This window comes from Spermophilus citellus (genome assembly GCF_964194105.1).
Source record: "Spermophilus citellus genome assembly, chromosome: 4".
Lineage (NCBI taxonomy): Eukaryota > Metazoa > Chordata > Mammalia > Rodentia > Sciuridae > Spermophilus > Spermophilus citellus.
Window position 1 is genome coordinate 122,564,756 of NC_138185.1, and position 62,859 is coordinate 122,627,614.

At 39.1% G+C, this 62,859-nt stretch overlaps 1 protein-coding gene across 1 annotated transcript; it reads right to left on the bottom strand.

Annotated features, from left to right (window-relative positions):
• Positions 1-29,688: 29,688 nt before the first annotated feature.
• On the bottom strand, positions 29,689-38,013 carry POLR2M (RNA polymerase II subunit M). The gene is made up of 4 exons (XM_081291724.1): positions 37,743-38,013; positions 35,100-35,747; positions 32,605-32,809; positions 29,689-30,724 (listed from the first exon to the last, which is right to left on the bottom strand). Exons 1-4 carry the CDS (start codon positions 37,853-37,855, stop codon positions 30,578-30,580), a joined length of 1,113 nt encoding a protein of 370 aa, XP_081147850.1. The 5' UTR covers positions 37,856-38,013; the 3' UTR covers positions 29,689-30,577.
• Between the last annotated feature and the right edge of the window lie 24,846 nt (positions 38,014-62,859).

Sequence of the window (62,859 nt, forward strand, 5' to 3'; positions counted from 1 at the left end):
TTTCTATATCTCTCCCCTTCTTCAGAGTGAGTGCCTCACAGTCTCTCAGAGATTTTCATTCATCTCTCTATCTAAGCCCAACCTGCTGCCCAACACACAGCAGAATAGACTTGATAATGAACTCCAAAGATTCAAGCCAGGAACTCTGGACAGACTGGCAGGAGCCCTGATTGAAAGGACACCCCGGAAGCCATCTTGAGGGAGTGAAGGGCTGGAGCACCCCCAGGCCCAGGGGGCTTCAGGATACGTGAGTGGAGATGTCCTGTCAGCAGTTGGAACTGCAGTCTGGGGCACAGGAAAGGGTCAAGGTTGAGGAGGTCATCGGCAAAGAGGTGCTAATGAAACCATGAGAATAGATGAGCTCATAGGGAGGGAAATGGCAGAGAGAAGGGGCAGGGGCTAAAAGAAGCCCATTGTTGGAGAGCGCCAGAAAGGAGGGGAGCCTGTGCAGGAGTGTGCAGCTCAGGAGGTAAGAGGAGAAGAGAGAGGGCAGGGCATGAGGAGGCCCTTCTTCAGGAGCTGACAGACACACTTATCAGCTGGTACAGGAACTCTCACAGCCAGCAGGGCCTCAGCCTCTCACCCTGGGATCTTTCTGCAGAAAATTACCCCTTATGAAATAACAAAATGTCAAGGTAAAGATGAACTGGGGAAGCCTAGGCATACTTTCAGGGGGATAAGCAAAGTCCCCCTTGCCTAAGGATGCCTACAGCACCTCTACCAAAGCTTGTTTCCTTTAACTTGTGTTTTGGCTCCAGTTAGAACAGCTCATATCTCCAAGAAGGTCATCATCTGTTGGTTACACCTGCAGGTAAACAAAGTCTCTGCACACAGGCTTTGTTCAGTTCACCAAGGCACGTGAAGGCACTATGGAAAGAGGTAGGATGAGCAAAAACTGTTGCACATTGTGTAATTTTGCCAAAGGAGGAATCATGCCATGGGTTGTCAGGTCAACCACCACCAAGGAAACTCAAGGGCGTGAGCTGTAGTAACTTCTGTGCCAGATCAACAGCTTCCATGCAAATAAGCTTTTCTCTGTGTCCCTTGAGTGACAATGCAGACTCCAGGCCATGACAGGATTGTGTCTTGATCATGTGCAATGTTCAGTGCTAGGAGGAGGAAGGAGAACTGGACAAGAGCTGGCACAGCTGACCCTTCAGATGGAAGGTGACACCTGCATAGATCAGTTTGAGTGTTGCAGGAGCCCAGGGGACAGGGAGACAAGGTCCTGCAGAGACAAGTGGAGGAGCCATTGAGCTACCCGTTGGAAAGTGCAGAGATCTTTGGCAGAAGTGGGACGAGCATCTCCTGCCAAGGACAGCAGTGGGAACAGAGTCTGGGAGGTCTGGGAAGGCAACAGGAGGCAGGTAGCTGGTTGCACAGGACTGGCTGGTTTTTGGCTGAGAAAGGCCTTGAGTGTTAGACAAAGAGATAAGGCTTGGGAAGGTCTAGAAGTTGAACACCTGAAATGTCCTGCTTTAAGCCAGGAAATAAGTGCCTGTGCTGCATGGAGCAGGAGAGAAAACACAAAACAATTCAGATTCCAGCTCTCTCTCTCTATATATATATATAGAGAGAGAGAGAAAGAAAGAGAAATTTTATATATACACATATATATCATATAAACATATATATGATATATATATGATATCTATCTATAGTGATGTCTATCTCTCTATCCCTATATATCTGCTCTTTGTACCACAGCTGCAGGAACTGTGGGTCAGTGAGCTCAAGAGCATAGCCAGATAGAGTCCTATGACAGAGAGGCGTCAGGAGAGAGCCAGGATAAATTGCCCAAATTTCAGGTCAGACTTATGCTGGAGAGAGCAGTAAAGAGGCAGTACATGTAGCCAACAAAATAGAAAAACATGAAAATTAAAAAAAAAAAAAAAAGATCAGCTGAAGAATTGCCAGGCAATGATTTGCCAAACTGCAGCTCTGGGAGGGCAAGAGCCATCTCTGTCCTGCTCCCCCCTGCATCCCCAGGCTCTGCACCTATCAAAAGCTGCAGCAACTGTGTGAGACCTCTTTAGTGTATGTCACTGCCATCTGGTGGCCTTTAAGCTTTTGATGCCAAGGGTGGTCAAACAACACCTTCACTTTCACAGTGTCTAGCCTCAGGAGGCCTCCTACCATGGCATCAGGTCAAGATCCCAAGGGAAATGCAGAGGGAAATGTGGAGGCATTTCTGCACATGCTCACATTCTCTGATGTCATTAGTCACACTAATAGGAAGAACCAGCCCTGCACCCCAATAGGTACTGAGCACTGTAATAAGTGTTTCGTGTGCATCATATTATTTGATCTGCACAAAACCAATTTTAAAGGTAAGGACATGGAGGTACAGAAAAGGCTAAGTAACTTGCCCGACATCTTTTATCCAGTAAATACCAAATGGGGGCCTGCTGATGTCACGTGTATTCTACCCGGGAAGGGAACCCTGGGCATTGGGAAGCAGGTCAGTGAGGGACTGCTGTGTAGACAGGCAGGGCCTGGGTGGGCCTTCAGTGCTGCTACACTCTATGCAAGAAGAAGGCTAGGGAAGTGGGGGGGCACAGGGAATCATGACTTTAGGAACTCCGTACTCAAACTACTCCCCAGACTTTGCTCTACACCTGCTCTGGAGGTTGCCCTCTGCGCTAAGAGGAGGTGCAGGGCTGGGGGAGGGGAACTATGGGCATCAGATGCAGGATCTTGCAAGTCCACCTACTTCCAGTTGTTTGTCTTTTTGTTGTTTTGTTTTGTTTTTTAGCACTGAAGACACTAGGGCTTACATTTGCAATGCTAAATACCCAAGGACAATTTTCAAAGTTCAAAAAAATAATAATTTTTGGACTTCAGGGGCTGAACTTTAAAAATGAAACTTAAAATATATTCCCTCCAAGGAGGAACTGGGAGCAACCAGGCAAGAGACAAAAGACAAAAGTCCCCTGTTTGCGAACTCCACTCCTATATTAGTCTAACCTGGGTTTCCTTCTTTTCCCTTCAGTTGTCAGGAAGGGAACTTATGTAAGAGACCTAGAAGGAAACCAGTGTGAGATTCTGTTGGCTAAAATTATCTATTGCATCTCTACTCCCTATGAATATGGAAATATCCTGATTTAAATGCTAAATCCAATGGAAAAAAATCAGCCACCACTGTGACAATTAATGCGAGTGTCCAGTTAAGACTATTTCCAAAACTTCTTATGGAAAAGAAATGTCCACATACAAAAAAAGAAGATAGCTCTGATGCTGCACTCAACAAAACGCATTTTTTTCCCCTTCAGTCAAGTGTATATTTTCGTTTTCAACTTTACCATCAAACACCCACCCAGCCAGCCCCTGGAATGCATTTGGCATTTGCTTCTGCTGGTCAGATCCCCCTTGCGCACCCCCTCCCCGCACTTACAATCCCTGGTGTTATCGGAAATGACATCAATGTGGAGGTCAACATACATATGCTTTCAATATGTCATCAATCCGTGTTACATTTGGGGAGCATTTAGCAACAACAACAACAAAATTGGAACCTTGAATTCCGGAAAAAATTAAACTATGGAAACGTGGCCAGTCAGGGCTCACTAAGCCACACTCAGCAATCATCCATAAACTGACCTTCAGAGCAGAGCTTGGAGGTTTGCAGGTCCAAAACAGGGGTGGAGGACAGTAATCTGAGCATTTCTCACTCTTACACAAAGGAAAAGGCAGAAGAATTACAGACATGGGACTCCCTGCTACAAAATGCCAGATCCTCCCCCACCAAACCATGGCAATTCTTATAAAATTGAACTATTTTCTCCCCATGGGACTTGATGATAGGAAAAACAGGGTATAAATGAGAGGGAAAACGTTTTCAACTTCCACTTGCTTAGTGGTTTTTTTAAAGACAGTAGTGGAGAGATTCTTAGATTGTCGTAATATTTCAAAATGCCTGAAGAAATTATACACAAATTTATTTCCTTTGTTTGAACTGAAATTATATCAATTCTGAGTGAACCTAAATTATCACAGGCTAATGAGGGGAACTGGTGCTTAATGGATTTCGGGGATAATAACTAGACCAAATAAATGAAGTTTGTTCCTAAAGAAAATCTTTTAAATGTGTGGGGTCTTTGAGAGGGAGAGGAGTAACGGAGAACTAACCCGAACAGGCCTGGCCCTCTGTGTGGAGTAAGTGGGGATTTCCACTCCTTTCAGATTAACTTTTTTTCAATGATGTTTCAAGTATATATTATGTTCCTAAACTTTTCCCAAACGTTGTGCATAACGCGGCTTGTTGTCTTATCGTCTGGATGCTGAGGAGAACCAGAAAAGTAGATTTGGAAGTAAAAGATATTTAATTGAATTGGCTTTTGTTTTGACAGATGTTTTATACAGTACTTTGTCTGTTAAGAACAAGATGTTCCAATAAATATTGGATAAGTGGGAGAGAAAATTTACTACAAGACCATAAATCAATTGGCAAGAGGTCGTAAACTGCAAGATTGGTACTCCAAGCATTTATTAGATTATCAGAATCTAAGATTGATCTGTAGTTTTATCTACCTTCCCTTATCCATCATTTTTATGGGACATTAAAAAGAGTTACAATGGATAAATTACATTTAAAAAATTAAAATACGGCTTTTAGACAAAGCATTACAGCAAGATATGGAACTAAATTAGAATCAGTGATAAACCAAGAAAGAGATCCAAAATAGAAATATTTTTGTTGCTTCATAGAAGTTAATTTCCAGTTTAACACGAAGTTAAATACTAAGATAGAGAAATTATGGAAGTCTTAAAATACAGAGGGGTCTTAGAACTGGTGTCAGCTGTTCCCCCACCATCTTACAAACACAGGAATCACGAGGTTCAGGACTTCTGCAACACCACTGTCCGTCAATAGCATCAGTGACCATCTTTCCACCAACAATAATGCAGAAAGATTTTGTGGTGTTTTTTTTTTTTGGAAAGAAAATATTTTTATGAACAGAGAGGCTTATAATTTTAACTTGGAATACATTACACACCATAAACTCCTAGAGGAGAGGAAATCATTCTCATTGTTACTACCTTTTCCATTCTGAAAGTTTTGGAGACTCTAGGAGATCCCAGGTGTACCTAGGATATGTGTTTTACTACCTGCTGTCATGTATTGGCAAAGTGCTGGTGGCCCCAGAGACCAAGAGAACAGGTGCCTACATCCACATGCTGCAGATGAGGAAAGGGTGACAAAAACCAAGCACTCCAAGCTTGTATGACACACCCTCAAACTCAGGTGAGTCAGTCCTGTTTTCTTTAAGCCAAGCAACAGGTGCTGAATTCCAAGAGGCAGGCCAAGTGAGGGTGAGGTGGACCAGACACCAGGGCCTACAATTTAAGGAGGCAGTCTTTCTCAGTGCTACCAGATTTGTTGGAAGAGGAGATTTGCTGAAGCAAATATGGTAAGGAAGCCTAAGGGAAGAGGATGAATGAGAACACAATGTCCCCACAACCTCTTCCTAAGTGCCTTCATGCAAGAGGAGTTTGGGGACAGAGATGTCTGAAGATAGGCTGCTTCCAGCTGAGGGTTCTGCTAACCCTGCAAACTGGAACTCTGGATACAGGGTGTCCAGATAATATAGAACACTCTCTTAAATCTGAATTTCAAAGAATCAACAAATTATTTTTAGTAGAAGTATGTCACAAATATTACATGGGACATTATGCTAAAAAATGTAGCTTATGTGAACTGGGTGTCCTGTATTTTTATTTGCTAATTCTGGCAACTTTATATGAATGCAACCAATAAGAGTAAACAGGGGCAGACAGGTGGTGAGATGTTGAGGAAAGAGCATGAGGAGATTCGCAGTCTAACAGTCACACTGCGAAATCATCTTCTGCTCCAAAAGGAAAGTGATAGAAAGGACCCCAAGTTTCAGGGGAATTTGGAGCCTGTGGCTCTCAATCCAAGATGCACATCAACTACCCCAGGGAGCTGTTAAAACCTACCAGTGTCTAGAGCCCACCTGAGAGACTGATTAGATTGGTTTCAGGGTGGCTTAAGTGTTAGCATTTTTAACAGCTTTCTGGGCGGTTCTAATGTCAAACAGAGTTAAGAACCACTATGTGGGTGACCCCAAAGTCCAGTCCTCCAATGTGAAGGGTTAAACAGATCTTGGTTTAAAATCCAACTCTGTTACTTCCTAAACTGTGTTTGCTTCACCACCTTTAAAACAGGGATACTGGTTGTTCCTACAATATAAGGTAAGTGTACAGATTGCTTAAGATTTCCAGTTAAACTCTGCAGATTGAGTGCACACGTTTAAATCCATTCTATCCTGAATCCCTATGGAAATGATGGTAGAAGGATAAATATTGTGCCCAGCCATGCACCCACTCACTAGAGTAGAGAAAGTATGTATGTAACTGTCTGCAGAAGAAAGGAGCCAAAAGCAAGAGAATCCACTTATTCCACTGAAGCCTGCAAGGTTCAGAAACAGAGGCAGTGGCACTCTATCCAAGTCAGCCTGGAAAGTGGCTAAAAGCTGAGGATTCTCTAATGGTGTGCATAGGGAGTGGTAATACCCGCAGACCACTTCTTCCAAACCCTGTATCCGCTGGTGGCCCCTCTCGAGAGGGAGACCTGAGAGGGGCAGACTCAAGGACATTCAGTAGACACTCAAGGACACTCCAGAAAAGGCAAGAAAGAAAAGGCAAGGCAAATGATGAGAAATAGGGTGGCAGGAGACATTACAAGTGAGTGGGAGGTCTCAGCACTGTCTTCTGAGTACTGATAGCCAGGGACACACCCCAAAGGCAGGAGACTTCCTGATGAAAATGAAAGTAGGATAGAGGCTGACATACGGGCATCTCCCCAAAACAAGCTAGGGGCCCCTTCACTCTAGGCCCACTCACAAGACCTCCTCAACTTTTGCATAGACAGCAAGGACAGGGAACGGAAGGGAGCCTCTAATGTGGGAGAGACCAAAAGCAAACAGGAGGGGGAAAGCACTTTAAGCAGCAATAATTCAAAACAACAACAACAACAAAAACCTTAATGAATATGAATAAAAACACTTTAATAATTATCCAGGAGATCCAATACCTGACGAATCAAAGGTCCAGCATGAGAAGGTAGAAACCGGAAAGCAATAAATTGTTAAATAACTCATTACAAGAAAATATTTCCCAGAAATCAACACATGCTACTCTAGATGGAGCAAGCCTAATAAGTACCACAGAATGTTGGGGGAAGGGGCAAAATACATCATCATGGAATTTCTTTAACAACTCTCCATGTTGAGGTGTTGAGAAAAGGAGAGAGAGTCAGAGAGTCACATGCAGAGGATTCAGATCTCTCGGTGGCTAGAAGATAAGGAATCATTAATGCCTTCCAAATCCCAAAAGGAAATGATTTCCCTACTTTGAATTCTATACCCAGCCAAACAACAAATCAAGAGTAAGGGTACCACCCATCATCTCTCCTATGCTGCCTCATGACTGCTTCCCTATGTGATGGAAGATGTGTTCCCTCAACACTTGAGAGAAAACCAAGAAAGACAAAGACATTGGATCCAGAAATCAGATCATCTACAGGAGTGAAGTAGAGAGAAGTCCCAGGGTGAGAGTAAAGGAAGTCTCAGAGTGATAGTGTGTGGCCGACCAAGAGACAGGCGACTCTAGCAGGGATGGCCACAAAAGAAAGAGAACCTAGTGATGGTTTGTTTGGCTTGTATTGGAGATGAGTCTTATGCTTCTGTGGGAAAGTCTGAAGTTTAATTTTCTAGGAACATAGAAAATTAGGCAAATAAATAAAGTAACTATGGATTCCAAAGCAAACCCGGGCCATATAAGAAAGGAAATGTAATCTTATGATACTTTGAAAATATTGTCAATAGAAAATTTGTTTATAGTCATTATAATGAAAACACCGAATATTTAATCAAAAATTGGATGAATAAGAGGAGAGAAATGTGAGGGGGGGATGGGGTTTAGAAACTAAACCACATTTTTTAGTCAGTAGATAATGTCTACTTTTAAAATGAAACAAAGCACTACAAGCATATTATTCAGAAATCAGGTGCTAAATAACTGAGAAACAACTAAAGCTCTTGCCCTATGGATGGGATAGTGTTGGGGAAAAGATAGCTGTTTTTCATAAGAAACTTTCTATTTCACCAGATATGGTGGCACACACCTGTAATCCCAGCTGCTCAGGAGGCTGAGGCAGGAGGATTGCAACTTCAAAGACAGCCTCAGCAACTTAGCAAGGCCCTAAGCAAATTAGCAAGACCCTGTCTCTAAATAAAACATAAAAAGGGCTGGGGATATGGCTTGTTAAGTGGTTAAGTACTGCTGGTTTCGATCCCTGGTATTTAAAAAAAAGAAAGAAAAGAAAAAAGAAACCTTCTAGTTTTATTTGACTTTTTAAATATTATACACATGATGTTTTTCTTTAATGTTTTTCTACAGCTGTTTAGTAAGAGCTTTGTGAGTGTTGGCTACTATTACAAGTTGAGAATCCTTTATCCCAAACATTTGGGATCAGAAGTATTTCAAATTTGGGACTTTTTGGAGAGATATTGAAATATTTGCATATATATATAATCTTGGGATAGGAACCAAGTCTAAATACTAAATTCATTTGTATTTCATCTACACCTTATACACATAGGCTGAATGTATTTCATACACTATTTTTAATAATTTTGTGTATAAATAGTTTTGTGGTGTGGAATTTTCCACAGTGCTCAAAAAATTTCAGATGTGGAACATTTCAGATTTTGGCTTTTTGAATTAGGGAATGTCACCTTGTACCACATCCTAGATTCAAAACTGGATGAATGATGACATGGTGGCTTGCCTAACCAGATTGTCAGAAGCAGAACTAGGCCCTCTTCATTCAAAGCATTTTAGAAGGGCACCTGCATCCAACTCAGAGATGAGGTAGCCCCAGTCTGTGAGTTTGTGGTCTGGTGGAGACCGCGAGGAAGAGCAAATGTGTACATACATAACTGGCTCATTGACTGCACCTAGCCAGTGCCAGGTAACGCGTGCCAATACATTTTTTTTTTTTTTTTTGTAACAGAGATTGAACTCAGGGGCACTCAACCACTGAGCCACATCCCTATTTTGTATTTTATTTAGAGACAGGGTCTTAAGCTTAGCTCCTCGCTTTTGCTGAGGCTGGCTTTGAATTCTCGATCCTCCTGCCTCAGCCTCCTGAGCCGCTGGAATTACAGGTGTGTGCCACCATACCCAGCAATGTGTACCAATATTTATCAGTCTAGTTCCTGTCCAAGATGTCCCTCTCACCTTAGGCTTTGAATGCCAGAACAGGTTGTAAATATTTCTTTTAATGCATGAGCATGTAGGCTCTCTGGAGATAATATATGCAATCCAACATATATTCTTCTTTCATTTTCATCTTTTAGGGAGGAAACCTGTGTTCATATTATAAAATTTATAACCACAATCAACAGGACCATCCAATGTACTACAGTCATTACTGCACAGCTATTTTTACTTCTGTCAAGTTTTTCATAAAGTTTGTCTCACTTGAAGCATCACCAACCCATGACCCTTCTGGTGCCTTTCTGACAAACTGTTGGCCACGCTACTCCAAACAATCAGAGTCTGGTAACAAGAATGAGGCAGTAGCTCTTCCCCCTCTTACTATAGCTGGTGTCCTTGGCAGGGGCTGGCCACGCTGAGCCAGTTCATGAGACTATAGTGCTGAGGGCTGTAAAAGGGTCTTTCCTGAAAATAAAATAATAAAAAATCAAGCTCAGCTGGATTCTGATTTAATAGTATCTGGCAAGCTAACTATATTATTTTTGAACACACAGACATAAATTTGATATGAATAATAAAACTGAAGTATAACATGGACAAAGGAAATATAAAATTCACGTAATCTTCAAAAGAAATTCTATACTTGAATAATTAACTATGCTCTATTTATAAAACTGGAATAATTGAAAACAGGATTTTCAGTTGATTCATATAGCCTCTGAAATATTTATTATTGCAAGTCGAAAGGATCTGTCTGGGGTTTGTCACTGAAAATGTCTAAACTCGGTGTCCAGATGTTTATTTAAGTTGCTCCCACAGAGTTCTAATGTCAATACCAGGGTTATCAGAGAGCATCGCTGTGGATCTTCCTTGACTAATATTCTTATTTCTGCTGCATCTTTGATGTTTTCGTTCATTAAAATTCCTGGCCCACATCCACAGAAATCTGCTGGACTTGCATAAAAAATTAGTCTGCAGATTTGACATACGACAATGGCCTACGTCTCCACAAAGATAATATTTATTAGCAGCTATCACTTAAGCATTACAATCAGCAGCACGGAGTCAGTTTAGGAGAATAAAAAAGATTACAGAATCCAGATTTTGGAATGCCTAACTTGCAGATTCTGACTTCCTGCCTATTCTTTTTTCCTTATGTTACGTAAAGCAAAGTTAGAGGAGGCCATGGGATTTCTCACCATGAGCCCACGTGCATTCTTTGCCCCTCCTTCACTCTCACATACCCTGTCTTCTTTTGCAAACCTCAAGTAAAGTGACTTTAAAATAAAGGAAAACAGGCTCTCTGTCAAAACTCACTTCCTAAAGTTTCTGCAGAAAAAGACACCTGGGAGAACATTTTAAAGATGTATTATATGATGTCCTTTTCCTTTGTGTGAAAGTGGCAAAAGACAAAATGAGTGTATTTTGAGCTGACCAGATGGGGATTTTTTTTCAAACCAGCTGCACAAAAGAAATATGTGCCAAAAGTTCCTCCTTCCCAAAACTAATTGAATTTTTATCAAAATCGCTAAAACACCTAGAACCCAAAGATAGAGGATATGAGTGAATGAAATTTGCCTGAACATTCAAAGAGTCCTGTGCCTCCCTGAAAGCTGGTCCAGTCTTCCAAGGTAGGATTAGATAGAAAGTTAAGATCAGCTAGAGGTAAATACTATTTATCCTCTGCTGTTCACCAAGTTCACTGAAAAGAATGAAATCTGATTTGAACTCCAATATGAACGGAGAAAAGGTTTGGCACCAACGGGAAGAACCACTAATGATATAGTGCTTTCTGGAAGGAAGTTACTACTGGGAACTGAGAACAGATTAATTAGCTACACTGTTGATTTGATTAAAATGATATGATTCCAAATTTATGTAATAAAGTCCAAGAGGTAACTTCCTAGAACAAAGCAGTCACTCAGTAAATGTTTCTTGGCTGTTCAATGAACCTTCAAGTCCAACATTTCTATATTAAAATTGGATCTCCAGGCAAATACATATGGGAAAGTTAAATGAGCTCTTTACCCCAGGACCTCTCAAAACCTCTATCATGTTAAGGCAACTTTAAATTTCCATAGGCGAGAGAGTAAAGGAAGCTGGAGATTATGCTATATGGTGTAAAAACTCGTTTTACCACCAAAATCCATTTTTTCTCAGGATTTCTGTAATAAAAAAGACACATTTTAAGACAGGTGGTCCAAATTTAGAAAATGGACATTCACATCCCGAGAAGTGAAGTGGTTTGGCTGAGCTCTCAGTTTGTTAATAGCAAAGCAAGAGCTCTGCCAGCCTTTCACCTCCCCACCCCGGGCTGCCCTCCCCTCCAGGACCACTTCATCTTGACTCTTAGCCTAAGAGCCCAGGACTCTTCCTTGGAGCACTTTTCCTGCTCTCTTACTAACGACTTTTTAAAAAAACTTCAAGTAGAGCCCAAAGGAAACACACGTTTAAATCCTACACTTGAGGTAATGCAGCATTACCTGGTGATGGTCGTAATAAATTTAGCACGATTTGATTTCTTAAATATTGGAGTAAGTGAAGATCAGCTAACATTTGGGGAAAGTGGGAGTGGAGAAGAATTTGTGTTTCTGTAACACCCTCCATTATGTTTCCCCTCTGCAATTAATAGTATTCTGCACTGGACTGTTCATTTTAAGAGGCTAAGCAAGCAACCCTACAGTCTCGACCTCATGGTATGTGACAGATGTTAGTGAACATCAACAGAATGGGTGAGTGTCCTATGCAACAAACCAACAGGCTGTGTCATTCTTTAAATAACTTCTCAGCTCTTCGAAGGAAAGAATGACTATCCTCCACCCCTCTGTCCACTAGCTCTAGAAGACATAAAGAGAAAATGACTCTGTTTCCAACCAAAATCCAGGCTGAGACAAAGGCTGGGCCAAGGACACCTGACAGGATGGCTTCTAACTTGGTGGTTTCATGGACTATCTGAAAAGAAACAATGTGGTCAGTGACCAGTTAGGTTCAAGTTGACGAACTCTTTGGTCGTCCATATTTTTTAAATATAGAATTTAGTTGAGGGCAGGGCACTTAACAGGGATATGTATCTAAAGCCATATGCTACTTTGTTGGAAGCTTAACTTCCCCTGAAAATGGTTAAAGATTTTTCCTGGAAGAAAACACTAAATCTATAATTCAGGTCTAGCCCTCTAGTGGTGAGAACCCACAGTATGGTCTTGAAGTGTCTTCTGGGTAGAAAGGGTTGCTTATGGAAATTTCTGGATGGCCAATGTCCCTTCCTAGTCCTACATAGTGTCAATGTGAATTTTACCTCAGATTTTTGACAAGATGAGAAAATTCCTATTAACTTTCATAATGCTTCTGAATACAAATTATTCTGGAAAGAAATACATGAGTCAAATCTGAAAAGCTCCTCTGTGTAGAGTCTAGATATGCCTACCCAAAAATTCTTGAAAAACAGATGTGACTAAGAGCGTTCAAGCAATCTGTGTATCAGCAATGCGATTCTCAATTTGTAAGTGACCATTTTCTAAGGGTGAGAAAATTTCCTTTCTTTTTAAGAATCAGTATAATACAAATGAGCAGTAACACACACATCCACCCTGAACTCAGCCCAGGTGTGTGTCCTGGGATCCAGAGAGGGGGTGGTTCCAAGGGAAGGAATGTGACAGGACCTCCTGATGAGAAAACCCATCTGGGACTTGAGAAATCTGGATTCAATTCTTGGCTCCATCTCTAGCTCACCGCATAATTAAGGGGGCAAATCAACTAATCTCTCTGTCCTTCACTTTGTCCTCTTGGAAACGATAGTATCTGGCCTCTCCCTATTTCTCAGGAATGCCATGTCAGCAGATGCTGAGACGTGGAGCCTCCGAGGCCAATTAGCTGTAGGCAGCAGGGAGCTGTGCCCAGCCCCAGCTGCCCTCCTGCCCCAGCCTGTCTCACAAATTAATGTCTTTGGTCTCACAAAGTCTGCTGGAAAGAGTGTGAATGAATATCAGACAACTTAAACTCTTCCCTTTAGATGATGAGGCAAAATTAAATTTTCTTTTGAGAATCACAAATATGTTTCAATGTATAAAACTAGTGTCAGTGTCATGAAAAGAAGGCATGATTAGGCACACTCAGGGAGGGGACCTATTATAGAAGAGACATCCACCTGAGTCAGGAAATCTGAGTTCTGCCCTGACTCTGGCAGCTGAGTGGCCTGGAATATATCCCCTCAAATAATAACTACTATTTACTGAGGACCACAGTATGCTTGGCAAGAGTGGAATACGAAGGAACTCATGCACTAGCACACCTTGCATACATACAGAAAGTGGTCAACAAATGTTAACTATTAATATGGTCATGTAATTGAATATCCTAATAAGTATATGAGATAGGCCTTACTATTATTCCCATTATGTAATTGGGAAAACTGAGGGACAGAGAGTGGCTGCTTGCTCACCTGCCCAGGCCTCTTAGGGAATGAAGACTGTGTTCTCCCAGTGACATGGTAAAAAAAAAAAAAAAAAAAAAAAAAAAAAGGCCTGGCTTCCTGCATTAGTTTCCTTGGACTGCCATAACAAATTACAATACTTTGGTTGGCTTAAAACTACAGAAGTTTATTCCCATGCAGTTGTGGGGGCCGGAAGCCTGAAATCAAGGTGTCAGCAGGTTGGCTTCTTCTGGAGGCTCTGAGGGAGAGTGAGTTCCAGGCCTCTCCACTTGCTCCCAGTGGCTGCAGGCAGACCTTGGAGTTCCTTGGCTCATAGATGCAGCCTCTGGTCTCTGCTTCCGTCCTCACCTGGCCTCCTCCCTGCATATCTAAGTGTTAAATCTCCTTTTCCATTTTCCAATAAGGACCACAATCATTGGGTTTAGAGTTACTCTAAATGCTGTATAATCTTATTTTGAAATCCCTCATTTAATTACTTCTACAAAGACCCTATTTCCAAATAAGGTGGCATTTATAGGTACTAAGGACTAGGACTAGGTCATATTTGGGGGTAGGGAGGCACTGTTCAATGCTTTGTGCCTCCCACAGGGAACCTGCACTGAAGGGCTACTGAAGCTCCAGAGTAGCCACAAGGTCATTGGAGGCCTCCAAGTAGAAATATCACAGCCCAGGATTCCCACATCCTTCCATTCCTTTCCACTAAAGCCTGCTTCTCCCAGTCCCTTCCACTGGTGTTCCTTTTCAGGAGCTCCCCCTAAAAGACATCCTGTACACTTATCTTCACCTCAGTATCAGCAACCATAGCATAGATTTTAAAGTCCCCCAAAACTTGAATATGTGATCCATACGTATATTTTTTTAAGTGCTTTTGAATTCTAATCCAAGTCTGCATTACTCTATGAGTACCTCTGACCAGATATAACCAACTTCTAAGCTTTTCAGTCATCTAAATGATCCTGTTTCCTTGTATTCATTAATGCTGCATCTAACCATCCCTGCCCCACAAGGCCACATGCCCTGGGGTTCAAAGCCTACTTCAAACACCCTCCTTCGTGGAGTCTTCCTGGTCCCCATGGCTGGATGTGAGTCTTTCAGTCCTCTCTTGGTCACTTGGCCCTGTTGGCATTGGATAAGAACGATGCATGCATGAGGGAGCTCTGTGAGGTCCAAGAGAGCAGGATATGAGTCTAGCGTGTCAGAGCTCCTGGCCTCCCCACCCACCCACCCCGCCCGCAGGCCTGCAATTGCTCTTTTCAAGTTCAGCCCAAGGTCCATCTCTCTTCTTTGCTCCTTGCTCTTCCTGGTTGTGTAATGGATGAAAAGGCCTCATCCTTGACCTTGTCATGACCATTCTCCCAAGGTCAGACTTGACTTTCAATGCCCTGCTAGCAGACCTGTCGGCAAGGGACAAGTCAATGCATTTATTGTCATCCCTCAAGACTATTCTTTTCCTATGAACTCAGTTCCTTCTATCCTGGCTCCCAAACTTAGGGACCACAGTGTGCTAGAACAACCCCATGGCTAAAGAATGTCTAGATCTTATGCTTCCAATGCTGCTGCTTCTGTGAAATATGAAATTGGGTTCACTCCTGAGGACCACAGGGCAGAGTCCTACCTCATGAAAGGGCTATGGGTGGGTAGCCTGACTCTTCTGTCAATGACTCAAGATTGGGGACAGGAAGGTGGTAACAAGAAGCCCTGCTCAGAGAAACAGGCTGAAAGCAGGAAGAATAAAGCTAACAGTTGCATACTTAAGGACTACCTCATCATCAGAAGCCTGTGACAGCCATGTCATCATTGTTATTCACACATTTAAGATTGAGGCAATTTACAGGGATTATGTAGCTCCCTTAGCCACTGGCTTGGGTGGGTACCTAAGGGCTAGGTAATCCTCTGGTGGTGGGGTACTCTCTGTCAAGACCTGGCAGGAGGTGAACTCCAGAAGAACTATTCCCTAGGCTATTTTCAAGCTCCCTATCCTGCTTCCTCTGTTCTCCCTTGTCATTATTGAAATGACCTATGAAAGCTACAGACTGTCACAGCACTGCTGTCAGGACCAAAGGGGAAGGTCCAGCCTTGGACAGGTTTAGCCTTGGACCCCATGCAGGTACCTAGATGACATGATCAGGGGCTCTCTCCCACTCCATCCTTGCCAGCTCTGACTAGGATTCAAATAAGAGCAGAGCACACAGGAAAGGCAGCATGGGAAATTCAAAAGGGCACTTAACTTTGAGAAAAACAGGTGCAGGTCTTAATAATGTACAACCTTGAGAAAATCACTACCTCACTGAACCTCAGCTTCCTTCTCTGGAGATTGCAGGAATAATAAGACCCTGAGGAATTTGGAAGTGAGGTTGGAGCTGGAGATACCAGTGTGAATACCAAATCAACAAGCTGCTATGTAAAAGAAGGCAGTAGTAGATCTGAGAAGAGGCTCAGACACATGCAGAGAGTGGCTCCAGAGCCCCACTTCCTCTTCTCCATCTGCTTACTTTCTCCTCTATTTGTGTGTACAGTTATCAAAATATTGAGTGCCCACTATGTGTCTAGCACAATTCAAGGCTGGGGAATGTATTAAAAACAAATAAAAATCCCTGCACTGATATTCTAGTGGGGGATGTCAGACAACAATCAAACAGGAAAATACACAATTCTACAGAGAAAAATAAAGAAACTAAGGGGCTTTTATATTCACTGGCAACCCTTATAAGATGACATTTGAATAGATACTTGCAGGAAATGAGGGAACCAGCCCAACTACATCTGGGGAAGGAACATTCAAGACAAAACAGCTGTGCACAAGTCCTTAGGTGGGACCATTCTTGATACGTTACAGCAACATCAAGGAGCCCCCTGTGGCTGGAGCAGAGTGACACTATCAGGGACACTGAGAGTGAGAGGTGTCATATGGAGTCTTGTAAGTCATCATAAGGATGTTAGCTTTTACTCTGGGTCAGAGGGAGGTTACTACAGGACTTTGAGTGGAGACATAACCTGACCTAACTTATATTTTAAAAAATCATGCTGGCTACTGTGATGAGACTCTATTGTAGTGTGGACAAGGGCAGCAGAGAGACCAGGAGGAGGCCTCTTTTATAATCCAGGCAACAAGAGCATAACCTGACCATCAAATTCCATTTTTTTCTCAGGGATTCTGTTTTAAGACACATATTTTAGGAGATAGTGACTGGATTTAATTCCTCATTTTAGCAAACGGTATACTTAAATCCCAATAAATTTAGTGACTTGACCAAGGATATCCTATGTGTTAATAGCAAAGCAAGAACTCTGCCACTTTCTCCACCAATGCATCCTGATCCCTAGCCCAAGAGCCCCAATTCTCCTCAGAGCACTGTTGTTGCAACTGAGTTCAGAAGTGAGGTCTGAGCTCGAGATATAGGCCTAGAAGTCATCATGTATAAATGGTACTTAAAGGTGAGAAAACGGATATACACCTCAGAGGTAGAACACTTGCCTAGTATATGCAAGGTCCTGGGTTCCACCCCAGGATTGCAAATAAATAAATAAAATGAAAAAATAAAGGAAAAGATTCAGTAATAAATGGCATTTAAATATTAAAAAGCATGAGGCTGGTGAAGTTCCCAACGGAGTGAGCATAGATGGAAGAGAACCCTGAACATTTCAGTGCTTAGTGATTGAAAAGATGATAAAGAATCTGCAAAGGAGACTAAGAGGAAGTGGCATTGAGTGCCTTCTAGAGTCTTCCAGAAAGCAGGGAAAGTGTCTCAAGAAAGAGAATGATAAGCTATGACAAACATTGCCAAGAGATCAAGGAAAAAATTAGGAATGGGCACTGACTACTGAACTCAGCAGCATGATCACTGACGACCTTGACAGATGCTCTTCCTGGAGAATGTTGGGAGCAAGCACTTGAAATAAGTGGATTCAAAAGACAAAGGGTAGAGAGGAGAGGAAAACGGTGCACTGACAACTCTTTTTTTTTTATTAGTTGTTCACAACATTACAAACCTCTTGACATATCATATTTCATACATTAGATTCAAGTGGGTTATGAACTCCCAATTTTACCCCAAATGCAGATTGCAGAATCACGTCGGTTACACATCCACAATTTTACATAACGCCCTATTAGTAGTTGTTGTATTCTGCTACCTTTCCTATCCCCTACTATCCCCCCTCCCCTCCCCTCACATCTTCTCTCTCTACCCCATCTACTGTAATTCATTTCTCTCCTTCTTTATTTTCCCATTCCCCTCACAACCTCTTATATGTAATTTTGTATAGGAATGAGGGTCTCCCTTCATTTCCATGCAATTTCCCTTTTCTCTCATTTTCCCTCCCATCTCATGTCACTGTTTAATGTTAATCTTTTCTTCCTGCTCTTCCTCCATGCTCTGTTTATAGTTGCTCTCATTATATCAAAGAAGACATTTGGTATTTGTTTTTTAGGGATTGGCTAGCTTCACTAAGCATAATCTGCTCTAGTGCCATCCATTTCCCTGCAAATTCTATGATTTTGTCATTTTTTATTGCCCCATAGTACTCCATTGTGTATAGATGCCACATTTTTTTTATCCATTCATCTATTGAAGGGCATCTGTGTTGGTTCCACAGTCTGGCTATTGTGAATTGTGCTGCTATGAACATCGATCTGGCAGTATCCCTGTAGCATGCTCTTTTAAGGTCTTCAGGGAATAGTCCGAGAAGGGCAATAGCAGGGTCAAATGGTGGTTCCATTCCCAGCTTTCCCAGGAATCTCCAAACTGCTTTCCAAATTGGCCGCACCAATTTGCAGTCCCACCAGCAATGTACAAGTGTACCCTTTTCTCCACATCCTCGCCAGCACTTGTTGTTGTTTGACTTCATAGTGGCTGCCAATCTTACTGGAGTGAGATGGTATCTTAGGGTGGTTTTGATTTGCATTTCTCTGACTGCTAGAGATGGTGAGCATTTTTTCATGTACTTGTTGATTGATTGTATATCCTCCTCTGAGAAGTGTCTGTTCAGGTCCTTGGCCCATTTGTTGATTGGGTTATTTGTTATCTTATTGTCTAATTTTTTGAGTTCTTTGTATACTCTGGATATTAGGGCTCTATCTGAAGTGTGAGGAGTAAAAATTTGTTCCCATGATGTAGGCTCCCTATTTACCTCTCTTATTGTTTCTCTTGCTGAGAAAAAACTTTTTAGTTTAAGTAAGTCCCATTTGTTGATTCTTGTTATTAACTCTTGTGCTATGGGTGTCCTATTAAGGAATTTGGAGCCCAACCCCACAATATGTAGATCGGAGCCTACTTTTTCTTCTATCAGACGCAGAGTCTCTGATTTGATATCAAGCTCCTTGATCCATTTTGAGTTAACTTTTGTGCATGGTGAGAGAAAGGAATTCAGTTTCATTTTGTTGCATATGGATTTCCAGTTTTCCCAACACCATTTGTTGAAGATGCTATCCTTCTTCCATTGCATGCTTTTAGCCCCTTTATCAAATATAAGATAGTTGTAGCTTTGTGGATTAGTCTCTGTGTCCTCTATTCTATACCATTGGTCCACCCGCCTGTTTTGGTACCAGTACCATGCTGTTTTTGTCACTATTGCTCTGTAATATAGTTTGAAATCTGGTATCGCTATACCGCCTGATTCACACTTCCTGCTTAGAATTGCTTTTGCTATTCTGGGTCTTTTATTTTTCCATATGAATTTCATGATTGCTTTATCTATTTCTACAAGAAATGCCGTTGGGATTTTGATTGGCATTGCATTAAACCTATAGAGAACTTTTGGTAATATCGCCATTTTGATGATGTTAGTTCTGCCTATCCATGAACAGGGTATATTTTCCATCTTCTAAGATCTTCTTCTACTTCTCTCTTTAGGGTTCTGTAGTTTTCATTGTATAAATCTTTCACCTCTTTTGTTAGGTTGATTCCCAAGTATTTTATTTTTTTTGAGGATATTGTGAATGGAGTGTTTTTCCGCATTTCCGTTTCAGAAGTTTTGTCGCTGATATACAGAAATGCCTTTGATTTATGCATGTTGATTTTATATCCTGCCACTTTGCTGAATTCATTTATTAGTTCTAGTAGTTTCTTTGTAGACCCTTTTGGATCTTCTAGGTATAGAATCATGTCATCCGCAAATAGTGATAATTTAAGTTCTTCTTTTCCTATTTTTATGCCTTTAATTTCTTTTGTCTGTCTAATTGCTCTGGCCAGTGTTTCGAGAACTATATTGAATAGAAGTGGTGATAGAGGGCATCCCTGTCTTGTTCCAGATTTTAGAGGGAATGCCTTTAACTTTTGTCCATTCAGAATGATGCTAGCCTGAGGCTTAGCATAGATAGCTTTTACAATGTCAAGGTAAGTTCCTGTTATCCCTAGTTTTTCTAATGTTTTGAACATAAAGGGATGCTGTACTTTGTCGAATGCTTTCTCTGCGTCTATCGAGATGATCATATGGTTCTTATCTTTAAGTCTATTGATGTGGTGAATAACATTTATTGATTTCCGTATATTGAACCATCCTTGCATCCCAGGGATGAATCCTACTTGATCATGGTGCACAATTTTTTTGATGTGTTTTTGTATTCGATTCGCCAGAATTATATTGAGGATTTTTGCATCTAGGTTCATTAGAGATATTGGTCTGTAGTTTTCTTTCTTTGAGGTGTCTTTGTCTGGTTTCGGAATCAGGGTGATGTTGGCCTCATAGAATGAATTTGGAAGAGCTCCCTCTTTGTCTATTTCCTGAAATAACCTGAAAAGTATTGGTATTAATTCTTCTTTAAAGGTTTTGTAAAACTCCGCTGTATACCCATCCGGTCCTGGGCTTTTCTTGGTTGGTAGTCTTTTGATGGCTTCTTCAATTTCATCCATTGATATTGGTCTGTTCAAATTGTGTGTATCCTCCTGACTCAGTCTGGGCAAATCATATGACTTAAGAAATTTATCGATGTCTTCACTATCTTCTATTTTATTGGAATATAGGTTTTAAAAATAATTTCTAATTGTCTTCTGTATTTCTGTAGCATCTGTTGTGATATTGCCTTTTTCATCCCGTATGTTAGTAATTTGAGTTCTCTCTCTTCTTCTCTTCGTTAGCATGGCTAAAGGTCTGTCGATCTTATTTATTTTTTCAAAGAACCAACTTTTAGTTTTGTTATTTTTTTCAGTAGTTTCTTTTGTTCCAATTTCATTGATTTCCGCTCTGATTTTAATTATTTCTTGCCTTCTGCTACATTTGCTGTTGTTTTGCTCTTCCTTTTCTAGGGCTTTGAGATGAAGTGTGAGCTCATTTATTTGTTGGTTTTTTCTTTTTTTGAGGAATGACCACCAGGCGATGAATTTTCCTCTTAAAAATGCTTTCATTGTGTCCCATAGATTCCGATATGTTGTGTCTGTATTTTCATTTATCTCTAAGAATTTTTTGATTTCCTCCTTTATGTCTTCTGTAACCCATTGATCATTCAGTAACATATTGTTCATTTTCCATGTGATGTAGGAGTTTTCCTTCCTTCTTTTATCATATATTTCCAGTTTCATTCCATTATGATCAGATAAAATGCATGGTATTATCTCCACCCCTTTATATTTACTGAGGGTTGCCCTATGGCATAATATATGGTCTATTTTTGAGAAGGATCCATGTGCTGCTGAGAAAAAAGTATATCCATTTGATGATGGTTGATATATTCTATATATGTCAGTTAAGTCTAGGTTATTGATTGTGATATTGAGTTCTATAGTTTCTTTATTCAACTTTTGTTTGGAGGATCTGTCCAATGGTGAGAGAGGTGTGTTGAAGTCACCCATAATTATTGTGTTGTGGTCTATTTGATTCTTGAACTTGAGGAGAATTTGTTTTATGAATGTTGCAGCACCATTATTTGGTGCATAAATATTGATAATTGTTATGTCTTGTTGGTGAATGGTTCCTTTTAACAGTATATAATGTCCTTCTTTATCCCTTTTGATTAACTTAGTCTTGAAGTCGATTTTATTCGATATGAGGATGGCCACCCCTGCTTGCTTACGAGGACTGTGTGCGTGGTATATTTTTTCCCATCCTTTCACCTTCAGCCTGTGTATGTCTTTTCCAATCAGATGTGTCTCCTGGAGGCAGCATATTGTTGGATTTGTTTTTTTAATCCATGATACCAGCCTATGTCGCTTTATTGGAGAGTTTAAGCCATTAACATTCAGAGTTACTATTGATATATGGTTTGTACTTCCATCCATGTTTGATTATTTATCCTTTTTTTAAAAAAAAATTTAGTTTGTTTCTCCATGATTATCTTTCCCCTCGCCCTCTGTCTTTACCGAGGCACTTCCTACTGATGGTTTTGGTTATTGTTTTTCATTTCTTCTTCGTGTAGTGTTTTGCTCAAAATGCTTTGCAATGCTGGTTTTCTGGCTGCAAATTCTTTTAACTTTTGTTTATCATGAAAGATTTTTATTTCGTTGTCATACCTGAAGCTTAATTTTGCTGGATAAAGAATTCTTGGTTGGCATCCATTGTGTTTGAAATACATTGTTCCATGACCTTCTTGCTTTCAGTGTCTGTGATGAAAAATCCGTTGTTAACCTTATTGGTTTACCCCTGAATGTAATCTGTCTCCTTTCTCTTGTAGCTTTTAATATTTTCTCTTTGTTCTGTATATTGGATATCTTCCTAACAATGTGTCTTGGCGTTGGTCTACTGTGATTTTGTGTGCTCGGTGTCCTGTATGCATCTTCAATTTGTATATCTGTTTCCTTTTTTATTTCTGGAAAGTTTTCTGTAATTATTTCACTCAGCAGGTTACTCATTCCCTTGGTTTGAATCTCTGTACCTTCTTCTATCCCGATGACTCGTAAGTTTGTTTTTTTTATGTTATCCCATAACTCTTGGATGTTTTTCTCGTGATTTTTTACCAGCCTTTCTGAGTTGGCTAGACTCTTTTCAAGATGATATATTTTGTCTTCATTATCTGACATTCTGGCTTCTACTTGCTCCACTCTGTTGGTGATACTCTCAATTGAGTTTTTAATTTGGTTTATCGTTTCCTTAATTTCTAGAATTATTGTTTGATTATTTTTATAATCTCTATCTCCTGATAAAGATGCTTAACTTCTTCTTTTATCTGTTTATGTAATTCATTCTCAATGTGTTCTTTCGCTGCTTGAATTTGCTGTCTCGTATCCTCTTTAAGGTTCCATTCCATCTGTCTAAGGTGTTCCTTGAGTTCTTTATATGACCATTTTTCTGATGACTCTAGGTCCTCCTGAATATTTAGGCTGTCCTGCATTGTTTGTACTCCTTTTCTTCCTTGCTTTTTGAAGCTGCTCATGTTACTTCTTGTTCTGTTTGATTGCTGAGTTACTGTTTACTCCTATAAATTTATTTGATGCTTGGGAGGAAAGGTATTAGAAGGGAAGGGAAGAAGTCACTGTAGCCGCAGGTTTCAATGAAGTTATCTCCTCCGCCGCAGTCTGATGACGTCAGTTCTCTGCTATGGTGGTATCTCTTGCAAATGGCGACAGTTCGTTTCCCTTTGCCGGGCGACCAATGCAACTGGTGGGTCCTTACTGTCTCTCCCAAGCCCCGTTTCAAACCTGTGGCCACTACCTATGAAGGCTCGATAGGCATTTACCTCCGTAGGATGAGAAGGGCTGACCAGTTGTTTCAGCCGGATGGATTAGTGCTGAGTCACAGCTGTTTGTCTGCGGGAAGCAGGCGAACGGGAGCTTGAATTCAGCCTATCCGGGCTCAATGTGTGTTCTGAGAGGCCCAGACTGTTCACCCCAGATCCACATCAGCTCAGCATTGCCTAGTGATCCTCCCGCGCAGCTCTGCCAGCGGCACGCACTGGGGCCTGCGGCTCAGCAACGCCGGGCGCCCAAGGCCGCCGAGCCCTAGGGTCCGTCGCGACTGCTGACCCGCAGTGCCGCCAGCTCCCGCCACCTTCATCGGTGCCACCTCGGTGCAGCCTCCAGGAGCTGAATCCGATGCAATCACAGAAGAGTCTTTATTGCAAGCTTGAGCCTGGACTCACAACCTTCCCGATGCAGCGGTCCCAGGGAGTGAGTCCACTGACAACTCTTCAGTCAGGCCTCCTCACTTCCTCAGGAGTACAGAGGCACATCCATGACTGTTTCATATCCTTGTCCTTCCCTTCCCCCACTTTCCATTTCCCTTCTCTCCAAAAAACTTGCCAGTTCCATTTCCCATTCCTTTAAGCCCCATTTTCCTTCAGGAAAAAGTTATCTAACAAACCCATACTCACTAAGATATTAATAAGATCTTATTGATACTAATTAGCCAGCAATACTCTTCAGGCCCCAAGACCCCTGTTACCTTGTAGGGTGGGAGAGGTCTGAGACGTCACAGAAGGATGGGTAAGAACCACTGGAGATGGATGGAGGCAGACTGCTGAAAACTGAGGGGGGGGGTGCTGTGCAGGTGGGCACTGAAACAGAAGTCGGGCAGTGGAAAGGGTAAGTTGGGTCATGCTTATAATAAGGGGCAGTGTGCTATCCAGTCTTTAGATTACAATAGCTGAACATAGTTGCAATAGTCCAAATTCTCAAAAAATTAAACATTTGTGTAGTTTAAACTTAAGAACAGATTTCTGGCACTGCACTTTTTCTGTTATTGTACAAAATGTGTGTTTGTTAGAATTAATTATAAGACAACTCCTCCACACTAAGCAAGAACACAGGGCTGGGGCAGGAAGAGTTGGCTTTGTTAGGACCAGCTGTACAACCAGAGGAAAGCCTCCATTTTTCTCTGTGCCTCAGTTTCCCCACTTATAGTGTGTGGAACAAATGATATCTAGACTTCTCCTTTCCTGAAAAACTAAAGATGTTAATTCAAGACAAGATTTGCCTTCTACAGTGCCAGTTTTATTTTTCCTAATAATGCTTCATTTGGACCCTTTTAAAAGTAGCTAAAGTGGAGAAGAAAAGTTTTAATTAAAAATTTGATCAATAGAAGATATGCTTTCATTTTAACAATGCAAACACTAGAAATGCTATTTAATTCAATACACTATATGTGGTACTGATTAAGAGAATTGATGTATTTACTAGCTGTATTTTCAGACAAAATTTATATGCGCAGAGTCTCCATCTTTTAAGGAACATTTCTGTATGCTCTAAATAAGGATGTGATTTACAACTCTCATTCTTTTGCCTTAATAATGTGAAATTTTTCCATGCAAAGCTGGGGTTCTCCTTAGCTCAATGTCCTAATTTCCCCTTGTCAAAATAGCTTTATAGGAAGTCTCTATTGTTCTCAGTTAATTTTAACACTAAATTAAAAGTTTCATATGGTGGTGATTTTGAAACATTTTACTTCATATGGCAAAAGGTGCCTCCTAAACTGCTTCAGTCGTAATTGTTACCATCATTACAATAAGGTTTCATATAAAATCTTTTACCCCCTCAAAGTGCTCTATAAAGACCACACTTTGAAATTTTGTTCTCTCAAAACATACCCCATACATTAGATAAGGGGTCACTGACCTCATCTTAAGAGACTTAATCATCATGAGAGTACACAACTTCCCACTGGATTCAAAGGAAATAGTGGCATTTAAATCCTAAATCTAATAATCTAATGCTATTCCAGTGGCTTACCCTCTTTTTTGCCTTTTTTTATTTCAAGTTTTCTAAAATCATCTGGGAAGTAATAGATCATATTTAATTGTTCAGGCTTTTATGCTGTGCTTTCAGAATCATGTCTGATTTGTGGTCTGGCTGTGGTTCAGTATTATCCAACACTAGGTTTATTTCATCAGCCAAGTATCAAAGCTTCCTCACTTTAGCCAGAAATTAAAATAATAGCTTTAAGTTTCTCCCTGCTGTCAAGCAGCTAGTCGATAATGTGACTTGCCATATTTCTAAAATGACTATATATGTTCTCCATAAAAGCTGGATATATAATCCTTTTATTTATTTAGCACAGGCACTCTCAATTTTCTAGCACAAGGACAAAAATCTTTTTTCCTAACAACTTTACTTTTTTTTAGTAGTACAAAGTATGCCATTAAGATTATAAAGGGAAAACTGTCAGAGTCACCTGGCCTTCTAAATGAGGCCTATGATACTGATATCACTTTTCCTGAAATCTCTTTTCTAAAAGTTTTATGCAGCCAACTACCAAAAAAGAGGGAAGAGTGAAGACATCAGCAGTGGCTAAGTTCTAAAATGATGAAAATACAAACTCTTCGAAAGAAAAAAAGCTCTTTTGTGTTTAAGTCATAGAGAAATGACAAATGCTACCCCCACTGGCCTAGAATTTGCACTTCCTAAAACCTAAATAAATCTTGGGTTCTTTTCTTGGCTGCTTCTGAGTAACCTTGCGCAAATCACTTCAACATCCCAGTTATAGGAAAAAGAGATAATCACACAAGCTATCTACCTTCTACCTGAGCTCACAGTAGTCCAGGATCCCCAGGGAACATAATATGGATTAGAGACAGTCTTATGAACATGAAAAATTATTACTCGTATTGATGATTACTATAGAATGAGATTAATACTTGTTTCTCACAGTTCAGGCTAAGCCCCCAGAGCTTCAGCTCTGACTTGCTTTTGTTGATGTAATCACCTGAAAATTCAAGGTAAGATGACAACTTCTGCAAATTTACACCATTTTCGTCTTTAAAGCCTAAATCTGACCTTCTAAAATTCTTTCTCTTCCTAATTTTCTCAGTCAAAACTATACTTTAATTATTCACAATAAAACAGCATTCTAAATGTTCCATTTAACTGATAGAAGCTAAAAATATTCACTCTTTTAGAAACAGTAAGTATGTACTTTAGTAAATGGCACGGTTTCAAATCTGTTTCAAAACATATTGATGGTAATACAAAACTAATTGATAAAATATTTTTTCCCAAAAATGAGCAAGGAGGAGTTTGACCTACTAAGGAATTTTTGTGGAACTGGACAAGCTGATTCTAAAATTCTGCATTTCTATGAACATGCAAAGAGCCAAAATTATCCAAGTCATTTTGAAGAACAAGATGGTAGGCCTTCCTCCAGCCTAACTGTAAAACTATTATAAGTAAGGCAGTATAGTATTAGCACAAATAGATTAACAGAATGGAAGAGAGAACCCAGAAAGTAACATAAATATGATATATGCTTACTATGCAGTAGAAGTGCATGAGCGAGTAGCTGAGAAGGCCCATCTTCACACTCCACACTGCTATAGTAGTGACCCAAAAAGACCTCTCCCCTGATGACTATATTCCAGGTAGAATCAAATTATAAAGCATTTTCTAACTAGAAAAATCTTTAAAAAATAAGAATCTAACTTCGTGGCTTCAGGATAGAAAAAGATTCCTTAAAATAAGATACAAAAACCACTAACCAAAAAAAATTGATGTTTGCCACTAAAATTAAGAATTTGTTACAATACACCATGAGGAAGTTGAAAATTGATCCTCAGAAAGAGAGGTTATTTACAACAAATTTGACCAAATACCAAATTATTAGATTGAATAGTATCTAGAATATATCCTACAAATCAATGAAAAAAAATGACAGTCAACACAATAGAAAAATGGACAAGATTCAAACGGTCATTTTGCAAAAGAAATGCAGTGGCCAATAAATATATGATGATGCTCAATGTCCCCCTAACTTAAAATAAAACTAGAATGAGTTTACTATGGAAACATCACACTGGCTAAAATTAAAGTTTGGCAATAACAAATGTTGGTAAACTGGAATTCTCTGTTGTGGAAGGGATGGCAAGAATATAAAATATTAAAGATATGTATATCTCATAACCCAGCAATTCTACCCCTAGGTATACATCCTATAGAAACATGTTTATGGGCACAAAGATGCTCATCGCAGCATGTTTATTATGGTCAAAACCTGGAAATATCACCAAAGTGTCCATCAGAGCAAAATAAAGAAATAGTGGTATTAATGAAATAGCACATATTATACAGAAATGGAAACACACACACACACACACACACACACACACACACCTACATGTGACACGAATTTTCTAAGAATTTTTAGTGAAAGACACCAGATACAAGATATGATTCCATCTTTACACAAGTCAACCGTGAGCAAGACAGACTAATTATTGTTAAACACATAACTGGTAAAATACCTTTTAAAAAGATGCGGGGGCTGGGGGTTACCACAGTCAGGATGGTATGACCTCTGAGGGACAGAGGAGGTACTAAGAGGGAACACACAACAAGTATCTGGAGGGCTGGCAGCAATTCCTCCGCATCAGCTTTATGATTACACAGCTGTTGCTTTATCCAGTAAACTGCACACATTTTATATACTTTTCTGTAGCTGTATTTCACAAATTTCAAAAGAAAAGGGAGAACTTATTCTACAGAATATTAACACCAATTAAAGCCATAATGATTGCATGGAAAAAAAAAATATCAGAAGGCCCAGCAACAAGCCCAATGTATAAAAGACATACAAGTATTTAATATTCTATAAAAATATCATTACAAATCAGAAGGAAAATGGTGGCTGATGATACTGAACCAATCTGTCCAATAGTAAACTCTTCACAAGAATTAACAATGGAATCTCTATCTCATACAGATCCCTAAATAAACTTGAGATAGATTAAAAATTTCCTTTTCACCCCAAAGTTATGCAGAAAATGAGTTCAGGTTATATAAACAAGATAAAATTCTTTTTAAGCTAAAAAATAACTATAAAAATTTCAAAATACTGAGAAAATAGGGGTTAATATACATGGGTTAAGAAAAGTATATTCAAGCACACATGCAAAGATAAACTCCTAAAGAAAACAAGTAATACATTAGTTGTATTAAAGGGCAAATAGCGCACTAAGAATAATTATATGACAAAGGATGGACATCCTTAATTCATAAAGAACTTGTAAACCAAAAAAGGGCCAGTTCTCCCAGAGAATAACAATATAAATAAGCAAGTTTCAAAAGAATAAATAGAAATGGCCAATAAACATGAAAAAATAACGTTTTCTATGTAATTAAAGAAATACACATTTAAAATGTAGCCTTTTTCTGTACTTGTTCAATTTGCAACAATTTTAAGTAGCCAATTTTAATTCTGGGTGTTTGATATATTGCTGGTAGGAACATAAATGGACAAAATCGTATGTAATAAGTGATGAATTATCAAGATTCTCAAAAATTTACATCCCCTTGCAGCTAGCAATTTCATGTCTACAAAAATATCTTCTGGAAATGTCATTGTGTATAGATGTGACTATCTTTTAAGATATTAATCATTTCACTGTTTACAGACTACATTATAATTAACAATCAAATTTTTCAACTAGGAAATTGTTTTAAAAGTTATGGTATACTCACGAAAAATATTCTGCAGCTGTCTTAAATGTAAAATATTTAATGTGGGAAAATGTTTATACTACATAGGCTATAAAACAATGTATAGCATTATTACATTTTTAAAAATATAAATGTATTGCTTATATAAAAAAATAAGTACAAGTACAAACACTCAAATGTTAGTGGAGATTGTCTCTGGCTGGTAGGCTTGAAAGGGACTCATGCACACTACATGTACATGAGCCTTCTGCACCACCAGCTTTCCAGAAATAAAATGTCATTTCATTCTACAGAAAAAGAACATTAAATAATTTTGTGTTCTGAAGTCATTTACTATTTGTTTTAAAAACTAATGAAACTGCTAATTCAGAATACTTTTTACATTTGCTTTTTGTCAGGGAGAGGGAAAATGGATAGCACATGACATAGATCTAAGCCCTTCCCATCACACATGCATATGACCTAAATGTGTTTTGTCAAAACTTTAAATTTGGATAGTCTCTCTCAAAGAAGTTAAATTTAACTAAATACCAGTAAAATAACACCATTAGTATTTGGAGTTGTTCTAATTAATATTTTATTTTTCCTTTGAATACTTTTAAAGGCTCCACATTAAACATAGAATTTTTTTAATAACATAATTTCTCTGGAGACAACCATATAATCATTTAAAATGACAGGAACATGTATATATAGGAGATTGAGGTTTCTGCAGCCTATATATGCCTCTTGGCGGTGGGGAGGGGTATGGGGAGGAGGAAGCAAAGTACTGACAACTGACAATTCAGTTATAACTTTGAAAAAATAACCGGTTCTCATACCAAAACATGAATGTGCTACACATGAACCTCAACTGTGAGAGCAAAGAACTCCAGTCAAGTAAAGCATGAGAACAACTACTCCTTTCACTTAGCTCTCAGCTGCATTTCCTATACCACAACTTACTCCAGGCAAATCTGGTCATCTAGAAAAACCCTCTGCCCCTCTAGCATCTCCTCAAAATATTCCTTATTCCTAATCAGAAGTAAGAACAATCTTCCTGGGGGAAGACAAGAGAATAAAACAAACATTTGTGAAGCATTTTTCTATGAGTGTCTTTCAAGGTAATTCACATCCCAGATCTCAATTACTCCAAGTAAGCATACACACAATGCTTTGGACTGTACTCCCTTCACTGCTCAAAAAAAGAGGGAACTAAGTCTTACTAATTTATTTTAGGTACCTGGGACAACTAAGTGTTTCACTAAAAGACATAATAAATGCTATTTTATAGATGTAAGGATAAGAAAAAAGTGAAGCTATCTACTTCCATTTGAAAGGAAAAAAACATATTCCACTACATACTAAAATATCAGACCAATGCACAACATACCACAAAATTTTAATACAATATGGTTAAACACAATATTGAAATATTAAACTTTTCAATCACATGAAGATCATCTTCTGAAAGACAAACTGAGCTTCTTTTTGTAGCAACGTTTTTGTAACTTTATAAAGTTTTCTCCCTCAACAGTGTCTGACACCAATCTTGATACTTGTTATAAAGTCTGATGGAAGATAATGACTTCTCAAGAGTAGAAGATTTAGGAGATAATTCCAATGCCCATCTTCATAATTCATCATCAGAGGACTGATCATCATCTTCATCTCTTACTTCTCGGTACTTCCCTGAAGACTCCCCTTCTGGATTATAACTCTGCATTTTAATATTCAGTCTTTCAGCCAATTTTTGTGCTGCGAGCTTTGCTTGCATCTCCTTTAAAACAAAAGAGCAAAGCAAAAAGTCACACATTCATGTTCTTTTCCTTACAATTTTTCAATAGGAAGTTATAACAGTCACTTAGTACACTCTCTAAACACAAGAAACCTAACTCTGTGTGTCCTATTACAGATACAAAAGGACAATGCATGCAAAAGCTACCAGCCTGCTATAGTTGTAGTTATCAACTTCCATTAATAAACAACACTGGATTGAAGCTGGGCCTGGTGTTACATGCCTTTAATCCCAGTGACTTGGGAGGCTGAGGCAGAAGGATTGCAATTTCAAGACCAGCCTCAGCAACTTAGTGAGACCAAGTCTCAGAAAAATAAAAAGGGCTGGGGATATAGCTCAGTTGTAAAGCACCTCCACCCCAATCCCACGGTTAATCTCAAACACACACAAAAAATTTAAAAATAAATAAATAAATAAACATTGCATCGAAATGCCTACCTCTATAAGAACTGAGTAATCACATTAGCACCCAACAATTATAAATACAGACACATTAAGTATGTGATTACACACACTGATACAGAAACAATTAGACCTATCAAATGTTACAAATTACTAATACTGTGTTGATTTCTCTGACAGAACCTTCTTCCCCAGACAGAGGCCCAAGAGTTACAGTTCAATGGCATAGGCAAAACCAAGATATTAATATTAAAAAGCTTATTACCTCTTTCTAAATAAAGTCCTACAGAAATTAGTACCTAACCAAAAGTCCAAGCAAGTTTCAGTCTGGTAATGTTTACACACCAAAGGACTTCACTACCAACTGATAAAGGGAACAATGCTCATTCCTCATTTGGCTCTTCCTTTTCTCCGAGATCCCTTAAATGTCTTTATGTCCTTCCCCTAGGGCCATGAATATTATGAGTAGGTTTCTGCCAAAGAAACCAATTTCAAGCTGAAGGGTTTAATTCAACATAAAAATGTCTTAGGACAGGCATTCAAGATCCCAGAGACAATTTATAAAACAATTCTTCAATGATATAGCTATAACTAGCAATCATTTTCATACACTGAGAGGAAGAGTAAAAAGGAATGCCTTAAAAATGCTAATCCAAACCAAGTGAGTTATGAAAAGCCAAAACAGATTAATAAGCTAATTAGATATTAATTGGTGCATGGTACTTAACTGAAATCTAGATAAGTAGTTATCTAGGAAGTAGGAAAGGATGCTGTCTTCCTGGAGGCTCAAATTATTATCCAAGAATGTCAAATCCTTTCTATAACCCCATGATCCTCATACTATTTGCCCCCATTCTATTAACTCCCATTCACAAACTCTCAAGGTACATGCTTAAATTTCATGCAAAACACACAGATCTTTGGAGAAAGTGCTATATAAAACTGATTTTAGATGCCCAAAGTAGGAAATTCTTTTCTCAGATTATGGCTCATTGACCTACTACTGGCAATATAACACTATCCTCCCACCCACTCTGTGCTGCCTCTGTATTGATGGAGATGGAAGTCTGGGAGCTATATTTCCCTGGATTAAATTCCACCACTGAGAAGCTATCACATGGATTTTATAAGGCAGAAGAGCGAGTTGATAGTACTGCTATCCTAATGGGAACAGGCAGAAGCAAGGGCTGGATGTAAAATTTTGCAGTAGTCTCTCCATAATTCCTGTTAAATCATCACTTTGAGGTTGCAGGTAGTTATGATCATCTCCAGCTGTTTCCTGCAGTTTTATTAAGTTTGTAACTAAAAACTAATGGCACATGTATAAGAACTAATGGTCTCCTCAGCTGACCATTTCTTTAGCACCTAATCCCTTCTATTAAATTATTTCCTCCTTGAACTACCTAGGGTAAATCCTGACATATGTAAGCAGGGGGGAAAAATCCTAATGCCCTAAATACCTCATAATTCTGTTTCTGCTGTTTCTGAAGTGCCAAAGAGTCTTCTATGGAAAGCAGCTGTGCAGGCAGATGGTGAAGTGGCAGGAGCCGCGCTGCTGTGATGTCATCAAGATGCTGCTTGTCCCTGCGCCGCCGCTCTGCCAAGGAAACAGGAGACTCTCCCCTCTGAGAATGACTAGGTGAGTCATTATGATGTGATGGCAAACTAAAGAAAGAATTTATGTTATATGATCAGACTATTTCCTTTTTGTGAACACAATCAAACACACACACACAAAGTGGTCTTTAACCCTAATAATCAATTCTTGAACAAAGGTAACAGTAAGACGTTTACCCATATTCGTTGCTCCAGCGAGGGTATGTGTATACACACAGATCTAGGCTCTTTGCCTTTTCCTTCCCCTCTTCACATTTCATGATTGAACTGAAGCTATTTTTTCATTTATTCCCTACAAGAACGTTTGCAAAGGGGCTTACTATCCAGTAGGGAGGAATAAGCATACAAATAGTTTTAGTGAAATATAGTACTACAGGTACAGTAAGACACGACCAGTTCCAGGAGGAGAAAGAGAAGTTGTCAGGAAAGCTTCAAGGTGAAATCTGAAGTTTTGGAATAAGTGCTTACTATGTTAAGAAGGGGAGAAGGGCATCCCAGGACAGTGAATGAGGGGCAACAGAGGTGCACCATCCAGGAAACACAGAAAACAGACATTTCAGAAAGGGTAGCAGAGATAGATGGGAAGAAAGCTGAGTCCAGACTAAACAAAGTTCCAGTCTATTTAACAGGTTCTGATTTGTATTTTTACAAATTTCACTCTGGCAGCAGTGGAGAGGAAGGGCTGGTCAATAAGACTAGGGGGAGGAACAGTCCACATTTACAGCCCAAGAGAGAGATGAGAACCTTCACTTTGATGGAAGATATGATGAAGGAAGAATAATCAGAGATGAAGAACAAGGAAATACATCTCTTAGGTCTTCAAGATTAGCAGACAGTGGTGATGAGGGACAAGATGCCTTGGGAAGAAAAGGTGGCGGTGGCATTATTAACATGAGAGATATGAGAGTAAGTAAATTTGGGAAGAGAGACAAGCTCCACTTTGTACATGAACTTGAAGTGCCGTGAAACACCCAAGTAGTCATGTTTTATAGCTAACTGGCCATGCAAATCTGAAGTAAGGGTAGAGATAGATGTGGCAGCCTCCAGTATCCAGGCAATATGCAAATCCAGAACATAAAGAAATCAAAAGAAGAGCAGAAAAGCCAAGGAATATGATCTCATCTTACTACCTACCCTCTAAGCCTCTGCTCACAGGGAAGCCTGATGCCCACCTGTCTAGAGCTTAACAACCCCTCCATGTCAGTCCTTCTAATTGCAGAGAAAGCTCCTTCTCTCTTAAACTTCCCTAATCCTGGGCAGCCCTCACTGCTATTCCCTTACCTCCCTCTTGTTCTCAAATGACAATACAGAACTAAGGCCCACTTACTCCTTTTTATTGATGACTAATTATGCTTTTAGTTTTCCCAAACATCCTCCTAAAAGTGAAGAAAGATACCTCACTGCATACAAGGTAAGTATGAATTAATGCAGAATGATTGTGGTTTTCTACACAACAGAAAAAAAAAAAATGAGGTTAAATTAAAAAGAATTACATGGTAGGATTAAACTTTAAAGTCTCTTTTTTAACAATCACCAAAATGTTTTAGGTATTTTCAACTAGGTGTTTTCAGTTTTTCAATGAAAGGTAGCAAACAGTAGCTTGACTTTGCATCTGAAATTACATCCTCATAAATTTAGGTTGGTATCAATTATTACTGAGATTTAAGTATTATATTTGCTTTAAGAACAATTCTTTTCTCTTCAAAGAGCTTTTATTTTCCTGCAGCTCTCAGAAACAAAACTACAACAAAGAACTCAGAAGCAGAGTTTGTAACCCTCCTCCCCAACTTTTTAAAGTATTTTTAATTTTTAACTCCTCTTGCCTCCCTTTCCCTAGAAACTGTGTTATAATTTAATTTTCTTTACAAGTGTATAAACCTAAGGTCCTCATCTGGAACCTAAATGCTCTGAGGAGCATAGTGAGCACACAAATAAATAACTGAAAAAGTCCATCAACTCCTACAACTATTTTTCTCTTAGATTATAGACCAATTGAAGGGGAAGCTGTACACTAAAAAAATGGTACCGAAAATAAAAGCCATACTAAATCCTCTCTTCAATTCTGTTTATTACGAAATATTGGCTAAGAATTCTGAAACATAATAGTCCCCATCTGCTAATTAAAACCCTTTCAATTATTTGGCTTCAAAACTAAAGTATGGTTCAACAGGAATCCTCCACTCCAGCCAGGCTGGTCTCACTGTTTCCACAAATATACTCATTCCTACCTAAAAGGAGCACTCACATAAAGCCCACTGAACTTAAAAGCATTCTTCCAACTTTTTGAATTTCACACATATTACATTCCCATGATATGCCTATTTCCAATGATACTTACACATTAGTTTTAAATTTATGTGGTGGGGGCACTGGATTTTTGGCTCGCATTTCTAACACTTCCATGTAATGGGGCTTCTTAGGAGTCCTATCACGAAGGCCCATCAAGTTTTCAGCACTTGTGTTTTCTTCCGAGTGATGTATACCTTGGTCTGCAACTGTGATCCTTTGGAACTTATCAATAAACTGGTTGTCAAAACTGCTGGAAGTATCTTCTGCTTGACTTGAAACACAATGCTGAGGGAGATGCTCTCTCGCTTCAAGTGAGGAAGATCCCCTGAATCTATTGTGGGAAGCTGGGCACTTGTTCACTGTGTACTCAGCCTCTGGAATCTCTTCATCACCTTTTTGAGTAGGATGTACAAGTCCCTGTTTTTCTGAGGTTGTGTTAGATGATTTGATGTTATCTACAAAGGAACAGGCATGAACTGGTGATGAAGTATCAAGTATTCGGTCAGAACTCTGGGCCTTTTCTATATCCACATCAACTCCTGCAATTACTTTTTGCCTTAGCTTACAGTCTAAACTAGCAGAATGAAACAGTTCACGTTTTCCTCTAACCTCTTCACGCTCTGCAATGGCAGCTTTCAGTTTGGCAACAGTGTCTAAGATCTTTTTACCTTTGTCGGGCAATCTGCAAATGAATTTTCTGTCAAATACAAAAAAAAAAGTATACGTTAGAGTATTGTTTTTAAACTTGTGATTTTTCATTTAAAAGGCAAAACAATAACCTCGAAGGGAAAAAAACTAATTTTTAAGCAAAAAATTTGATTTCTAACTGGCCCCAAATGGGAATTAAACAAATAAGACAATTAACCCCAAAAACAAGGAAATGCAGCCAGAATAAAAATATGACTCATTTGTCTCATCTCATTAGAATTTCAACAAAAGCATTTTAAGAATATACATTATTCATTCCTATTCTGAAAATCCAAAATGCTCCAAAATCTGAAACTGTCTGAGCACTGGTAATATGATGCCACCAGTAGAAAATTCCAAAACCTGATCACATGTGATGGGTTATGATGGGTTTTCATGCACATGTGAAAACACAGGTGCATAAAAAATATTATATAAAATTACCTTCAGGTTATTTGTACAAACCATGTATGAAACATGGATTTCACGTTCAGACTTGGTACCATTCCAAAGATATCTCATTATTTATATATAAAATATTCCAAAACCTGAAAAAATCTGAAATTCAAAACACTTCTGATCCCACCCATTTAGGATAATGGATCCGCTACCTGTGCAAAAATCACTTAAGACATTCCAAAAATCAGCGGTTCTTAAAGTGTGATTTCCAAAACAAAGGGCAGGGGAACTGCTCTGGAAGGTCAAAACTATTTTCATAATACTTTCTCTAACTTTCTCACACAAGTACAGTGCAGTTTTCCAGAGGGTATATGGTGTGAATTGAACTTGTTTTTATGTATACGTATCATAAGGAGTTCCCCATTATTTCTGGTAAATCAGTAAGTATCAGTAGATATAATACACATACATAAGAGCTCTTTAGGATGCCCAATAACTTTTTCAAGAGTTCAAAAGGGATCAAAAAGCTAATTCACTGCTATACATTAAAAACTCCTTCTCAAAAAGGCAAAATATCTGTCTCTACTGGTAAGCCCTCAACCCAAATGATTATTTGTCCTTTTTGCTGAATTCCTCTTCTGACTCTGTCTTTAGTCGTGTGGTCAGAAGGTTATATCTTTAACACTCTCGCTGCTCCTTCTCTGATATGACATTCCCACAATTTCAACTGTATAAATTAACACCTTTGTGCAACTGAGAGTCCTGCTTTCCCAGCCTTCTCCTAAGTGTTATAACCACTTCTCCACCTTTTAATTAATCAAATGTCTGTTATGCTCTCTCCTCAACTCAGCACACCCTGAGTAAAATGAACCTTGCTTGAATCCATTCCTTTCCCTCAATTTTCATGTTTTTGTTAGTGGCTCCCTATGCAGAAGAGAAACTTCATTTATCTCTGTCAATTACATATTTAAATTATTCCACACTTGAAGTTTTCCCAATCCTGCTTAACTATCTTCCTCATTCACTTTCTTACAACCCCCTTGTTGAAAACCTCTTTCTGAAAAGACTCTCCTGATGTCCCCTGCCTCTTAATCCTTCAAACCATCATGCACCAAGCTACTAAATAAAGTTTCCTGTAAAAAGTCACCCCATCACATCGCTCCCCTGCTAAAATGCGCCGTCTGCCAGCTGAATGAGTACAACTTTCGCGGCCCTAATAAACCACTTTTATCCTTCTCTTCCCATCCTGCAAGAGTAAGATCTAGAGATGAAACTGATAACACGTCTGGGTCACGGTGTGGGGAGGAGGGCAAAGGGATTTGTGATACAGACACTCCTTCCATGGAGCCAAAACAGTAGCTGAGCACATTAAACCAACGCCAAGCAGCCGTTCAGTACACGGGCCATCCTCGCAGGCGGTACGTGCTTGGCCAGGAGGAGTCATGGCGTGGCCTTGCGGCCGCAGGCTACCCACTCGTCCTTGGAACTGAAATGGATCTGAGACAAGGTCACCTTTGCCCTAAGAGAACGCGGGAAGATAATGGGGGCGTCCTAAGGCGCCCGAGCCCTAGGAGCACTGCGGTGCCGCCGCGAGACCCCAGCTTACTCGTTGCGCAAAAGTCTCTCCTGGCGCTTCAACATCTCCCCCAGCTCCGCCGAACTCCGCTGCCCCAAGTCCTCTGGAGCTTGGGGCTCGAAGCCGCGGGGCAACGAGAACATTCTGCGGGGGCTGAGGCTGGCGCGGCGCGGGGCAGTCGGCTTCCTCAGCGGGCCCCTCAGCTGGCGCTGGATCCGCGGCCGGCGGCGACTCCGGGGCACGAGCGGGAGTCGCCATTTTCCCGGAAGAACAGGTCTTCTTCGAGCCGAATCGAGCTTTATTGAAACGCCGGAAACAAACATGGACCGGGAAAAGGGGGCGTCCGGAGGAGCGCGAAGGGGCGGAAGTTACGTAAGTTGACTCAGGCACCTAGGTTGGCGGGCTTCAGTGTGTCTTCCTCTGCTCATCATCTATATATTTGTTTATTCAAAAAGTACTGAGCACCTTCGTGACCTTACCAAGCACTATATGGAAGTGAACAAAGAGCCACGGCCCCCATTGCTATGAAATTTAGAGTGGTAGAGAGAGAACAACATATAATGGTAAAGTTGAAATAGGCGTTTGTTAAGATATCTATGAGTGGCGCTGGGATTGTGGCTGTGTGGTAGAGCCCTGCCCTAGCATGTGTGAGTAACTGGTTCGATTCTCAGCACCACATATTAAAAAAACAAATAAATAAAAGGTCCATAATAACTAATAAAAATATTTTTTAAAAAAGATATCTATGAGAAAGGAGATTAGAGAAACCCCAATGATGAGCTAGCCATTAGTGAGATACGGGAGAGAACAGGATTTGGGAGACCACAGCCTATGATGTGGTGCCTCCTAGCCCAGTTTAGTGAAGCCCTGAAATGTTAGAGTTGGAAGATTTCTTAGAGATCATCCGCATACCTTAATGGGGCTCATTGGTCGTTGGAACAGGACTTGACTTTGCAGCACTGCCTGGGGTATGGCAAGACTTTCAGTATCTCTGGTTTCTGCCCACCAGTTGCTATGACAATCCCAAATCATTTTAAAAATCCAAAACACTCCGTCTCCCCCTTTTCCAAAGGCCCACAGAGAGGTGATAAGGGATGGGAGGGGGTGCTGTACAAACAGCAGAGAACCTTCCATAATTTCTTTTTATCTGTAGACAAACTGGCACAAAAACTAAATATTGCCAAAGCAAAAATAAAAATGAAAGCAGCAGATTTCAAACCATAATGCTCTGTGGATTACTCCACTGCACCAATTAGAAACCCCTTCTTCACTTTACATCTATTTCCAAATGTACAAAATCAAAAAGATTTTCTGGCCCCAAAGAGAAAGACTATAGTAAGTAAAGACTCAACTTTTAGGTCAGCTAAGAAAGCTGTGCTCTGAAGGAAAGAATAGGAAACATGCTAAGTCAGCATATATTGCACCCATGACTTCTAACTCCCACCTACAATTCTTGGTTTAGAAAATTGAAGTTTTTCTCAATCCTGAGTAATATTCTATATAAATGCAAGCATGCTCCTCCCAAGGAACAGAAACTTCAGATGAAATCCAAAGCTACTCCAAAGAGTGAAATGGCAGCCATTTCTTTACACACACCCCCAATCTAGTTCATTCTAATCAGGTTAATATATCAAAATAAATGTGTTCAGTATAAGCTTTGCAAATGACTTTACCAACCCCAACTGAATAAGAAACAAGACCCTTAAGACAAGTGGTTGTCCTTAGCAACCTCCACCCTAAGACTCCCTCATCTTCCCCTTGGGCCTCAGCTGGCAGCTTTTGTTTCCTCCTCAGTAGTGAACTTCCATCTTTTGATCCTGGGCACACAGTCCTCAAGACAAAACTTATCTAATTGTGTTAAATATAGTGATTTTTATATTTTTCTTTTGTAATAAAATTGTCAAGTCTTTTCCGTTAGAGAGCTATGATTATGCTTTTCTGTCTCCCCAAACGCATATAGCAAGTACTAACTGGTAGAATCTCCTTTCATAATTTTTCTCTTCACTGGTCCCCCAGATTTCTATCTATAAATAAAACATTTCTTTTGTATATACAAATCCTAAGCTTTTGCAGTAATAGTAACTATAATTACTGTGAAAATATTTTCAGTGGTGTAGGCTAGAATGCTTTATACAACATAGCTCAGGGATTTGAAATGTCATAATACAAATCTGAGCTCTTATGAATACCCATTGTGCAAACATCTAGTTCTTTAGTCAGTAACCAAGAGGTTTGAGAAGAGAAAAATCTATCTGCAATAAAATTTATCTGAAGCGCTTGCAATTCAAAGTGAAAGTAGGCAAAGTTTTCACTCATAACCTATGAAATAAACAGAAGATCAGATCTGGCACACAAATTTTCACAGCGATGTCTATGGAAAATTTTATAAAATAGAGAAAATTAGAAATGGAGAAAGAGCAAAGCAAGAAACAATGAAGGCCATGGGTTTTTCCACTTGCAGCTGAACCAGCAACCCCTTGAAAAGAAGTAAAGCCCACAAACCACAGGCAGCTGACCTCTGCTAAAGAATTCTAGTGCATATTAACACATTTGTTATAAAAATGAATCTGGACAAGTGTTTTGGGGTTTGTTTGTTCTTGCTCTATAATGCTCATTTTAAAAATAATTTAGGCTGAGCATTCTGGCATGCCTGTAGTCCCAGCCACTTGGGATGCTCAAGTGGGGGATCGCTTGAGCTCATATTATAGAGACCTGCCTGGGCGGCAGGACACCATTTCAAAAAAATAGAAATATAAATCCCTTTTTCAATAGTACTTGGATAATATCCTGAGTGTTACCTTCAGTGTAAACTAATGAACTTAACTGTATTATAAAGTAAGAAAAAGTTATAAACAAAAATTTACAGGAAGGAAGAATTTGTCAAGCATGGTGGCACATGCCTGTAATCCCAGCAGCTCCAGAGGCTAAGGCAGAAGGATCACAAGTTCAAAGCCAGCCTCAGCAATTTAGCAAGGCCCTAAGCAACTTGGAAAGACCCTGTCTTTAAATAAAATATTTTTTAAAAGGGGATGTGGCTTAGCTGTTAAGTGCCCCTGAGTTCATTCCCAGGGAAAGAAAGAAAGAAAGGGAAAGCGGGAGGGAAAGGAAGGGAAGAATGGATCTCGTCAGTCATGTGAAATACTATCAGGATGATTTATAGCCATCCCATTGCCACCAAACTGTGCAAGAACATTGTTTGAACATTATTAAAAATAAAAACAAGGTTGGTTCCACAGTTCAGCTATAGTGAATTGTACTAGTATAAGCATTGATATGGCTGTGTCCCTGTAGTATGCTGTTTTAACTCCTTTGGGTATAGTCTGAGGAGAGGGATAGCTGGGTCAAATGGTGATTCCATTCCCAGGTTTCCAAGTAATCTCCATACTGCTTTCCATATTGGCTGCACCAATTTGCAGTCCCACCAGCAGTGTATGAGTGTGCCTTTTCCCCCACATCCTTGCTAACACTTATTGCTGTTTGTCTTCATAACAATGGAGCCAACCTAGATGCCCTTCAGTGGAGGAATGGATAAAAAAAATGTGGCATATATACACAATAGAATTTTACTCAGCAATACAAGAGAATAAAATCATGGCATTTGCAGGTAAATGGATGGCATTGGAGAAGATAATGCTAAGTGAAATTAGCCAATCCCAAAAAAACAAATGCCTAATGTTTTCTCTGATATAAGGAGGCTGACTCATAGTGGGGTAGGGAGGGGAAACATGGGAGGGATAGATGAACTCTAGATAGGGAGTGGAATGGGAAGGAAAGGGTGGAGACAGGGGATTAGCAAGGATGGTGGAATGTGATAGACATCATTATCCAAAGTACATGTATGAAGACATGAATTGGGTGTCAAAATACTTTATATACCAACAGAGATATGAAAAATTGTGGTATATATGTGTAATAAGAATTGTAATGCATTCTACTGTCATTTATTTTTTAAAATCAATATAAATAAGTAAATACATAAATAAATAAATAAGCTGGTATTATTTGTCCCTACAAAGTTGAAGATAAAAGTTGGAAATCAATCCTGAAATTGATAAACATGAATTTTTAGAATTCTTTCCAGGTTTCTTCTGTTTTCTCACATTGGTTGTCAGAATTGGGCATGAATGGCCACAAGACTGGCCATGATACATGTGGAGGCAACAAAAAATGGCATCCATGTTTCCCATCTGCTATAGTTAAGATATGAATTGAATATACCCCCAGGGTCATGTGTTGGGAGCTTGATCCCCAGTATGCTAGTGTTGTGAGCAGTATAGAACCTTTAAGAGATGGGGCCTAAGGAGAAGTAAATAGGTCACTGAGGGCACTGCCCTTAGAAGGAATTGATGTAGGTCTTGTGGGACTATGGTTAGTTTTCATCAGTGGTTGCTGTCAAAAATGGAGCCTGTCTCCTGAATCTCTCTCTGGCTTCCTGTCTCACTATATGACTTCTCTTTCTCACATGCACTCACAACATTATGATGCCATCTTCACTAGAGTCCAGCTGATGCCAGCACCATGCCCTTGAATCTCCATAATGATGAGCTAAATGAATCTCTTTTCTTTTCACATTACTGTACAGACACAGGCATTTTGTTAAAGTAACAGAAAATGGACCAATACATCAGTCTATAGGTTCTTCCTATTATTTGAGTTTAGCACTCCTCCTACCAAGAAATAGAGTAGTTCTTCTATTTTCTTGAATCTGGGCATACTTATGACTAGAGAAAAAATGATTTCTCCAATCTAGATGATAAATGGTGATATAACTTCTGCTGAATTTTCAAGGGGAACATGTGCTTAATTTAGCCATTAAGCCACAAAGAAGCTTAACTTTGTGTAGGTATTTTGACTATCAGCCCAAGCTGAACAAACATCCACCACCAGACATTGAAGTAAGCAGCCCTTTTAATAATTCCAGTCTCCAGCCCCAGTGTCACTTCCGGCCTTCAAGACTTCCAAGTGAGGCCCCATATATTATGCGGCAAAGACATCTTCACTATGCCTTTACTAAATTCCTGACCTACAGAATTTGGGGCATAATATAATTTTTTTGTCTTATATGTTTAGGTTTGAGGTGGTTTATTAAACAGCTGTAACAGGAACATTATCCAGTGTTAATCTGCCAAGCCATGCTCTGGGTCCAATATGTTCTAGCCTTTTTGGAGATCTCATCTTATTCATTCATTCAGTAAATATTTACTGAGTATCTATCACATGCAAAACAGTATTACAGGCTTTAGAAGATATAACAATGAATGAGACAAACAAGTTTCCTTCCATGTTTAAACTTATATCCTGTCAGACTGATCTAAGTACCACACAGAGAATTAATATAGGGTGATATGTATTTGATTGGTGATTGAGGCTGGTTTTTCTCAGGAGATAATTTACAAGCTGAGACCTAAGTGACAAGAAGCAATCAACTATGGTACAATCTGATGGAAAAAACATCTCACATGGAAGGAATAGAAAAGTAGTAAGGCCCTAAAAAAATGAGATCAGCATGTTCAGATAACAAAAAGTCCAGTGTAGAACATTGAGGAGTAAATCTTACAGGGCTCTGAAGATCAGGAAATGGAGTTCGAATTTTATTCTGAGAGGAATGAGAAGTCATTCATGATGGGCAGCCTGTAGGATGGCCCCCAGTGCAGGGCCCTCGGGTTGAATGTGGACTGGACTTTCTGACTCTCTTCTAATAAATGGAATGTGTCAAAAGTGTTGGAATGTCACTTCTAATATTAGGTTATAAAATATTTGAACAGACATTTCACAAAAGATGTATAGATGAAAAAATCTATGGGACACAATTAAAGCAGTTTTAAGAGGAAAATTCATCGCCTGGTGGTCATTCCTCAAAAAAAGAAAAAACCAACAAATAAATGAGCTCACACTTCATCTCAAAGCCCTAGAAAAGGAAGAGCAAAACAACAGCAAATGTAGCAGAAGGCAAGAAATAATTAAAATCAGAGCAGAAATCAATGAAATTGAAACAAAAGAAACTATTGAAAAAATTAACAAAACTAAAAGTTGGTTCTTCGAAAAAATAAATAAGATCGACAGACCTTTAGCCATGCTAACGAAGAGAAGAAGAGAGAGAACTCAAATTACTAACATACGGGATGAAAAAGGCAATATCACAACAGATGCTACAGAAATACAGAAGACAATTAGAAATTACTTTGAAAACCTATATTCCAATAAAATAGAAGATAGTGAAGACATCGATAAATTTCTTAAGTCATATGATTTGCCCAGACTGAGTCAGGAGGATACACACAATTTGAACAGACCAATATCAATGGATGAAATTGAAGAAGCCATCAAAAGACTACCAACCAAGAAAAGCCCAGGACCGGATGGGTATACAGCGGAGTTTTACAAAACCTTTAAAGAAGAATTAATACCAATACTTTTCAGGTTATTTCAGGAAATAGAAAAAGAGGGAGCTCTTCCAAATTCATTCTATGAGGCCAACATCACCCTGATTCCGAAACCAGACAAAGACACCTCAAAGAAAGAAAACTACAGACCAATATCTCTAATGAACCTAGATGCAAAAATCCTCAATAAAATTCTGGCGAATCGAATACAAAACACATCAAAAAAATTGTGCACCATGATCAAGTAGGATTCATCCCTGGGATGCAAGGATGGTTCAATATACGGAAATCAATAAATGTTATTCGCCACATCAATAGACTTAAAGATAAGAACCATATGATCATCTCGATAGACGCAGAGAAAGCATTCAACAAAGTACAGCATCCCTTTATGTTCAAAACATTAGAAAAACTAGGGATAACAGGAACTCACCTTGACATTGTAAAAGCTATCTATGCTAAGCCTCAGGCTAGCATCATTCTGAATGGACAAAAGTTAAAGGCATTCCCTCTAAAATCTGGAACAAGACAGGGATGCCCTCTATCACCACTTCTATTCAATGTAGTTCTCGAAACACTGGCCAGAGCAATTAGACAGACAAAAGAAATTAAAGGCATAAAAATAGGAAAAGAAGAACTTAAATTATCACTATTTGCAGATGACATGATTCTATACCTAGAAGACCCAAAAGGGTCTACAAAGAAACTACTAGATCTAATAAATGAATTCAGCAAAGTGGCAGGATATAAAATCAACACGCATAAATCAAAGGCATTTCTGTATATCAGCGACAAAACTTCTGAAACGGAAATGAGGAAAAACACTCCATTCACAATATCCTCAAAAAAAATAAAATACTTGGGAATCAACCTAACAAAAGAGGTGAAAGATTTATACAATGAAAACTACAGAACCCTAAAGAGAGAAGTAGAAGAAGATCTTAGAAGATGGAAAAATACACCCTGTTCATGGATAGGCAGAACTAACATTATCAAAATGGCGATATTACCAAAAGTTCTCTATAGGTTTAATGCAATGCCAATCAAAATCCCAATGGCATTTCTTGTAGAAATAGATAAAGCAATCATGAAATTCATATGGAAAAATAAAAGACCCAGAAGAGCAAAAGCAATTCTAAGCAGGAAGTGTGAATCAGGCGGTATAGCGATACCAGATTTCAAACTATATTACAGAGCAATAGTGACAAAAACAGCATGGTACTGGTACCAAAACAGGCGGATGGACCAATGGTATAGAATAGAGGACACAGAGACTAATCCACAAAGTTACAACTATCTTATATTTGATAAAGGGGCTAAAAGCATGCAATGGAGGAAGGATAGCATCTTCAACAAATGGTGCTGGGAAAACTGGAAATCCATATGCAACAAAATGAAACTGAATCCCTTTCTCTTGCCATGCACAAAAGTTAACTCAAAATGGATCAAGGAGCTTGATATCAAATCAGAGACTCTGCGTCTGATAGAAGAAAAAGTAGGCTCCGATCTTCATATTGTGGGGTAGGGCTCCAAATTCCTTAATAGGACACCCATAGCACAAGAGTTAATAACAAGAATCAACAAATGGGACTTACTTAAACTAAAAAGTTTTTTCTCAGCAAGAGAAACAATAAGAGACGTAAATAGGGAGCCTACATCCTGGGAACAAATTTTTACTCCTCACACTTCAGATAGAGCCCTAATATCCAGAGTATAGAAAGAACTCAAAAAAATTAGACAATAAGATAACAAATAACCCAATCAACAAATGGGCCAAGGACCTGAACAGACACTTCTCAGAGGAGGATATACAATCAATCAACAAGTACATGAAAAAATGCTCACCATCTCTAGCAGTCAGAGAAATGCAAATCAAAACCACCCTAAGATACCATCTCACTCCAGTAAGATTGGCAGCCACTATGAAGTCAAACAACAACAAGTGCTGGCGAGGATGTGGAGAAAAGGGTACACTTGTACATTGCTGGTGGGACTGCAAATTGGTGCGGCCAATTTGGAAAGCAGTTTGGAGATTCCTGGGAAAGCTGGGAATGGAACCACCATTTGACCCTGCTATTGCCCTTCTCGGACTATTCCCTGAAGACCTTAAAAGAGCATGCTACAGGGATACTGCCACATCGATGTTCATAGCAGCACAATTCACAATAGCTAGACTGTGGAACCAACCCAGATGCCCTTCAATAGATGAATGGTTAAAAAAAAATGTGGCATCTATACACAATGGAGTACTATGCAGCAATAAAAAATGACAAAATCATAGAATTTGCAGAGAAATGGATGGCACTAGAGCAGATTATGCTTAGTGAAGCTAGCCAATCCCTAAAAAACAAATACCAAATGTCTTCTTTGATATAATGAGAGCAACTATGAACAGAGCAGGGAGGAAGAGCAGTAAGAAAAGATTAACATTAAACAGAGACATGAGATGGGAGGGAAAGGGAGAGAAAAGGGAAATTGCATGGAAATGAAGGGAGACCCTCATTGCTATACAAAATTACATATAAGAGGTTGTGAGGGGAATGGGAAAATAAACAAGGAGAGAAATGAATTACAGTAGTTGGGGTAGAGAGAGAAGATGGGAGGGGAGGGGAGGGGGGATAGTAGGGGATAGGAAAGGTAGCAGAATTCAACAATTACTAATAGGGCATTATGTAAAATTGTGGATGTGTAACCGACGTGATTCTGCAATCTGCATTTGGGGTAAAATTGGGGGTTCATAACCCACTTCAATCTAATGTATGAAATATGATATGTCAAGAGCTTTGTAATGTTGTGAACAACGAATAAAAAAATTTTAAAAAAGGAATATTTAAAAAAAAGAAAAAATAATCACATTAAGAGTGACTAATGTTATTAGTCATGAAAAAAATGCACACTAAAAACAATGAGATACTATTACATACCTATCAACATGTCTGAAACTAAAAAGATTGACCATGTGAAGTGTTAAAAAGGGTGAGAGGAGCAATTTGAACTGCTAACAGGGATGCAAAATAGTAAAACACTTTGGAAACAAAAAATTGGCAATTTCCTAAAACCTCCCATATAACCCAGAAATTCCTTTGCTATGTATTTGCCTAATAGAAATGAAAGAGAGAGAGAGAGTGTGTGTGTGTGTGTGTCTAAATTTGAAATAGCCCAAAACTGGGAACAATGCTATATCCATAAAAGGGTGAATGGATTAACAAATTGTTATATCTCTATAGAATTGAATACCATGGTACATGTACCATGTACCATCTCTGTGAATTTCCCTTATATTGAGAAGGAAGACAGAGAAACAGTATATAATATATGATTCATTTATATAAAATTGTAAAAATTGCCAGGTGCAGTGATATATGCCTGTAGTTCCACTAACTCAGGAGGCAGGAAGATTGCAAGTGTGAGGCCAACCTCAGCAACTTAATGAGGCCTTAAGTAACTTATTGAGACCCTATTTCAAAATTAAAAGAAAAAGTTCAGTGGTAAAGAACTGCTGGGTTCAATCCTCAAAAAATAAAACAAAATAAATAAAATTATAAAAAACTAACCTATAGTGAAGAAAGTAGATCAGTGATTACCTGATAATATAGGTGACCAGAAGAAGCTGGGAGGAAGGATGATGAACAAGCAGGATGAAACACATTGAGTCATGGATATGTCCTTATTACCCTGATTGTGGTGATGTTATTTGGGTGTATTCCTTGATAACTTAAAAATTAGTTTTTAACTTAGTTTTTTTAACATTTTCTACTTGATGTGGGTTTTTGTTTTGTTTCATTTTTTGGTGGTTCTGGGGATTGAATCCAAGGCTTTGTGCATATGAGGCAGGCACTCTACCAACTGAGCTATATCCCCAGTCCCAACATTTTAAACATATTCAGTGCATAGCACATCAATTATAATGAATCACTGAAAGAGAAATTAGGAAAACTAACCACAAAAGCCCCCCAAAATAAAATATTTGGGACTCAGTCTAACAAAAGAGGTGAAAGATTTCCACAATGAAAACCACAGAACATTAAAGAAAGAAATTGAAGAAGACTTCGAAGATAAAAAGTTCTCCCATGCTCTTGGATAGGCAGATTTAATACTGTCAAAATGCCATACTACCAAGAGCATTACACAGATTCAATGAAAACCCTATTAAAATCCCAATGACATTCTTCATAGAAATAGAAAAAGCAGTCATAAAGTTCATTTGGAAAAGTAAGAGGTACAGAATAGCCAAAGCAATCTTTACCAAGAAAAGTAAAGCAGGAGGCATCACAATTTTATACTACAAAGTTACAGTATCAAAAATGGCATGGTTTTGGCACCAAAACAGACATGAACACCAATGGTACAGAATATAAGACACAGAGACAAACTCACATAAATACAGTTATTTCATACTAGACAAAGGTACCAAAAACATTCATTGGAGAAAAGATAGCCACTTCAACAAATGGTGCTGGGAAAACTGGAAATCCATATGTAGCAAAATGATATTAAAACCCTCTCTCTCAACCTGCACAAAACTCAACTCAAAGTGGATCAAGGACGTAGGCACTAGAACAGAGATTCTTTGCCTAATAGAAGAAAAAGTAGGCCCAAATCTCCCATCATGTCGGCTTAGGAACTGACTTCCTTAACAAGACTCCTAAATTGCAAGAAGTAAAATTAAGAATAAATAAGTTGGATTTTATCAAACTAAAAAGCTTTTTCATATCAAAAGAAACAATAAAGAGAGAGCCTATATAATGGGAGAAAATCTTTGCTACCTGCACCTCAGATAGAGCATTAATCTCCAAGATATAGAGAGAACTCAAAAAACTTAACACCAAACAAAACAAAACAAACAAATTTAAGAACACCAAATAACCCAATCAATAAATGGGCTAAGGAACTGGAAAGACACTTGACAGAAGAAGTACAATCGATTAACAAATATTAAAAAATGCTCAACACCTCTAGAAATTAGAGAAATGCAAATTAAAACTATACTTACATTTCATCTCACTTCAACCAAAATTCCATCTCACTCCAGTCCAGTAAATTATCAAAAATACAGCGTAAATGTTGGTGAGGATGTGGAGGAAAAGGTACACTCATACATTGCTGATGGGGCTGCAAATTGGTACAATCACTACGGAAAGCAGTATGGAGATTCCTCAGAAAACTTGGAATGGAACCACCATTTGACCCAGTTATCCCACTCCTCGGTTTATACCCAAAGGACTTAAAAGCAGCATGCTACACTGATGCAGCCACATCAATGTTTATAACAGCTCAATTCACAATAGCTAAACTATGGGACCAACCTAGATGCTCTTCAATAGAAAATGGATAAAGAAAATTTGGTACATCTACACAATGGAGTATTGTTGAGCCTAAAGAAGAATGAAATTATGACATTTGCCAGTAAATGGATGGATCTGGAGAATATCATACTAAGTGAAATAAGTCAATCCCAAAGAACTAAAGGCCAAATGTTTTCTCTGATACGTGGATGTTAATTGACAAAAGGCAAGCGGCTAGGGAAGAATAGGGATACTTTGGATTAGACAGATTAGAGTGAAGGGAAGGGAGAGGGCATGGAAGTGGGAAGGATTAGACATCATTATCTTATGTGTATATATGATTACATGACTGGTGTAATTCCACATCGTGTACAACCAAAAAAATGAGAAGTTACACTCCATTTATGTATGATATATAAAAATGCATTCTACAGTAATGAATACCAAATTAGAACAAATTAAAATAAAAGGAGAGTGATTGTGAGAGGGAAATATAAGTTCAGTTTGTGACAGGTTGGACCAGAGAAACTGTTTAGAAATTCAGATGGTGAGGTCTTTTCCCTGACTCTAGTTCTAGCCCCAGAGTAAAAACCCAAAAGACTCAGACTGAAAATCTTGTAGAGATTGTACCTTGAAATTTATAGTAGGAGAGACTTCTACAAAGGAGGAAGTGATCAGTAGGGTCAGATGCAGTCAGAAGGAAGAGACTAGAATGTGCTCCTTGAATTTCACCGTCAAGAGGGGGTTTATAGCACTGTCAAGAATGGTGAAAAAATGAAGTCAGGAAGTAGAAACAATACTTTTAGGAAACTTATGGATGAAAGAAGGGAGGTGGAAGCTAGAGGTAAATTTTATCAGCTTTATTCAGGGCTGATATGTAGGAATGCATTTGATTTTTGGTGTTAATTTTATATCCTTGGGGCTGGGGATATAGCTCAGTTGGTAAAGTGCTTGCCTCAAATGCACAAGGCCCTGGATTCTATCCCCAGAAATATAAATATATATCCTGCTACCTTGCTGAATTCATTTATTAGTTCTAGAAGTTTTCTGGTGGGATTTTTTGGATATTCTAAATACAAAATCATATCATCTGCAAATTGTGATAGTTGGAGTTCTTCTTTTTCTATTTGTATCCCTTTAATTTCCTTGCTCTGTCTAGAGTTTCAAGGACCATGTTGAATAGAAGTGGTGAAAGGAGGCATCCTTGTCTTATTCCAGTTCTTAGAGGGAATTCTTTTGATTTTTCTCCATTTTAGAATGATGTTGGCCTTGGGTTTAGCATATATAGCTTTTACGATATTGAAGTATGTTCCTACTATCCCTAGTTTTTCTAGTGTTTTAAGCATGAAGGGGTACTGTGTTTTGTCAAATGCTTTTTCTGCATTACTCTCTTTTTAAAAAAATTCCCGGTTTTTAAATGCTTAGATTCTGGCTTTGCCAATCATCTACGTAGTTACCCAAGCCAGAAACTAAGCATTATTTTACCCTCACTGAAGCTGGTCATGAAATCCTATAACTTATATACTTCCCTAATCTTTTCCTTCTTATTCCACCCCTTTTAGAATCTCCCCAGATATCCATCATTGCTGCCAGTTTGCCCAAGCCCTTAAGTGAGCTATCATAACAACCCCCTAAATGTTCTCCTTACCTAAGCTGCTTTTTGCCTCTAGACTGCTAACAGGTGGGTTTTTTTTTCTTTAAGAAATATAATTTTGCTTCCTTCATTTGAATTATTGATGCGGAAACACCAATTGTCAATGTGGCAAACATTGAAAGCATATCATATCTCTGTACATAGGATGACCTTGACCCTTTGCAGGGATGACTGAAGAGTAAGAGGGAGGTGATGGTACTGAGGAGGATATGCAGAAACACACCTAGTTCCTGTGCCCAGATTTGTCCCTAGCGACAGTGGAACAAGTGGCAGAATCTTGGGCCACAGAATGATGACTGGGGATACTGGAGTGGGGATGAGTATGATGAGAGAATTGAAAGGAGAGGATACCCAGAGGACACTGGGGATAATGATCACCAACAAGGGAGCCCCAAAGCATCATTCTGTTAGAAAAACCAAGACTTCGTTGATGACTGGACTTAAGGGTTGGAGAGCTGGTTGAGGAAGAGGGGAGCTAGCTTTTGCTTTGCCCCTCTGGTGTATTGGGCCTTTTAATTATGTTTTATTAGTTTCATATAGTTTTTACAACAAATACACTCATGGAACATAATAGAGAACACCAAAATAGACCCATGTGTATGTGAAAACTTGATATTCATCAAAAATGAGGTTTAAAATTAGTGAGGAAAGAATGAATTTTAATAAATAATACTAGAGAAATCAGTCATCTATGTGGAAAAAATAGTTTCCTTCTTCCAACACATGTGAGAATTAATTATGAGTAGCAAACTACTGTTAGAAACTGGGGGAAAATATTCACAGAAAAATATTTTAATGATCACAAGTTGAGGAAAGATTTTTTAAAATATGCATTATAAGCTCCATGGGAAATAGCTTATATAATCAATTCCATTAAGGCAAAAATTTCATAGTAGAAAACAGTATCCTGAATATAAAAAAAATCTTTTAACAAATCAATAAGCAAGATCAGTTAACAGGAGAAAGGCAAGGAATACACAAAGGTCAGAGGAAATGAAAAGCCAGGAAATAAATACATATATTTATTTACTTTGCATTATATAATATGTATTTGCATTTTGTTATATATACTATATATAATGTGTATGTATCTTAAAATTTTTTATTTATTTCTGATTGGAGAAATGAGAACTTCTATATCGTAGATGGAAGATCAAATTGGCAAAAACACTGGAAAAGAATCTGGCCAAATCTAGTAAATTTGAAGAGGGGCCCACCTAACCACAACACACAGCCTCTCTGTAAGCAGCCTTCTGAAGATCCTCTGTAATGTACAAAAGATGTGTGTCAGAAAAGCCATTTCTACATTGTTTATAGCATTAGTAAAAATGGAAAACTGCATTAATTATAAATGAAGGAAACAGATCTATAGGTTGACTCTTCAAAGCTTAAGACTCAGTGAAAAAAGCAAGTTGCAGATTAACACCATTTAATTTTAAATGCATAGCATGCAAAACAATACTATATTACTGCCCTTTTAAGATATATATTATTGAGATGTTATTCACATGTAGAAAAACTCACACATTTTAGGTTAAAGGTCTAAGTTTTGACAAATTATTTACAGTCCTGAAATGACCAACCTAGTCAAGGCAGTTCCATTGTCCTCCCAAATGCAGTCAAGTGGCTTTGCTGTACAGTGGTGGCACACAGGACTCCAAAAGTAGTCAATGTCTTCACTCAACCCCAACCCCTGGGCAATGACCAGTCTGCCTTCTGTCCCTAGAATTTTTCCCTCTCCAGAATGCCATGTAAATGGAACCATACAGAAGCCTTTGGGTCTGGCTTTGTTCATGCTCAGCATAATGGTTTTGAGATTCTGTGCCACTGCATGTGTCAGTAGCTTGTTCTTTTTTATTGCTAAGTAGTATTCCATTGCATGGCTTTGTCTATGCATTGAGTGGCTGAAGGATATTTGAGTTGTTTTCTGTTATCAGTGATTATAAATCATGTCTTATAAACATTCATGTATAGGTTTTTGTGTGAACATAAGCTTTCATTTGTCTTGGGAGTGAGGTTATTTGGCCCTACAGTAAATGAATGTTTAATTTTGTAAGTAACTGCCAAATTTCATACAAAGTGCCTGCACCCTTTTTTCTCTCCATAGGCAATATCTGAGAGTTCCAATTGTTACATGTCCTCATTATCACTTAGTTTTTGTTTGGTTTTATTTTAAAAATTTAGCCACCAATCTTCTTGCCCAAGTACCCTGACTTGGACATTTAAGAAAAATGACAGAACTTGCACCAAACATTTTTTTCTTATAGTATCAACTGTTGCTAAAGCTGGGTACAGAACAAGTGATATGATCCAGGAGGGTGGAGAGGGAAATGGACAGGAAGGAAAAGGATGGGACCAAAGTACCCAAAGGTCATAAACAAGTTTGGAGCAAATGCCATTTTCTTTCATGTTGGTTTGTTCGTTTGTTTTTAAAGGATCAGTTTAGGAAGGAAACATGCTAAACTTTCAAAAACACCAAAACAACAGCCATATCTAATCCACAAAATTAATTAACAATGGTACACCTAAGGCATTAATGAACCATAATGACTGACATGTGCATAGCCTTTTTGCAAACCTCCCCTTTCAGTGAATCCCCCAAACCACTCTCTCCAAGTATATAGGGGGAGAGGCCTCAAGTGCTATGACCTCTTGACAACCCTGTCTGTGGGCCAATCTTACCCCTTGGCCAATGTACCCCTCAGCACAGAGCTTCACAAGTAAAAGACAGGAGCCTGGGCCAGTTAGAGAAGGGAAAGCAGGGAAGGAATAGGGAGCTGGAGTTGGGGTATGAGAAAAACAGCGAAAAACAGAAAAAGAACTGGTAGAGAAGCATGGAAAGAGAAAACTGTGGAAGCAGCAGTAAGAGGAATACTGTTTCTCTGCACAGAAATCAGAAACGCAAAGCCCCATAAGTCCTTAGGAATTCACAGATAGATTCTTCATTTCCCTTCCAGCTCTAAAATCCTATACTTCTATAAAATGTCACATTTCCCCTGTATATTTCACTGTGATCCCATAGCAGCAAAAGGTTTTCCTCAGCTACCCAAGGGCTTAGGTTGTAAAGTGCATGCACTCCGCACTAAAAGTAAATTCTTGCATTAGTTATCCAAATTGTTTGAAATGAGGAACCGAATTTTCAGCTCCTATCTCCCTTTTTATCAGCAAATAGTAATTTAAAGCCATTTGCCAGGGCTATGGGTCCCGGCTGACAGACTGTGGCCTATTAAAATTAATCCTGACAGAAGATCCTTGCTGCTTTCTCCAAGTCCATTCAGGCCCTTGGTTTATGAACAGGATGAACAGACGGCCCATCCCAGAGGGGCCGCCGGAGGAAGCATGTTAAAATGGCCGCCTGCATTGTTTGCTCAGCTGCTTGGAAAAACTAGGACTAGGGGAAATGGGATTAATCAAGGGGGCAGTTGCCCATGGAAAAAAATACAAAGACTCTGGTGAGAAAATCCCAACCAAATAAGCTTCGAGTTGGAGGGAAAAAAACCTCCTTTTCTTTTCAGACCCTCACATGTTTGAATGTTGTTAATGACAAATCTCCTATTTCAGACTACCACTGTGTTTTATGATCTTGATGGTGTAGAAGGAGAGAGAACTTGGAAAAAAATGCCAAATGTATGGTTCTCCAAAATGTCATGTAATTTTACTTTTTAATTAGGAAATTTAATGAAGATTCTTGGTTAAATGATTAATCGTGACTGAATAATAAAACTTTGTAAGATTCTTTGTATGAATAAGCTCATAAATCAGAAATTAAAAAGTCCTTTGAAGAACTCATGTATGGATCTTTGGTACAGACTGTATAGACTTCATAGATAAAGCCCCTCCTATCAGTTGAGGATATGGTCTTAAACAAGATTTAAGATGCCTTCCCCTCCACTTGATTTATTTTACTTCCCCTTGACACATTGACTGAAATTCCACCAATAAAAAGATCATTTGGCTAATAAAGATTTTCCTTTGAGACCACAGATACTTCTAGAAGGGTTTTGGTCTATCAGTCATTTACATATAAGAATAAATTCATTCCAAATGGTTTTCCCATAAAATCCCAGCTAAGGTAATGATGTACACTTAAAAACAGTGGGATTTAATAGGAGGGAATGGGAAAAAAATAAAGATAATTTTGAGAAATCTGAGGACAAACCAGTGAGTTTAGGGTAGCAGGAATATTCCATAGGATGTCATCTCCAGGATTCAGAAACTATGTAAGGTAGGCAAAAAGGGAAGTAGGAGTATATTATTAGAATTGATTCAAATTCCACCCTGGAAGGCAAGGTGGTCCTATATTAAAGGGCCATCAGGTTTTTTTTTCCCCCAGAAGATACCTAATACATTGAATATCCTAAGTTAGGCTATGAAAATTATTTAATGAGTAAAATATGATCAGATAAGCTGTGCTTACACCTCTTCTGTGCCTAAGGAAAGCTTGCACATGCATTTATGAGAAAATGAGAAGGAAGGAGGGAGGTAATTACAAAGAGATTTCACAATACCTGTTCCCTTCAAGTTTCACTGGGGAGGGAGTTGTCTCTTTAGGGAAAAAAAAGAAAAAGAAGGTTTCTAGCACGCTATCTCTCTGCAGTCTGAAATACATCAGAAGCCACAGAATAAAGAAACTGGCAATCCAAAACAGTCACTAGAAGAAAACTGACTTCCCGTGTCCTCTCAGTGGACCTGGCCAGAGTCTAGTATCTGGTCACCTTTCATTTTCTGTCTTGATAAAAAAGAACACAACTGTCAACAGTGTCATCCAGTAAAGAGAAAGAAGGGAGCAGTAAGGGAGATGGATGAAATGCCTAGTCAGAAGAATTACTCAGGGGGAAAAACATCCTCCTTGATTTTCTTCACAAAAATTTGCAGAAGAGACCCGTCAAGCCCAGTATATAGGACAGTAAAGGTAATGCAAGTGAGAGAACGAAGGCAATGGTGGTGAAATTTGTTTATGTCCAACTATGTTCCTAGAGGGTTTGTGAACCATTAACTTTGTGTCAAGTCAGTAAACTTCTCTGGGCCTCAGTTTCCTCCAGTTTAAAATGAGGGTATTCAACCAGACCAACTCCAAGAAGCCTTTTAACACTTAAGTTACATGATTCTAAGATGATTAATGTTATGATACATTCTTGGCCACATCTGCATCTATTTAAACTCATAAATGTTGAGAAGAAATATTTGGTATGCAGTAAAACCAGGAAGCAGGTAGCTCCCTTTAAGTAAATACTCATCCAACCTCGATGAAGTTTCAGGTTATCAACCTTCCCAGGCTGCTGTAGCTGGTCATGTCATACAGGACTGGATGATGTTTTCCAGCACCTAGGATTCTCAAGCTTAATTTAATTTTTGTATCTAGGAGATGACAGTTCTGAGTACTTTAAGATTGTTTATAAGGTTAAAAAGTACCCTGAATTTGTCAAAATAGCAGAAGACATACAAACTATAATAAATGATGTGGGAGGGACACCACTCAAGCAGCCTCAAGAAAAAGGTAGTATGAAGGAATAAATATTTCTTGATAACTTGCAGAAAGAAAAACATTCGATAATGTAAGCCAACGGGTGCGAATTGTGAGTCTTTGGCCACATCCAATCTCTTCATGGATTTGTTTGGCAACACAGTGTTTTTCAAAATTACAAATTTGAGTGATTTAGGATGGGCATATACTTACAGTCCAAGGGAGCACTCTCCCTGCTTCTGCCAGTCTTTTATCCCCAGCCACTCACTCCCATAGTCCCTCCTTTCCACCTTTATGCAAACCTCCTGGGTACCAGGGCATTTGAGTCTGGGTGTGAAAGGCAGGTGCAAATGAAAAATTTAGCCCAATTCTTACAATTAATATCATGGAAACTTCTAGATCACCAGTACAAGATTTATATATTTAGAGGTGGTCTTCACCTCTAAATATTAGTTTTGTAAGGCTGTTCTAGGAACCCTCACAAATGGTTCTCAGACAATTCATGGAATTAATGTTCTTCCAGGTTATAAACTTTGTCAAGATTATAATCTTTTTTTTTTCTGGATAAAATGTAAAAATTGAATTTTAATTCACTCCTTCTCTATCAGGCCCCTCTATAGATAAGGATTCAGTCTATTTTGGGGCTAGGGCCATTTCTTTGTTTTATAAATCACACTTAAGTGCCCTGGGTCAATCCTGTCATTTGAATAATTCTTAAAGTAGTATTTGCAACAAGCTCAAATAGCTCAAATACTTCTTTAAGAATGGTACCTAATAATAGGTATTATTTACAAAGTTTCATTAAACACTCTTATCTGTTAAAAAAAAGCCATTTTAAGAAGGTCAAAGAAAATTAAGAATCTTTATGATCACCTTGGAAACATTAGTATCTTTACAACTGCATTTTATACTTAAAAATTCATATTGGAGATTTTGTAACAAAAAAAGGTCATCTTGAGACAATCCTAATTTCCTTTCTTCCCAAAAATGTTTACGTAATTTTGTGGGTACCATAAAGATATTTTATTTTAGGGTTGGGCTACAAAGTGACCAGTTAAGTTGTTTTCAGTCTGAGTGTGTTTTGTTTAGGAGGTGGCAAGTTAAGAGGAAAGGGGAGAATTAAAATATTTGCAAGATGTCATTAATCTCCAGCAAGAGCCTAGAGTTGTTTTTTCCCCCTTTCATTTGAGACCTAATCCAGCTTTCTGTTATTTGGCTCACAAAAGTCTTAAATCTGTAACAAGAGAGTAACTTCCTGTTCTCAAGAGTATGGCTGCCAAAGAAAACATTTACAAGAAAAGTCCCAGGGCCAAAAAATTGCCTACTAATTATTTCTCAAACCCCCTCCCACCCCTAATTCAGGAAGGTGAATGCTGTAAACGCCCTATGTTAAAACCCTAAAGTATGTGTTGAAAAATTAAGAGAAAACCCTCAAGACTGTTTGCCATTTGTTTATATTTTATTGCATTCAAATTACATCAGTTTCATGGCCCTTGGGCACAAATGAATGTTTCTTATAATATTTTGTTCGGAATTCCACAAAGATTATACTATACTGTTATCAAAATACACTGTGGAAGTTTTGACCTAGTACTTTCCCAACCAAGGAAGAGAAGAGCTGTCTGACATCCAGGAACTAACCTGGCACTCCCAGGTAGACCATGGTGGCTTCTTTAGCTGACCCCACACTCACAGCGAGGTATATGTATTTTCCTTGGTGATCTGTCCATGTAATACAAACCACATTAGAATCCCAGCAACCTTTTTGTAGAAACTGACAAGACTGTAAAATTCACATGAAAATGCAGTGGACAAAGAGCCGAAATGATTTTGAAAAAGAAGAACAAGTTGGAGACCTAACTACCTGACTCTGCAGGCTGTGATAAAGCTGCTGCAGTCAAGATGCTGTTTTACCCTAGTCAACAGCAGCTGGATCAATCGGGCAATTCGATGGAAAATGAGCAGTATTTTTCAACAAATGGTGCTAAAATCAATCTGATAACCATATAAAAAAGAAAGAAAAATATATTATTCCTGCCTAACAAATTACTCCAAACTAGAAGCCGTCTCCTTCTTTTTTCTTTGCCTCTGGTCTCTCTCTAGAAACACATCTCTGGTCTTTCTTTAGGTCTTTCCTTCATTGACAAAGCCCCATGGGTTATTATCAAATTCCCATTAAACTTTGTTTAACCTCCTATGTATCCAGGCACATTCTCTCCCTTCTATGGTTTGGATATGGTTTGTTCCCACAAAGGCTCATGTGTTGGAAGACTGGTCCACAAGTGTTGGTCCCATGTCCAGTGTGGCAATGTTGAGAGGAGGTGAGACCTTTAAGAGGTGGGGCCTAGTAGAAGGTGGTTAGGTCATTGAGGGTGCCACCTGTGGAAAGGATTAATATATTCCTATAGGGCCCTGGTTAGTTCCTGCAAGAACAGGTTGTTAGAGCAAGCCTGGCTCCTGCATCACTCTGGCTTCTGTCTCACCACGTGATCTCTCCTTCTCACACTTGTTTCCACCAGGTTGAGAGATAGCCAGGACAGTGTCCACTAGAGGCCAAACAGAGGGTGCAGCTGATCTTGGATTTTCAACCTTCAAAACTGTGAACTAAACAAACTTCCTTATAAAGTACATCAGTTACAGCAACAGAAAATGGACTAGGAGTTCCCCTATTTTCCTTCTGCACAATCTCATTCACCAGTACTCATTAGGTCTCTAATTAATGTGTTCTATAAGAGGAAATCCCACAGGTCTGCAAACATTCATGGTACAGTACCTTCTTCCCATTAGTGCCTGCTAATAATAGTAGGTATCAATTATTGGCTTGTCTTTGATGCAGTGTTGGGAATTTTACCCAAGCTCTTCTGTGATAGCTTGGTAAGTGTATGCGGGGATGCAATTCCATTACCTCTGAGGTAAAGCTATGGAGTGGGACATAGAGTTTCAGAGAGCTATAATGACCTGACCAAGTGGGTATTGCAGTTTAATGGCAGACTGGGACCAACTTCAGGCTTCCCCACTGTGTTGTGAAATCAGATAGGCTTGGGTATTTGAGGACAATTTTCACATGTCTTTGAATTTCAGTTTCCTCACCCCCCAAAAATGGTGGTGATAACATCTTCCCAAGCAGGATGCTGTGAAAACACAGTATACACCTACCTTGTCCCACTCAGTAATGTCTGGCCACCTTTGCTTCCCTTAGCCAGGGATCTTTCTGGAATACTTTTAATTTGTCAACTTTTCCATGATTATCAGGGCTTGGAATGGATTCCCTTCAAATGACTAAGGTGTCCTTTATGGGAAGCTGTCCCCAAGCAGCTTACATCACTGGAGAAACAAGAAACAAACACAAAGACTAGTCATTCAGTGTAGGGTTGAAAATAGGACCAGAAGTAAGTAGGATTTGGAGACAGGAGAGACCAGAAGGAGCTGCGCTGATTGGAAGAGATTTTGGAAAGGACAAGAGTCTGGAGGCACATGTGTCTATCTTCCAGCATCTAGCATGCACTCATTGAACTGAAATGAACTTCTGAGCCTGAAGCCAGAATTAGACAAGCAGTTAGTATAGATAGGTAAATGAAGTCAGTTCGGATCAAGGAGGCCAATTTTGAGTGAGTCTGGCAAGTTGGAGACTGTCCCATGAGGGACTGAAATGTTAATTCCTTCAGAGCCCTCCCTCCACCCTTATCAAGAACCTTCCCCTGCTCCAACTTGTTGCTAAGGTAACCTGTCCCACGAATTGCCCCTCCCTACAGGAAGCTATAAGATTGTTAATTAATGCTCCATCCTTCCTCTCCCTTCAGCCCACCTGCTTTCTTTTGGCCATCCCACCAGCATTTCCTAGGCCTAGTCAAATGCCTAGTTACATAGCTGGAAGGAGAAAGATAAGGGGAGGAGGGCAGGAGAACAAAGGAAGCCTAGGACATATAAAAAGGGCAGAATACCTTGCTTTTGGGACACCAGGATACCAGCTATGGCTCCCTCTCCCTCATGGGAGAAGTCTATGTTACCCCTTTCTAAATAAACCCTGCTTTATAAGCTTGCCTGAGTGTGCTTCTCTAATGTTCAAACTTCAACATGTGAGGAAGCAGGACTCGTCACCGATAACCAGAATCAAGTCAAGGAGTCAAGAGGAGCTCTATGGTCCAGGGTCACCTCAGCCAGAAGAGGAGTGAATCCTACCCTTCCTGTCACCCTTATCCTTACTCTGAAGACCACACTTGAGAGCCTGGAGCAGGCAGATGGTATCCACTGGGGAATAAGGGGGGGGGGTACCCAGAGTACACACATTGACCAGCTCAGGGGTCAACCTTGGTTAGTGCACCCTAAATAGGTGGACCATGTCACACATCTCCCAATTCCAAACACTCCCCAAAATGTTAGTCTTATCTCCCAAAGTGGCCCTGGGAATTGGCCTCTGAGTGTCCTACCGAGAGTCAACCCCTTTTCTGTCTCCATGATTGGCTCTCAATTCTGGCATACTATTCAGTAGGCCTTCTCTGCTTTCTGCATCCTGGGGGACACTAGTTCCTCTGAGCCCATCCTGTTTCCTGTCAGATATCTAGGCATTCTCTGGGCCCTGGGGATTCCTTCAGCAAAACAGCTCACACCTGCACATTCCTGAGCTCAGGTATCCAAAGGCAATATCCTGAAGGAAATTTTTTCATTGCCTATTCGGGTGATAAATCTGCCCAAATAAAACCATTTTTAATCTACCTACTTCGTTTCTCATTCCTAATGTTGGCAAACAGGTTAGGAAATCACATGCTCATCCTGTGGGTGAGAGTTTTAATGGACACAAATTTTCATAGGACACATGGGACTTTGTGCAACAAAGGACTTAAAGCTTGCATACCTTTTGGTCTGCCAATTCCTCTTCTAAGATTTTATCCTGAGGGGAAAAAGTTTAGGAGAATGTACAAAGACATGTATTCAAGATGGTTCATCAGAAGGGAATCCATTCCAAACCCTGATAATCATGCTCAAAAAAAGTAAAGACAATCTCCCAAGTTCCAACATTAGGGGATAGGTTGATTAAATCATGGCACATCAATAAAATGGAATCCAAGTAACTATAAAAAAAAATGGTATAGCTAGGCCTGGTGGTGCATGCCTGTAATCCCAGCAGCTCAAGAGGCTGAGGCAGGAAGATTGTAAGTTCAAAGCCAGCCTCAGCAAACTTGTGAGGCTTTAAGCAACTTAATGAGACCCTGTCTCAAAATGAAAAGGACTGGGGCTGTAGCTCAGGGGTTAAGGGTCTCTGGGTTCCATCCCCAGTACCAAACACACACACACACACACACACACACACACACACACACACACGTAGATTATATATGTTTGTACGTATAAAAATGATAATAATAAAAAGAAATGGTTATGAGAATATGTAATGATGATAGATAGAATTGAAGAAGCACTTACTTGTGCTAAGCACTATTGTAAGAACTGTATGAGGATTAACTCATTTGTTCTCTGCATCAACTCCATTAGGAAGAAACTGTCACTATTCCCATTTTACAGGGGCTCAGTTGGTTCTATAACTTATAATGAACATTCTAGTCAATGAGTTGAGGCAGTTAGACTCTTAAAAACCACATGATTCTGCTTCTCAGTAGAGGGCTGAAGTTATTTTTTAAATAATAATAATAATAAGTAGTATATATGTGTGTGTTTAAGAAAGTCTGGAAGGCCTGGAGTGAAAATACTAATTTGAAGCATTATTATAAAAGGCTATTTTTAAAAACCCTATTATATATGCTGCTATTCTTTCAGAGAGATAAATTTACTCTGTAATTTTAGAGTTCACTCCCTCAGTTCTACCATACACTCATGTTCATGAAGTGGATGGATGTCACTCTTTCATATTGAGGGTTAGCATTATTGGCATTATTGGATCTAAAAGGATTCTTTCTCAGTTTCTTCCAGTTTCAGTCTGCACAATGTTTAGAATTCTCCACATGTTAAAAGGTATATTTAAAATACAAAGACTCCCACTACAGAATGATTCCTGGCATTCTTTACATTTAAAATCTCTAAAGCTTTCCTTTTTCTTCTTTCTCATTTTAAGAGACAGAGAAAGGATGAAATGGAGAAATGTTTACAGAGCAGTTTTTATTTCTGTCTTGGTCTCATTAAACTGACATTATTTAAGTCATTACATTCATTTAGAAATAGCTTCCAGACCAGCTTCTCTTTGGGTACAGGGCTCCTGGGACCCTCTGCCCCTCTCTGAGCCCAGTTTCCCTATCTCCTGGTCCTGACGACAGTCTTTGCTCTATGTATACTCCTTTCTGGTCATTTCTACAGTGCATGGTTTCTTGCTACTAGAACACTTCCAGCCGTGCTTTAAAACAACCTCCAG

Excerpts from the sequence above, each read along its gene's own strand:
- POLR2M (XM_081291724.1), bottom strand. The coding sequence starts at position 37,855 with ATGTTCTCGTTGCCCCGCGGCTTCGAGCCCCAAGCTCCAGAGGACTTG. Across the intron at positions 35,748-37,742 it reads GAGAGACTTTTGCGCAACGA|AAAATTCATTTGCAGATTGC; the intron begins GTAAGCTGGGGT and ends TGTATTTGACAG. Across the intron at positions 30,725-32,604 it reads AGCAGAAACAGAATTATGAG|GAGATGCAAGCAAAGCTCGC; the intron begins GTATTTAGGGCA and ends TTTGTTTTAAAG.